The sequence below is a fragment of the Dendrobates tinctorius genome, unplaced genomic scaffold, assembly GCF_039654945.1.
Source record: "Dendrobates tinctorius isolate UK_male_01 unplaced genomic scaffold, ASM3965494v1 ptg000315l, whole genome shotgun sequence".
Lineage (NCBI taxonomy): Eukaryota > Metazoa > Chordata > Amphibia > Anura > Dendrobatidae > Dendrobates > Dendrobates tinctorius.
The window spans coordinates 1,504,616-1,576,704 of NW_027361982.1; the positions used below are offsets into that span (position 1 = coordinate 1,504,616).

Below are 72,089 nucleotides of genomic sequence, written 5' to 3' on the forward strand. Positions count from 1 at the left end.
GAAGAGGAGAGAGGTAGAAGGTCACGCAGAGGAGGAAAGAGGTACGAGAACACACAGAGAATAGAGAGGTACGAGGATACACAGAGGACAAAGGTACGAGGACACACAGAGGATGAAGAAGTACACACAGAATAGGAGAGAGGTACAAGGACACACAAAGGAGGAGAGGAGTACAAGGACACACAGAAGAGGAACAAGGACACACAGAGGATAGAGGTACAAGGACACACTGAGGAGGAGAGTGGTATGAGGACACACAGAGGAGAAAGGTACAAGGACACACAGAGGAGGAGAGAGGTAAGAGGACACACAGAGGATAGAAGAGGACACAGAGAGGAGGAGAGAGGTACATGGACACACAGAGGAGGAGAGAGGTAAGAGGACAAACAGAGGATAGAAGAGGACACACAGAGGAGGAGAGAGGTACAAGTTCATACAGAGGAGGAGAGAGCTACAAGGACACATAGAGGAGAAAGGTATGAGGACACACAGAAGAGTGAAGAGGATACACAGAGGAGGAGAGAGGTACAAGAATACACGGAGGAGGAGTGAGGTAAGAGGACACATAGAGGAGTGAAGAGGATACACAGAAGAGTAGAAAGGTACAAGGACACACAGAGTTGGAAAAAGGTATGAGGACACAGAGGAGGAGAGAGGTACAAGGGTGCATAGAGGAGGAGAGAGGTAAGGACACAAAGGAAGAGAGAGATACAAGGACACAGAGGAGGAGAGGTGCCAGCACACACAGAGAAGGAGAGAGGAACAAGGACATGCAGAGGAGACAGGTAAGGGGACACAGAGAAGGAGAGACATACGAGGACACACAGAGGAGGAGACAGGTAAGGGGACACAGAGAAGGAGAGAGCTATGAGGACACAGAGAGGAGGAGAAAGGTTGTAAAGCGCTGCCGAATATGTTGGCGCTATATTATTATTAAGATTATTATTAAGGGGACACAGAGGAGGAGAGAGCTACGAGAACAAACAGAGGAGGAGAGAGGCACAAGGACACACATAGAAGAGAGGTATAGGGACACAGAGCATTTATGAGGACACATGGAGGAAGCACGAGGTGCAGTGTTAGACAACGCCTCCGTCACAGCCGCCTAGATCAGCTAATGAATAACCCTGTCCCTGTTACATAGAATCCCCTCAGGTCACTGATCTATACTGACTTACTGTGGATTAAAAGATGCAAGAATAAGCTGTGTCACACATTGGCGGGATGACACAATACAGTGAAAATGAAAAAACATACAAGATTGCAAAATCTATCAAAAGATACACACAGGACAAAAAAACATGCATTATATTCAGCCTCCACTATTTCATCTGGGGAAGCCCCTGTATCACAACAACACCCAGAAATACAGATATCCAAATCCCACTACTCTATACAAAGACCCCCATTTCACAGTTCCCTTTAACTGTTCTAAACAGAGACCCCCATCTCACAGTTCAAGAAAGTGAGATTTCCATTTTACTGTTCTCTACAGAGACCCCAAATCTTGAAGTGCTAAACAGAGCCCTCTAGACCTGACTGCTTTGTACAAAGACCCACAGACCTGACTTTTGTACAGAGCTCCCCTCCATCCCATTGCCGTGCCCCCGTATCCTTAGTATCAGACATTATATTTGGGATTGTCCTGTTTGCTGGAATGTTACTTTGTGTCATCTCAGCTCCATCTGTGTCAGCTGCTCCAGAAGGCGGAGCCTGTGTGATGGAACGGCGGGGGGACCACAGGAGAAGATGCTGCAGGAAGCAGTTACCATGGCGACCATAGAGTGAGCGAGAGGGATGTGAGAAAAGGAAGACAGAAAACAGAAGACAACGAAAGCGAGTAGAAAATACAGCGAGACACGAGACAGACGACAACATGTCAGAATCTGGGGCCGGGGGCAGCTCTGTCTACGACACCAGCTCCCTTCTGCAGTACTGTAATGGTGAGTGCCTCAATAGCATCACTCACCCACATCACACCTCAACCACCACTCCAAGACCAAGGGAGGCCCTAAAATCCCATGATCGCCCTGGGATGGCGGAGGACAGAAAATATGTCGACGTCATCAGGAGACGGCGCCTCATGCTGCCACAACAATTCTGGCATCTTACTGACTGTAACGAGGGCAAGGAGGTGGTGGTGAAGATGGCAGCGCCTGGTACCATCAGCGTTGGGGGAGGGGGAAGCCTACAGATGGAGGGTATCAGGGCCCTTCGAGGACGGGTGAGGGGGGAGCAGAGGATGCATGTTTTATTCATTACTGCTAATGAAATACATTGTGTCTGGTGGCAAGATGATCATTAACCCTCTGTGTCAGGAGGGTCTGTAATATGTAATCCCCTCTACAGATGATGGCCTCTCAGGTCCCAGCGCAATGGACACAGATGACCGGATATCGAATCTGGAGCAGAGGCTTCAGCTGCAGGAGGACGAGATGCAGGTGCTGAGAGCGGCCTTGAGTGACGCCTTGAGGAGGCTGCGGGTGTGTGAGGAGCGAGGAGACCCCCTGCGGGGACGACAAGGTAAGGGTATGATCCCCGGCAGCACAATGCCAGCATCCATTGTACTCCGCATAGTGGGGGGTCCACACTCAGTTCCTGCTTTGGGGCTCAGTTACATTTGGCTGCTATAGTTTTCTGCAGTAATAATTTGCTGCACCATCTCCTGCGCCTAATCACAATTCTTTTGACCTTAGCTGGAAAAATGTGGCAAGTAAAGGTCACAAATAAATTCTGAAGCTGTGGTGTTACATGTGCGTGGTGCTGCTTAAAAACGAACCCCAAAATAATGAGGGCATACCAATGAAATAACGCTGTTGCTCCCTGGCAGGAAATAATAGGATTGGTGATGTCATCGTCAGGGGGCAGGGTTGACAACCTCTCAGTGATGTCATCACCAGGGGGTGGAGCTGACAACCTCTCAGTGATGTCATCACCAGGGGGTGGAGCTGACAACCTCTCAGTGATGTCATCACCAGGGGGTGGAGCTGACAACCTCTCACACATGTATACAGGCTGGTTGTCAGCAGTAATAGATGAGGAGCAAGTGCTGTAGTATAAGCGGTGTGGTCTCAGTCATGTCTGATCACAGGTCATTATATCAGTGATATCACCAGGGGGCGGGGCTTACAAGCACTCAGTGATGTCATCACAAGGGGGTGGGGCTGACAACCTCTCAGTGGCGTTATCAGCAGGGGGCAGCGCTGACAACCACTCACTCACACATGATATACAGGCAGGGTATCAGCAGTAATAGATGAGAAGCTGGTGCTGTAGTATAAGCAGTGTGGTCTCATGTCTGATCACAGGTCATTATATCAGTGATATCATCACCAGGGGGCTGGGCTTACAAGCACTCAGTGATGTCATCACAAGGGGGTGGGGCTGACAACCTCTCAGTGGCGTTATCAGCAGGGGGCAGCGCTGACAACCACTCACACACATGATATACAGGCAGGGTATCAGCAGTAATAGATGAGAAGCTGGTGCTGTAGTATAAGCAGTGTGGTCTCATGTCTGATCACAGGTCATTATATCAGTGATATCATCACCAGGGGGCGGGGCTTACAAGCACTCAGTGATGTCATCACAAGGGGGTGGGGCTGACAACCTCTCAGTGGCGTTATCAGCAGGGGGCAGCGCTGAAAACCACTCACTCACACATGATATGCAGGCAGGGTATCAGCAGTAATAGATGAGAAGCTGGTGCTGTAGTATAAAAGGTGTGGTCTCATGTCTGATGCTTTTGTTCCTTGATATATTTGCAGGGCCCCATGTTGTGAAACCTCCACCCCGCTCTTCTCAGAATGGTATGGCCTCACGCAGGAGGAGTGGCATGTCTACCTCTCCTTCATCTCCTAAAAAAGGAGGGACCCCAGTCTTCTCTAAAAGGTACAGCTTCATTTCCTGACTTTGTATTGGTCAGTGAGTGCAGAAACATAACATCAAGGAAATATGTCATCCAGATTTCACCTCAAAACTATTTATATTTACAGTTAGCTCTTTCACAAACAAGTCCAGTAATATCTTTACACAGCTGATCCATTCCTCCATTACTAAGAAATCAGAATTTGAATTAATATGCAAATTGAAGCTGAAGATCTACTGTAGATCTGAAGCCTCTGTCACTATTCCTTCAGCGCTGTCTCCTCCTGCTTGACTGACAGCCTCTATACTGTGTGACTTCAGTCAAAGGAACCACTAGCCAAACAGGAGGAGGCAGCACTAGGCGGGGAATAGAGTTGGATTGTCAGAGCCTTTAGAACTATCAGAGCTCTTTTGCATATCAATTCTTAAACACTGAATTCTCAGTAACAGAGGATCAGACCGGCCATGTAAAGGTATCTCTGGACTTGTCATTGAGGGAGTTACATACATACATATAAAGAGTTTGGGGGTGAAATCCTGATGACAGATAAGATTACCTTTAAACCTTCTAAACCGCAATGTAAAATCTGCACTCTATTGAGTGCTCATTGATTGGCTGCAGTGCTATCGGTGTGTAGTCCGCACTGCAGACAATAAGGGTATGTGCACACTAGGGTGACCGCAAAAAATCGATGTCGGAATTTTGTCCGTCTGGACCCCACAAAACGATTCCCCTTTCTAGATATTGAGATAGCCAAAATTTGAGCTCGATCAAACGACGTTAACCCGTGCCGCTCGTCGCTCAAAGTTTGAAAAAATCCAAATTGAGGTATTTTAAGATTTAGGTATTTTGCATAGTCTGTTAGACTATAAAGAATGTGACAACAACATTGCAGAAATAGCCCTGACCAAATTTTCTAACCATTTGTGGTATATGAATGCAGAGTTGGTGGGATTATCGTTTTTTGATCCCACCATTACAGACAATGAAAAGTTGTTAATGGCTAATAAATTGCTCAGAAGCACAGATGAACCATCAGAGCACGCTAGGGTTGTAAATCCAAAAGTTAGGAAAGAAAAATTAAAAGAGGTAGGAAGTAACCGACTTTAACGACCTTCTGACAAAAGATGAAGAACAAAAGCAATATGTCCTGCAAGTTGTAAGCAAATGGCGAGCATTACATTCTGACGTTTCAAAAACTACTTTAACAAAAGCTCTAGAATAGATTAGATAACTATGTAAAATTATCAACTCATGTAGGTTAGCGTGCTCTGATGGTTCATCTGTGCTACTGAGCAATTTATTAGCCATTAACAACTTTTCATTGTCTGTAATGGTGGGATCAAAAAACGATAATCCCACCAACTCTGCATTCATATACCACAAATGGTTCGAAAATTTGGTCAGGGCTATTTCTGCAATGTTGTTGTCACATTCTTTATAGTCTAACAGACTATGCAAAATACCTAAATCTTAAAATACCTCAATTTGGAATTTTTCAAACTTTGAGCGACAAGCGGCACGGGTTAACGTCGTTTGATCGAGCTCAAATTTTGGCTCTCTCAATATCTGGAAAGGGGAATCGTTTTGTGGGGTCCAGACGAACAAGATTCTGACATTTTTTCCCCCCATATGAGATCCGGTCACCCTAGTGCACACGCTGCGGATTCTGCTACAGATCCGCAGCGGATTTGGCCCTGTTGCGGTGTACAGTACCATTTTAGCCTATGTAAAACCAAAAACGCTGTGCACATGCTGCAGATTTATCTGCCCGGATTTTCTCCGGATTTGAATACGCAGCATGTCAATTCTTTTGTTCGGATCCGCAGTGTTTTTACACCTGCTCCATTATAGAAATTCACAGGCGTAAAAACGCAGGGGAAATCCGAACAAAATCTGCAGAAAATCCGCAGGAAATCTGCACTAAATCCGCAGGTAAAACGCAGGTCATTTTACCTGCGGATTTAGCAAAATCTGAGCAGAAAAATCCGCACTGGAATCCGCAATGTGTGCACATACCCTAACAGACACCGGGAGCAGCGGCAGAGACTCAGCACTGGACCTGGAGAGGGTGAGTAAACTGACTGCGGTATTCTGAATCCAGAAATCCCCAGGTCCTGGCTGTGACGCTATCTCTGCACTCCCTGTAACTACACCTGATTTTGGCCTTGTTCACACAGAACGTACATGCCCTGGCAGTATCACACAGTGACACCTCTTCCCATCATCTCTGGTCGCTTCATTTCTCCAGTCCCGCAGAAGCAGTGCTGGTTTCAGGAGCTGTCCATTTGCCTTTCCTGAATGTCTGTAGTATGATCCATAATAACACATTGCTAGTGCTACCAGCAGAGGGCAGCATTACTATATTGTAGAGTGGGGGCTGGGGGGGCCCCATTACTGCTCTGTTATGGGGGTCACTGAGGACCGTGGTCCCTGGCTATAATGTACTTGCCTGTCAGGGCATATCTGGCCATATGTGCGGACTGTGTGACACTATTGGGGCAGGGTGTTACACACTATACACATCTCATTCTAATTTTGGAGTGATCTTCCAGCAGATTTGGTGTTTCTGTTGGATGTATGGGTTATGTGACGTCATTTATGTTTCTTCCACAGTGTACGTCGCCCTCTCTCCCCGGAACGTCTCTCCTTTATGAAGAGGGATATGTCAGATGCACGGAGCCGGCTGCTGGTGTCCACTGGAGGGAGGAGGGACGGGTGAGCACTGCCTTCAGTATTGGACTGACAGTCATGACCCGCAGCCTCCACTGTGACCTATATCTGTGAGATGGCCACCCCTAACAACCATTACAAATACTGAGGGTGATCAGCGGGGACAGCGACTGACTGCCCCCAGAAAGTGCTGATTCCACTGGTACCATCACATTGCAGTCACACTGCCGCCATTCTACTGCAATCACACTGCCGCCACCCTACTGCAGTCACACCGACGCCATTCTACTGCAATCACACCGCCGCCACCCTACTGCAGTCACACCGACGCCACTCTACTGCAATCTCGCTGCCGCCACCCTACTGCAGTCACACCGACGCCATTCTACTGCAATCACACCGCCGCCACCCTACTGCAGTCACACCGACGCCACTCTACTGCAATCACACCGCCGTCACCCTACTGCAGTCACACCGCCGTCATCCTACTGCAATCACACCGCCGCCACCCTACAGCAGTCACACCGACGCCATTCTAGTGCAATCACACCGCCGCCACCCTACTGCAGTCACACCGACGCCATTCTACTGCAATCACACCGCCGTCAACCTACTGCAATCACACCGCCGCCACCCTACTGCAGTCACACCGACGCCATTCTACTGCAATCACACCTCCGTCAACCTACTGCAGTCACACCGCCGTCATCCTACTGCAGTCACACCGCCGTCATCCTACTGCAATCACACCGCCGCCACCCTACTGCTGTCACACCGACGCCATTCTAGTGCAATCACACCGCCGCCACCCTACTGCAGTCACACCGACGCCATTCTACTGCAATCACACCGCCGTCACCCTACTGCAGTCACACCGCCGTCATCCTACTGCAATCACACCGCAGCCACCCTACTGCAGTCACACCGACGCCATTCTAGTGCAATCACACCGCCGCCACCCTACTGCAGTCACACCGACGCCATTCTACTGCAATCACACCGCCGTCAACCTACTGCAGTCACACCGCCGTCATCCTACTGCAATCACACCGCCGCCACCCTACTGCAGTCACACCGACGCCATTCTACAGCAATCACACCTCCGTCAACCTACTGCAGTCACACCGCCGTCATCCTACTGCAGTCACACCGCCGTCATCCTACTGCAATCACATCGCCGCCACCCTACTGCAGTCACACGGACGCCATTCTAGTGCAATCACACCACCGCCACCCTACTGCAGTCACACCGCCATCATCCTACTGCAATCACACCGACGCCATTCTAGTGCAATCACACCGCCGCCACCCTACTGCAGTCACACCGACGCCATTCTAGTGCAATCACACCGCCGCCACCCTACTGCAGTCACACCGACGCCATTCTACTGCAATCACATCGCCGCCACCCTCCTGCAGTCACACCGACGCCATTCTACTGCAATCACACCGACGCCATTCTACTGCAGTCACACCGCCATCATCCTACTGCAATCACACCGACGCCATTCTACTGCAATCACACCGCCGCCACCCTACTGCAGTCACACCGCCGTCATCCTACTGCAATCACACCGCCGCCACCCTACTGCAGTCACACCGACGCCATTCTAGTGCAATCACACCGCCGCCACCCTACTGCAGTCACACCGACGCCATTCTACTGCAATCACACCGCCGTCAACCTACTGCAGTCACACCGCCGTCATCCTACTGCAGTCACACCGCCGTCATCCTACTGCAATCACACCGCCGCCACCCTACTGCAGTCACACCGACGCCATTCTACTGCAATCACACCTCCGTCAACCTACTGCAGTCACACCGCCGTCATCCTACTGCAGTCACACCGCCGTCATCCTACTGCAATCACACCGCCGCCACCCTACTGCAGTCACACCGACGCCATTCTAGTGCAATCACACCGCCGCCACCTTACTGCAGTCACACCGACGCCATTCTACTGCAATCACACCGTCGCCACCCTACTGCAGTCACACCGCCATCATCCTACTGCAATCACACCGACGCCATTCTAGTGCAATCACACCGCCGCCACCCTACTGCAGTCACACCGACGCCATTCTAGTGCAATCACACCGCCGCCACCCTACTGCAGTCACACCGACGCCATTCTACTGCAATCACATCGCCGCCACCCTCCTGCAGTCACACCGACGCCATTCTACTGCAATCACACCGACGCCATTCTACTGCAGTCACACCGCCATCATCCTACTGCAATCACACCGACGCCATTCTACTGCAATCACACCGCCGCCACCCTACTGCAGTCACACCGCCATCATCCTACTGCAATCACACCACCGCCAACCTACTGCAGTCACACCGACGCCATTCTAGTGCAATCACACCGCCGCCACCCTACTGCAGTCACACTGACACCATTCTACTGCAATCACACCGCCGCCACCCTACTGCAGTCACACCGCCATCATCCTACTGCAATCACACCGACGCCATCCTACTGCAACCACACCGCCGCCATCCTACTGCAATCACACCGCCGCCACCCTACTGCAGTCACACGGCCGTCATCCTACTGCAATCACACCAATTCTACTGCAATCACACCGCCGCCACCCTACTGCAGTCACACCGCCGCCATTCTAGTGCAATCACACCGCCGCCACCCTACTGCAGTCACACCGCCGCCATCCTGCTGCAATCACACCGCCACCACCCTACTGCAGTCACACCGCCGTCATCCTACTGCAGTCACACCGCCGCCACCCTACTGCAGTCACACCGACGCCATTCTAGTGCAATCACACCGCCGCCACCCTACTGCAGTCACACCGACGCCATACTACTGCAATCACACCGCCGTCAACCTACTGCAGTCACACCGCCATCATCCTACTGCAATCACACCGCCGCCACCCTACTGCAGTCACACCGACGCCATTCTAGTGCAATCACACCGCCGCCACCCTACTGCAGTCACACCGACGCCATTCTACTGCAATCACACCGTCGCCACCCTACTGCAGTCACACCGCCATCATCCTACTGCAATCACACCTACGCCATTCTAGTGCAATCACACCGCCGCCACCCTACTGCAGTCACACCAACGCCATTCTACTGCAATCACACCGCCACCACCCTACTGCAGTCACACCGACGCCATTCTACTGCAATCACACCGACGCCATTCTACTGCAATCACACCGCCGCCACCCTACTGCAGTCACACCGCCATCATCCTACTGCAATCACACCGACGCCATTCTACTGCAATCACACCGCCGCCACCCTACTGCAGTCACACCGACGCCGTTCTACTGCAATCACACCGCCGCCACCCTACTGCAGTCACACCGCCATCATCCTACTGCAATCACACCGACGCCATCCTACTGCAATCACACCGCCGCCACCCTACTGCAGTCACACGGCCGTCATCCTACTGCAATCACACCGCCGCCACCCTACTGCAGTCACACCGCCGCCATTCTACTGCAATCACACCGCCGTCAACCTACTGCAGTCACACCGCCATCATCCTACTGCAATCACACCGCCGCCACCCTACTGTAGTCACACCGACGCCATTCTAGTGCAATCACACCGCCGCCACCCTACTGCAGTCACACCGACGCCATTCTACTGCAATCACACCGTCGCCACCCTACTGCAGTCACACCGCCATCATCCTACTGCAATCACACCGACGCCATTCTAGTGCAATCACACTGCCGCCACCCTACTGCAGTCACACCAACGCCATTCTACTGCAATCACACCGCCGCCACCCTACTGCAGTCACACCGACGCCATTCTACTGCAATCACACCGACGCCACCCTACTGCAGTCACACCGCCATCATCCTACTGCAATCACACCGACGCCATCCTACTGCAATCACACCGCCGCCATCCTACTGCAATCACACCGCCGCCACCCTACTGCAGTCACACGGCCGTCATCCTACTGCAATCACACCGCCGCCACCCTACTGCAGTCACACCGACGCCATTCTACTGCAATCACACCGCCGTCAACCTACTGCAGTCACACCGCCATCATCCTACTGCAATCACACCGCCGCCACCCTACTGCAGTCACACCGACGCCATTCTAGTGCAATCACACCGCCGCCACCCTACTGCAGTCACACCGACGCCATTCTACTGCAATCACACCGTCGCCACCCTACTGCAGTCACACCGCCATCATCCTACTGCAATCACACCGACGCCATTCTAGTGCCATCACCTCGCCGCCACCCTACTGCAGTCACACCAACGCCATTCTACTGCAATCACACCGCCGCCACCCTACTGCAGTCACACCGACGCCATTCTACTGCAATCACACCGACGCCATTCTACTGCAATCACACCGCCGCCACCCTACTGCAGTCACACCGCCATCATCCTACTGCAATCACACCGACGCCATTCTACTGCAATCACACCGCCGCCACCCTACTGCAGTCACACTGACGCCGTTCTACTGCAATCACACCGCCGCCACCCTACTGCAGTCACACCGCCATCATCCTACTGCAATCACACCGACGCCATCCTACTGCAATCACACCGCCGCCATCCTACTGCAATCACACCGCCGCCACCCTACTGCAGTCACACGGCCGTCATCCTACTGCAATCACACCGCCGCCACCCTACTGCAGTCACACCGCCATCCTGCTGCAATCACACCGCCACCACCCTACTGCAGTCACACCGCCGTCATCCTACTGCAGTCACACCGCCGCCATCCTACACCTTACTACCTTCATATTGTAGTTCCACCATTGCTACCATCACACTTTAGCCACACCATCATATTGTAGTCACACCACTGCTGCCATCATACTGTAGTCACACCACTACTGCTACAGGATGGTGGGGAAGGAGACAGTAGGTTGGTGGGTTGCAGCAGTTCCGGTGTTGGTTGAGGTGATATCTCCGGTAGTGGTGATAGAGAAGGAGGTAGCGGGTCATTGCAGGCTGTAGGTTTTCTTGAAGAGGTGGGTTTTCAGGTTCCGTATGAAGGATCCAAATGTGGTTGTTAGTCGAACTTGTTGGGGCAATTAGGGAGAAGTCTTGGAGGCGGTTGGGTGAGGAGCGAATAAGTGTGGAGGAAAGAAGTAGGTCTTGGGAGGACCGGAGACTACATGAGGGAAGGTATCGGAAGATTAGTTCAGAGACATATGGGGAGACAGGTTATAGATGGCCTTGTAGGTCAGTATTAGTAATTTGAACTGGATGCGCTGAGGGAACGGGAGCCAGTGAAGAGATTTGCAGAGGGGAGAAGCGGAGGAGTTGCGAGGAGAAAGATGGATTAGTCGGGCAGCAGAGTTAAGGATGGACTGGAGAGGTGCGAGGGTATTAGCAGGGAGACCACAGAAAAGGATGTTGCAGTAGTTGAGGCGGGAGATAATGAGGGCATGCACAAGCATTTTAGTAGATTGAGGGTTGAGGAAAGGACGGATTCTGGAAATATTTTTGAGCTGGAGGCGACAGGAGGTAGAAAGAGCTTGGATGTGCGGTTTGAAGGACAGGGTTGAGTCAAAGGTTACTCCGAGGCAGCGGAGTTGCAGTCACACCACCGCCGTCATCATATTGTAGTCACACCACTGCTGCCATCATACTGTAGTCACACCACTGGTACCATCATACTGTAGTCACACCACTGCCGTCGTCATATTGTAGTCACAGCACTGCTGCTATCATACTGTAGTCAGACCACTGACATCATACTGTAGTCACACCACCACAGTCTTCATTAAACTTGCTAGTGAAAATATTAGGCCATGTGTACACGTTACGAATTCTGCTGCGGATCCGCAGCGTTTCAGGCTCTGCGGGTCCGCAGCAGATTTAGGTACGTTGTACAGTACCATTGTTTTCAATGGTAAACTGAAAAACGCTGTGCACATGCTGCGGATTTGCTGCGAGTTCAAATCCGCAGCATGTCAATTCTTTGTGCGGAATCTGCAGCCGTTTCACACCTTCTCCATTGTAGAGGTGTGAAACCGCAGGTCTTTTGACCTGAGAATTTACCTGCGGATTTTTCCAAATCCGCGCGGAAAAATCCGCAGGACCTCAAACTACGTGTGCACATAGCCTTAGTAGTTTTGGAGTTGTGGTGAGGAATAAGTGTGTAAGCGCAGTGTGTAGGTAAGGAGGGAGGAGCTGTGTACACAGACATGATGTAGCTTGTATATACAGGAGGCAGGAGCTGTGTACACAATGATATTAACAATGTCCTGTTAGTAAACATGTGGTGATCAGTTCCCATGCAGAGAACAGCAGGGCTTCCAATATTAGGCAGCAGCCACAGCAGGGGACGTCACTCCACCTCACCCATGCCCCAATTTACTAATGTGGCTTCCTCAGTTTAAAAGTATCTCTCTTCTTAGAAATATGACGATTTGTTAACAATAATACCATTGTGTCAGTAAAATCTGTGCAGCACCCCAGACGGTGCTTGCAATTTATGTGCACCATGTTGGAGGATAGTGTACTGATCCCTCCAACTGGCTGACCTGTCTTCAGCTATTGTATGTCTGGTCAGAGTGACGCACTGTGAACTACAACTCCCATCATCTGTCCTGCACCTTAGAGCGCACGGGGAAGTATTATGGATTTGAGATACGACATATGAGATAAGACAGGTATGTTGCTATTAGGACACATTCCCACGGACAAAAATGTTTTACAGTAGAAAAGCTTTGTATGAGAGTTTAGGAACACTCATGCACCCGTCATAAAAAATATCTGCAGCGCTGCAATGCAAAGCGTAAAATGTGCAGCTCACTTGCACCGCGTCACAGTATAAATGCATGTCAATATACCCTAAGTGTTCATTGCCATGGTGTGGAAATGCATTGTATATTAGTGCACTAAGAGCAAGATATAATGCAATTTCTTTCCCACAATGTGTCAAAAACACAAATTGCCCTACGATGCGGACTGGAAATCTACCGCGTGTCAGTTTATCCTGCAGATGTCAGCATGTCCCTCACCCTCTGCAATGTGAGGGGTGAAATGTGAGGACAATTCGCATCTGAAACTAAGGCTATGTGCACATGCTGTGGATTCACCTGCGGGTTTTTCTGCGCAGAACCGCAGGTAAAGTGACCTGCGGTGTCACACCTCTACTATGTTAAAGGCGTGAAACCGCAGCGGAATCTGCAGAAACAATTGACATGCTGCGGTTTATAAATCGCAGCAAAACCGCGCGGAAAAACCCGCAGCGTGAGCACAGCGGTTTTTAAAACCCATAGGGTTACATGGTACTGTACCATGTCTGCGGAACTGCTGCGGTTCCACAGGGCCAAAAACGGTGCGGAACCACAGCAGAATCCACAGTGTGTGCACATTAGGGTGACCGCAAAAAATCGATGTCGGAATTTTGTCCGTCTGGACCCCACAAAACGATTCCCCTTTCCAGATATTGAGAGAGCCAAAATTTGAGCTCGATCAAACGACGTTAACCCGTGCCGCTCATCGCTCAAAGTTTGAAAAAATCCAAATTGAGGTATTTTAAGATTTAGGTATTTTGCATAGTCTGTTAGACTATAAAGAATGTGACAACAACATTGCAGAAATAGCCCTGACCAAATTTTCGAACCATTTGTGGTATTTGAATGCAGAGTTGGTGGGATTATCGTTTTTTGATCCCACCATTACAGACAATGATAAGTTGTTAATGGCTAATAAATTGCTCAGTAGCACAGATGAACCATCAGAGCACGCTAGGGTTGTAAATCCAAAAGTTAGGAAAGAAAAATTAAGAGGTAGGAAGTAACCGACTTCAACGACCTTCTGACAAAAGATGAAGAACAAAAGCAATATGTCCTGCAAGTTGTAAGCAAATGCTGAGCATTATATTCTGACGTTTCAAAAACTACTTTAACAAAAGCTCTAGAATAGATTAGATAACTATGTAAAATTATCAACTCATGTAGGTTAGCGTGCTCTTTATAGTCTAACAGACTATGCAAAATACCTAAATCTTAAAATACCTCAATTTGGATTTTTTCAAACTTTGAGCGACGAGCGGCACGGGTTAACGTCGTTTGATCGAGCTCAAATTTTGGCTCTCTCAATATCTGGAAAGGGGAATCGTTTTGTGGGGTCCAGACGGACAAGATTCTGACATTTTTTCCCCCCCATATGAGATCCGGTCACCCTAGTGCACATAGCCTAAATCTGCAGCAAATACGTGGAAACATCCCCTAAGACTTTGTTCATATATTTTTTCTTAGCGTGGATTTGCTCTAAAATCCTTGTCAAAAACATTTGGAACTCTCTTCCTAAGGATGGAGTCACACCAGAGAGGAATACGGGCGAGTGCTATGTGAGAAAACATCGCGAACGACGCGTAGCACTCGGACCAGAGTGAATCTAATGTATGGGGCAGCTCACGTCACCGTTTATTTCTCGGGTGTAGTCTACGTGCATGTAAAATCGCAGCATGCTGTGATTGTACGCGTATATCGTCTGAGACTCCCCAATGCAAGCCTAGAAAAACTCAGACGCCACACGGACCATCCATGTAGCTTGCGACAGATGCGCACACATTTTCCTCATTTCAGGGCATTGAACCATTTACTTCCATGTGGAAAATCAGTGAGAAATGTAAAGCCATACACGTCACACGGATACATGGGTGGGAGAAAATCTCATCATCACACTGCAAACGCATCACACACGGATGACCATACGGAGGAGACTCGTGTGACTCTCAGCAGGGAGACTCGGACCGATTTTTCATTCGTTAAGTTTGACTCCGGCCTTAGGGTATGTGCACACTTTGCGGTTTCTGCTGTGTTTCCGCAGCGTTTTTGGCTCTGCAGAAACGCAGCAGATTCTGCTGCATTGTACAGTGCCTTTATTTCCTATGGAAATAAAAAAAAGCTGTGCACATGCTGCGTTTTTTTCCGTGCGGTTTTCAAAACGCAGCATGTCAATAGTTTGGTGCAGAAACGCTGCAGTTTTACACCTCATCCATTATGAGGTGTAAAACCGCAGATAAACTGCAGCACTTTTTCCTGCGGATTTCCTGCAGTTTTCTCTACAAAATCCGCAGAGACAAAAAACTATGTGTGCACATACCAAGAAATCTGCTTTGCTAAGTGCACACGCTGCGGAATCCGCTGCGGATTAATCCGCACGGATTTTGCAAAAACCTCAGATAATCCGCAGGTCCAAAGACCTGCGGATTATCTGCGGTTTTGTCCTGCGGATTCACTATCTCCACAATGGTGGAGATAGGAACCCGCAGTGGTTTCCGCAGAAAGATTTGACATGCAATTCTTTCTGTGGATTCAAAACCGCAGCAAATCCACGCGGATTTTTCCGCAGCGTCGGCACAGCGTTTTTTTTCCCCCATTCATTTGAATGGTACTGTACACCGCAGCTAAAACTGCTGCGGGTCCGCAGCGGCCAAAACCGGTGCGGAAACGCAGTAGAATCCGCACCATGTGCACACAGCCTCAGGAGTTTTCTCAGCTGTCCTTTCCGGAGGAGGGTTTGAAAACCACCGGCTTCATCAGGCGCTCCCTGTGTGCGCTGCAGTAATATGCCCCAAACTCCTTCTTCGAAATGCCTTGGCGCCAATAGTCCTGTGTGTGTGGGCTGTGCCGGGGCCTCCCTCGGGTGTGTCCGCAGTGGCAGGTGGGTGTAACGCTCTGTGCATCAGGAAGTCTCCTGCCTGACTGGTGGTGGTGACACAGACAAAATGAAGAAGGCATCGAGGTATGGCGTGTGTGAGCGGCTGAGGGGCGCGTATTCTCCTGCCACACGGTAACATGTTACTTTCTGTCTCTACAGCAAAAGCAAACAAGTGGTCTTCTACCCGGGTGAGTGCCGCTGCGTGTCTGTGGCGTCGTCTCCAGCGACACGGTCCGTGCTGTAATGTTTCCCGCAGGTGAATTCGGTGATGATGCCCTCCGCCTTGTCTGGAGATAGTACGCCGATAATCCCCGCCATCTGGGAGGAGGCGGCCTGGGAAGATAACAGATAATATACACACTAACATGAGACGTTTCTGACAGCACAGAAAAAAATTAGGGTTTTTTTGCAGGTGAAATCCATACATTTTATATTCTGACCATCAGGGTGAAATGTGATGGAAATGTAGCCATGCGTAAGCCCCTGTAGTGCCAACTGTGCAGTATGTCCCTCCGGTCACACCGTGGACGCGTCCTGTGTCGCAGTACACCGGCTTTCGCCAAGCTACAATTCCCATCATGCCCTGCTGGCACGTAGTAATATATGCAGGGCCTCGCTGAGAGAGACGCGGGGAATAGTTCAAACTTTGCATTTTGTGCTAAAAAGCAAAATCAACAGAAAGGTGTAAAGATACGTCATCCGCAATAGGTGCTGCACGACGGCTGCAAACCGTAAAATGCAAAAAAGTGACTGCATTCAGATTTTACATCGGTGGGAACAGGGTCTGTAAAGATCTCAAGGTGTGAACAATGGCCAATAATGAAGGCGAGGACCATGCGAGCGGGACAGTTGCTACCCTGGTGATAATAATAATCCTTTTATTTATATAGCGCTAACATATTCCGCAGCGCTTTCCAGTTTGCACACATTATCACATTATGACTGTGCCTTTCAGTGGGGCCCAGCACCTCACGGGGCGACACAGAATAGATTGTCGTCTCTATTGACTGATCCTTATAAGCGTGTTTGTTTTGTGTGCTGTCTTCTCACGAGGTGGAAATAACGAATAGAAGCTGAACTATAACCCTCATCATTATTGTAACAGCCCCAGACCATATTCACTATGTACAGCCAGCTGCTAGTCCACTCAGATGTATCATCTTGTCCGGTCCTCGGGGCTGCTGTGACCTCTGGGACCTCCAATAAACTTCACCTGTTTGTGAAGACTTGTTAAATAAAAAAGTGTCATTATATAGAGAAAAAGGGGCTCAAAAATGCAAACCGGACAATGAACCTCAAGATAATAATGGTCTTATGCTACATCCCAGTCTGCCCAGTGGTCCGTGACCCCCCCCCCCTTGTTATCCCTTCAATCACTCGTGGTCATACGCAGCCTCTTCGTGTTCCCTCTTGCTTTGTCCTTTTTTATTTCTGACCTTATTTCACCTTCTGAAAATAGAAAGTTAGTGGTGTCTCCTGAGCCTCTGCTTACTTGTTGTTTCTGCAGAACACTCACAATTTTCTGAAAAATTTCTCCCCTTACAGAAGAGGGCGTTGTGAAGCTCTACCTGCGGGGGCGCTCTGTTCCACTCTACGTGCCAGATTCGCTGGTTGCGTCTTACAGTCTAGAAGCAAAAGGAGAACTTCCCCCAAAGGAGCTGCAGCTAGAATGGGTGTATCCTGATGTGTAATGTCTGAGTCTCCTCTCACCCCCTCCCCAGAGGTCTAACATCAGACACTGACTATGACTTTCCCAGATTGGGCTGTATGGGTCTATCCCAGCCAATTGAGCTTCCAAAGAGAGTTGCCAGGGTCTCATGGGGTATGGTGGGTGGGGCCCAGGGGGGGTCTCATGTGGCCTGGTGGGTGGAGCCCAGGGGGGTCTGTTGGGTGGAGCCCAGGGGGGGTCTCATGGGGCCTGGCGGGTGGAGCCCAGGGGGGGGGTCTCATGGGGCCTGGCGGGTGGAGCCCAGGGGGGGGGGGGTCTCATGGGGCCTGGCGGGTGGAGCCCAGGGGGGGGGGGTCTCATGGGGCCTGGCGGGTGGAGCCCAGGGGGGGGGGTCTCATGGGGCCTGGCGGGTGGAGCCCAGGGGGGGGGTCTCATGGGGCCTGGCGGGTGGAGCCCAGGGGGGGGGGGGGTCTCATGAGGCCTGGCGGGTGGAGCCCGGGGGGGGATTCTGGCTTGGAGGTTGCTTTTCACTTTATTATTTACAATAATAATCTCTTGTCTGATGTCATTGTCCTTGATCTCAGGGATTGACAGATATGGGTATAGGGGTCGGGATTGTCGCACCAATCTCTATATCCTCCCGTCCGGAGAGTTATTGTATTTTACAGCAGCTGTCTGCGTCCTGTACGACCCTGCAGCCGGCACACAGAGACACTACCGGGGACACACCGACGACATCAAAAGGTCAGTGGAGGCTATCATTATACCAGCTGATTTGTGGGGTGACTACCTTTTTTTTTTTTTTTTGTCTTGCGGGATGTTTTTCACTATGTGATGAGGACTTAAAGCTTTTTCTCCATTTTACAGTATTGCTGTCCATCCAGATTCAGTAACAATTGCAAGTGGGCAAGTGGCTGGTAACTCGCAGGATGGTAAGGTGAGTACGGGATGATTGGCGCTGGGTATTATTCTTTCTGGCTCCAGTGTTTAATGACTGAGGAAACCTCTATTATTGCATGATAATCACTGTAGACACCTCTTTACAGTGCAGTGTATATGATATTCTATATGATATCCCAGAGTCCTGTCTTATTATTCTCCCCATTTTTGTCTCCATATAACCATCTGTTCTTCCCTCCAGTCTTTGCCCCCCCATGTACGCATCTGGCACTCTGTCAGCCTGTGTACTCTTCACGTGATCGGAGTGGGGCATTTTGACAGAGCGGTCACCTGTCTGAGTTTCTCCAAAACCGTGAGTAAAGTTTTGGTGTCTTGAATGGTATACCGCATACACCCGTAATATAACGTGACCTCCGCTCCTTCCTTGTACCACGCAGGATGGCGGGAGTCATCTGTGCGCGTGTGATGAATCTGGAGACCACGTCTTGTCAGTGTGGCAGTGGCAGCGTGAACTGAAGGTGACAGAAGTCAAGGTACGAGATCCTCTTCAGATTGCTGAACGTTATATGTGAAACTTGTAAATACTTGTTAATGAATGCCGTTTATATGTACCCAGTGTTCTACAGAGCCCGTGCTAGCCGCCATTTTTCACCCAACAGAACCCAACCTGATTATAACTTGTGGGAAGTCCCAGCTGTATTACTGGAGCCTGGAGCCGGCCCCCACGGGAGCCGCTGCGGGGACAACAGCCACTTTGAGCAAGAGACAGGGGGTCTTTGAGGTAAGACAGGAAGGAAGAACTGACACCATCTTTGTAAGGTCAACACACACCATAAAAAGGCAGAAATTGGGGGCTCATCCGGGACCCTAGTACTTGTAGAAACAAGACAATGTGAACCAAACTGGTTAATGGAGCATTAGTAATGACTTGGACACATTGGCCTTCTTTCATCATAAATATATATATATATATATATATATATTTTTTTTTTTTTAAAGTAAAAGTTTGGATTTTAAGTCTGTGCATTTTTGTGCCAAACTCTTTGCATTTGGACTTTGTCAGGATTTATGATAAAGACCCGAAACAATCAATGAAATAGAGGCTGCTATGAACTTGTCCATTCACGTCTCTCCTCCACAGAAACACGAGAAGCCGCGCTTTGTTCTGTGTCTGGCATTTGCTGAGAACGGAGATGTCGTCACCGGAGATTCTAACGGCAATTTGTTCATATGGGGTAAAGGTACGAAGAATCGTGAAGCGTTCCCCTGCAGACATCATGGTGATGCAGTGCGATTCATAGGCCTTGGCGTGCTTCCCTTTCAGGCAGTCACAGAATCTCCCAGGCGGTGTGCGGTGCTCACGATGGTGGGGTCTTCGCTTTATGTGTGTGCAGAGATGGAACATTATTATCTGGAGGAGGCAAGGATGGCAGAATCGTACTGTGGGACAGAGAATATAAGAAAGTGCGGGAGACTCGGGTATGCAAGTGCAGCGTCCAGACATATCTTCCCGCGATAAGACTTTGGGGATGAACTTGTACTCGATGTACTTTACATTTTAGATTCCAGAATGTTACGGCCCAGTGCGAACCATCGCCGAGGGGCGAGGAGGTGACGCCCTGTATGTGGGCACCACAAAGAACTGTGTGATGAGCGGCAGCCTGGAGAACGCACTCAGATGCCTAATCCAGGTACAGAATGGGAGAAATATGATGTAGGATGTGCAGTGCTAGATCTTCCATTGTGATGTGGGGTCCGGAGGGGGATTCTCGCTTAGGACAATGTTGTGGCCACCGCTGAGCTGTAGTGACATCACACTGTAACAGCAACAACAGTTTTTCCTTAAAGGACAACTCCATCTCAATCCCTATGTTTCCCTCTTGTAAAATAATAACCCTTATACTCCCGGTTCCTGTACCATTCTGGCGACGTTGGCGCTCGCTATCTCGGGGATCGCGTTACATTATGTCTAGTAGTTGCTGGCTTCACTCTGCCCACCTATAGTTGTATGTCACGTATCGCATACATCTGCAGGAAGGGAGCGAACAGCAGCTGCAGGTTTCCCTAGAATAGTACCTGCGACTGACTGTGCCCTGTATGACACGGTGCTCAGTGCGAATTCACAGGGGAGACGTGCCGAATAACATGATTGGATACCCCCAGGCACTAACGTCACCGTGTCCTGCAAGAAACGTAACACACTGTACAACACTTAGCATGGCAAAATATAAAAAGTGATCCACCCGGGTACATTACACACTGCCATCTGGATGTGCAGACGCAAGCATATATGGACGTGCCTGCTCGCAATGTATTATGCCCCAAAACACACACATAATCTTTGTCCTTTTGGTTCAGGGTCACACAGATGAACTCTGGGGTCTCTCATGTCATCCAACTCTTGAACTGTTTCTGACCTGTGGACACGATAAACTGGTTAATCTCTGGAACAGCAAAGGCCATGAACCTGTGTGGACCACCACCCTGGAGGTGAGCGTGGAGTGGGATAAGATGTTCTGCAGCATCTCCCATTACTGTATGACATCTGATATACAAGGTTTATTTCGAGAGAGCCTGGTGTCCTACCTGCAGGTGATGTGTGGCGGCACAGCATGTTCCTGGTGATATCTGGATTTATATCATGTAGACCGCTGTCACCTCCGTATAACTGTACATCTTGAGGTTTCTTACTTTGTACTGATCCTGGAAGACAATAGATGAATAAACATACGGTAATGAAGGCAACATGGGTCTTATGGTGCTTCCTATATTTGTGATGTCACTCGGTAGTCCTGCCTGTATGTGGCCATCTATAGCAGGCAGCAATAATACAGGCGGTGACCATTGACTATCTTGGGGAAAACTGCACTAATATTACTATTAGGGCTCATACTCACATGCGAGAAACTCGGACAAGTTTCGCACGTCAATACCCCGCACTGCTACCGGCACTCGGGAGCGGAACGTTCAGCTGCATAGAAATACATGCAGATGAATGCTCCGATCCGGGTGCAGTCGGCAGTGCTGGGTATTGACGAGCGAGACTCATCCGAGTATCTCGCATGTGAGTATGAGCCTTTAGCCTGTATTCTGTCATTTACTGGGGCTGAGGGGGGGGGGATTATGTATTTCACTCGGGGTTCTTCACAATGATGTGATAAATGCAGACCTGGGAGTCATTCCTGCACAGCCCGTGTGTGCTGGGATGCCATGAACAGATATGAATGTGTGTGATCAATGTACAATCCTGGATATGTAACCTTCGTCTGTGTATACTGTGGTCTTAAACATATCTGTACATGTGATGAGGTGTCTTCTTTCCTCAGGATCCTGCTCGAGTGGCTGGATTCCATCCATCTGGAAACGTTGTAGCTGTGGGGACCACAACAGGGAGGTGAGTGACTGAATAGACCTATATCTCTATATTTATAAAAATCAGTGTGTGTGCGTGTATCACCAACCAATCACGAAGCATCTTTCATTTCACCAGAGCTGTTCAAAAGAAGCTAAGCTGTGATTGTTGCTATGACCACTAGTTTTCCTTGCAACCAATCACTAAGCATCTCTCATTTCACCAGAGCTGGCTAAAAGTAGCTGAGCTGTGTTTGGTTGCTATGTGCAAGTTTTCCCACTTGACAACACCTCAGCAGACACTGACATGGTGGGAGAAATATAGCATCCCCAGGAACATAAGCTCCAGCCATCGTCTGTCCCCCAGAAAGGAGCAGTGAGTACTGACAGAAATGAATTCCCCCCCCCTCCCGTGTGGTATCATTAAGTGACACATGAATGTAGGAAAGTGCACATATTAAATGTCATATGGATTTAATATTTTCTCAGACACTTTTATGCATTATTGATGTGTTACTGTGCTCTGATACTGTGTTTTTTTTAAAGTGCTACTTTCCCCATAATTTACCTGAATATACCCATATAACACGTAATGCTTTTCCCATAACAACCTATTAAATATGATACTATACTGCATACAGATGCTGTACATCCATGAGCCACTCAGCTGGACAAATTACAAGTTGACGGTGCATGAAAATGTGTGTGAAGGTTTCTCTACTGTACTAATGTATAAGGTTTGTGCCTGTCCATTGCTGAAAAGCATGACTGTGATATTTATGGTGGCAGATAAGTGAGAATATCAGCCTGATCAGTAGAAAACCTGGGATCTTAGTGAACCAGGTTTTTGTGCAACTTCACTATTCTACTTTTATTGGCTTTGACGGGATGATGTGGAATATTAGGGGTAGTAGTCTGGTGGCTCCGGCTGACGGGATGATGTGGGATAATAGTGGTAGTAGTCTGGTGGCTCCGGCTGACGGGATGATGTGGGATACTAGGGGTAGTAGTCCGGTGGCTCTGGCTGACGGGATGATGTGGGATATTAGTGGTAGTAGTCTGGTGGCTCTGGCTGACGGGATGATGTGGGATATTAGGGGTAGTAGTCTGGTGGCTCCGGCTGACGGGATGATGTGGGATATTAGGGGTAGTAGTTCGGTGGCTCTGGCTGACGGGATTATGTGGGATATTATAGTGAATGTGGCTATGCGGAATGGGCGGGGCTCTACACTCAGCTTTATATATAGATATAATCATTATAATTTGTTATAACTAACCGTAGTTAGTTACTATGCCCGGGCAGCGCCGGGCTCTTCAGCTAGTCATATCGTGTTAGCAAGTCCTCCGCTCTGCATATGTGGAGTGGCGCTATTCCGCTCAGGGCTGGTTTTAGATAAATTCTGAATTCACATTATGATTTCACCAGTACATACTTCAGCCAATAGACTGTTACAAGTATCACCAGGTATGTGTGTAGATGTGAGTCCAAAAAATAGAAGCAAGAGCAAGGCCCTAAATACGAATATCATTGGGGAAATAAGATCTCCCAGGGCCAGGAGGGAAAGCAGCAGTGGTACTCGGCACATAGATATACACAAAGTATAATAAGAGAGAAGTTACGGCACTCATCAAGACGCATAAAAGTCTTGTTACTTCCAAAATATAAGTGCTATGACGGGACAGTTACATGGCATGGAACTGGGTATACACTCCTACACCATATAAATCTGTCCCATCATATGCACTTTGGAAATAACAAGATTTTTATGCGGCTTGGTGAGTGCCGTAACTTCTCTCATTATTATGTGTAGATGTGATCTCATTAGCTTGCGTCACCTCCCGATGCAACAATGAGCGGTGCCGGATGGACAAGCACTTTCAATTTAAAGGGGTTATCTGGTAAAGACAAATGGTCATCTATCCACAGGGTGGGTGAAAACGTATTGATCTGCGGGGGGACTGACGGCCGGGCCCTGCAGTTATCGGCAGAACTTTTATCCCCGTTACAATGAAGCAGCCGTGCGTATGGCTGCTGTTGAGGTGCAGTATAAAACTCGACAGTCACCAGTCCTGTGTTGCTGGCTAAATGCAGGCTTCTCCTGAGTGGCAATGCAGTGGATGTGCAGTCTCCTCACTCTCCTGCAGCCACTGCTGTGTAAAGTTCGGTGTGACTATTGGGCTATGTGTCCTGACACTGAACAGCAGCTGTCAGGACACAGCAGGATAAGTATAAGGCTATCAATATGGTCACTGGCTCCCAGACAGTAAAACAGATGGAGGAGAGGGAGGTGGCAGTGCTGCTATTTTGACCTTCCCCAACTGGATGAAGCTACTAATAGCTGGATGTGCTTTGCTGATCTCTCTCTGCCCCTTGTCCTGCTGAGTCCAGTGTCATCTGCCTTTGATGGAGCTACAGAAGTCAGGACAGCACTGCTCATCTCTACAACCTCGGGATCTGCTGAGGTGACCAATGTGCTCCCGACCTCTGCTGCTATGGAGCCACAGATAACGCCACACAGCACAGTAAACAGCAGGACAAGAGGCAGAGAGATCCGCAGTAGTGATGAGCGAACGTGCTCGGACACAGTCTTATCTTGGGCGTGCTCGTATATTATGTTTGAGTCCCTGTGGCTGCATGATTTGCAGCTGTTAGACAGCCTGAACATGTGGATTCCCTAACAAAAAAGGAAATCCCTGCATATGTGGGATTGTCTAACAGCCACAAATAATGCAGCCACAGAGACTCGAACATAATATAAGAGCATGCCCAAGATACTTGGATAAGACTGTGTCCGAGCACGTTCTCTAATCAGCACATCTCTGCCTATTCTCTGTGGCATGCTTTTGCCTGGGTGCCGCGTAGCCCATTGTTTGCAGCTCTATTACAGTGGCAGAATTTGGGAGCTCACTAAGGACGTGTGCTTTACTTCATCTGTGTAGTCGCCCACTTGCCGCAGTGCAAGTGCGTGCAGCACAGTAAAAGTGACGTTTCATCAAGGGGCCCTTCTGTGGATAGGGGGCCTCTGGAAAGTGCCCAATCTTCCTCCCACCCCTAACGTCAGCCCTGCGTCTGCTCTGCGTATGTGGAGCGGTGTTCCTCCTCTCAAAGTACTGGTGCAGATATCGGCCTTCATTAGTCATTCAGCACCACTTAGGGCCCCGTCACACATAGCGACTCACCAGCGATCCCGACAACGATATGATCTTGTCAGGATCGCTGGTGAGCTGCCAAACAGGCAGCTTCACCAGCGATCAGCACCAGCAATGACGAGCGCTCGCGTCGCTGTGTACCTTGTTACCAGCGCGCTGATGCAGGGAGCTGGTAACCAAGGTAAACAGCGGGTTTCTAAGCGCCGCGCGTTTCGTTCTTTTTGCTCTATGATCAAATCGACACGTACTCTGCACAAAATCCCGCTACCTTGGGTTGGTTCCTGACCCGATACAGGCTTTGGTATCAAACGAGGCACTGGTGGCAGCGTAGCGTCCTGGTGTTATTGGGGAACCCTAGCAGTGACGGATCTGAGGTTTATGTGTGAATTCCCGTCTGGGGACTGGTGATACACATATCGCCCTCACTGCAGAGTGCCCAATAGCGACCAGGCAGCCTTTCCGGCAACTACTTATCCTAGGTGCAGTTCCCTGACTGACCTGAGGGTAAGGGGACGCCAGAGAGCTGCAAGTTTTTAACTGGAACTGAGACAAAAGTCGGTTTACCCTAACAAGGAGCCATTTTGTTTTTTCAGAGCCTTTTGTACAACCAGTAACGTGGAAGCCCCCTATATTTCTGTTAACAGATGAAGGACCTGAGTGAGGACTTGTCTTTTTTTGTGGATTAATTTAAAGCTTTTTATTGGGAACATTTACTGTACTTTTATGCAATCCTTAAAAGATGGACCCCACCGGATCACAGGTCACATGGCGTCCAAAGTGCCTCCATCTACCTCATTATAGGGAATCTGCCCCCAGGGCTTACGTCTGAATCACGTATTTCAGAGATTTACATGGAAACCTCTGTTTAAGCGCAGAGCGCGGGATAAATGTGCGCCGAGCCTCACTGTGATCTTTGGGAGGCAGAATGAACAAAACAGGTGAATTGGTTTTGTTTATTTTTTTTACGCCGTTCCTCGTGCGGTATAAGTGATTAGGTGACTTTATTCTTCGGGTCAGTGCGATTGCAGCGCTACCAGATTTATAACAGGTTTTTATGTTTGGCTACTGTCACACACTAAAAGGGTTTTTTTTGGTTATTGCAAAATCTTTTCTTTTTTTTTTTTTTTTTGCATCCCTATATATTGAGGGCTATAATTTTTCCATATTTTGTCTGACAGTCATGTAAGGGCTTTTTTATTTATTTTCTTTTGCGGGAGAAGTTGACATTTTTATTGGTGCCATTTTCAGGCATATGACATCTTTTGATCGCTTTCTATTCCGATATTTGGGAGGCAGAATGAATAAACAGCAATTAAGGATTTTCTTATGATCCGCTTGAGGTAAAATTGATAAGGCAGTTTTATTCTTCGGGTCAGTATGATTTCAGAGATGCCACATTTATATATTGTAGGGATTCGCTCTGGTAGGTAATGGCAGGGCTGCAGTAACGAGGCAACACACAGGCTTAAAGTCCAATTTCAGTGGTTTAATGTCACGTTGCAAACAGCAGATTAACAGAAAGTAAGGAAAAACATAAATATACTCCAACTTGGAGAACCACTGGTCCTAGACTCACCCCTTGCACGGGACGGGCTTAACTAAGCGGCTGCCAGGTCCGCGGCATCCGCCAGGTGCCATTCCCAGGGTTGTTGAGAGTTTTGCTGCTGTAGTCCTGCAGCAAATCCTGTATACAAGTTCAGCCAAGTTCCTGTAACTTCCAGACACACTCACCATGTGCCAAACACCAACCTCCATTACATAGCCCATAACCCCTCCTACAAGTGAGATAAACATCACGGGCTGATCACGTGACCATGACATCATCGCAGGTCCTGTCTTTAGGGAAAAACCCGGCCAAACATTAACCTGCTGGGAGAAATGTATCTCCCCTCCAGTAAAACACCCTTTACTGTACCACATACGTACCTCCCTCCTATGTTCAACCCTAAGGGGGTGGACACGTGACATACAGTGAACTCTGGACAGGGCATCTGCATTCCCCTGTAGTCTGCCAGCCCGATGTTCTACTGAAAATTTAAAATTTTGCAGGGACAGGACCTGGTGACTCGGGCATTCCTCTCCTTAGCTTGACTCATCCACGTAAGAGGGGAATGATCTGTCACCAACCGAAATGTTCTCCCCAGCAAATAGTAGCGCAATGACTCCAGTGCCCACTTGATGGCCAGGCACTCTCTCTCCACAATACTGTACCTGGTTTCAGCTTGGGTAAGCGTCCGGCTTAGGAAACTAACGGGATGCTCTTCCCTGTTAACCTCCTGAGTCAGCACGGCCCCGAGCCCTATCTCTGAGGCATCTGTCTGCACAACGAACTCTTTTTTGAAATTTGGAGTGATCAGGACCGGTGTACCACACAGTACCCTTTTAACTTTGTAAAGGCCTCCTCTAACTGAACATTCCAGTGGACCATCACAGATTTCCTCCCTTTTAAGCAGTCTGTTAAAGGTGCGGACAGGGTTGCAAAGTTGGGAATGAACTGCCTGTAATATCCCACCAAACCTAAAAAGGCTTTTACCTGTTTTGCTGTGAGGGGACGGGGCCAGTTCTGAATTGCCTCCACTTTGTTTACTTGAGGCTTGAGAACTACTCTCCCAATGACGTAACCCAAGTACCGAGCTTCCTCCAACCCTATAGAACACTTCTTTGGGTTGGCAGTTAGCCCATCTTGTCGCAGAGAGTCTATCACTGCCTGTACTTTTGCGAAGTGACTTTCTCAGTCGGTGCTGTACACAATGATATAGTCTAGATAGGCTGAGGCATAGCGGCGATGGGGATGGAGAACAATATCCATTAATCGCTGGAAAGTTCCTGGTGCGCCATGCAACCCAAAGGGTAACACCTTATACTGGAACAGCCCCTCGGGTGTTACAAAAGCCATTTTTCTCTATCGCTTCATTGGGGGACACAGGAACCATGGATGTATGCTGCTGCCACTAGGAGGCTGACACTATGCAAATAAGAAAGTTAGCTCCTCCTCCGCAGTATACACCCCACCGACTGGCGCTCAATTACTCAGTTAGTGAGAAAGCAGTTTAGCTTAGTGTCAGTAGGAGGTGGACACGGGTCTTTCATTAGACCCTTATCTACCTCAGTGTGCGTCGTTTCTTTACAGGTTCCGGAGAGATACAGAGTGAATAGTCACATCTGTACTCCCACAAAGAGACTGAGTACGGCGTGTACTGCCACCCCGTAGCCTCATATGTCTACCGGCCAGGAACACGTATGCGTGTTCGCCTTCTGTCTCTCACCCACTCGCCTATCAGAGCCTGTCGGTGGATGGAGACATGGTCTGCAACTGGAATGGGGTAAGTCAGGACTGCAGGAGGTAAGTATCAGCATGCTGAACCCCTCTCTCCTTCCCATGATAGTAATCCCCCTGGGCGGTGGGGAACGGGCAAGCTTCCTTAAGCGGCATTACCTGTATTTAGCGTTCTCAGCGCCAGCGCCGCGAAACTGCAGTTCTCTTTAGACCTCCACGCTGCCCCACGCTCTCCGGCGGCCGTTATCTCTAATCCAGGCTCCGGCTTCAGTTCGGGCCTAGTTCTGAGGCGAGGCCACGCCCTCATTTTCATGCGGACTTTTTCATCTGAGGAACAGTCCCGCCCGTCTCGTGCCGCCCACCGTTTGAGGGCCAGAGGCGTCGCAGGGGCCCGCCACTCCCAGTATAGGAGGGAGTGGAGTTTTCTTATGCTCCTGACAGCGGTTAGCGCCGTCCCCCCCCCCCCCCCTCTCTGGTGAGCTGATTCCCGCCCACAGCATTCAGGAGCGCGTTTTACCTCACAGTTTTTCCTCAGCCTGTGAGCTGCTCGTCTCCGCTTCAGCTTGCTGTGTACACAGGTTCCGTGAGTAGCTCTGCGCTGCAGACTGACACCCTCCTCAGCTCTCCGTCCCCTAACCGTCTGGCACTGTTAGTGGGTTAGCTCATAATGTCTAATTCTAAACCAATTCGCTCTGCTTCTTCCTCTGTGGTAGTCAGTCATTTTGCATGTTCTTCTTGCAAACGCAAGTTTCCATCTGTCAGGACTGCAGCAAGCCCACTGAACCCACCGCCCAGGAGCCCCCGGTTGTCCCGAGTGAGGTTGAGGCCCCTATCCCAGGGTGGGCTTCCTCTCTGTCTCAATCTGTGGCGGATCTCACCAAGGTGTCCCAGACCTTGGTGTCCGTACTGGATAAGTTGCCACTTCAGACTTCTGCAGGACCCAGCAGGTCACAGGATGCTCCGGTCGAGCCTGTTCATATTAGCCGCAAAAGAGCCAGACCGGAGCACCGGTCCGGTTCCTCTTCCCGTTCCGCATCCCCCCATAGTCCGTCCAAACAGCCTCCCTTATCAAGATCTTCCTCCCCTGAACCAGGCGAGACTTTCCCTCCGAGGATGTTTTGGAGCTGGACTCGGACCAAATTGCTGATATGAGGGATATAGTTCAGAGCCTCATTGCAGCGATTAACCAGTCCTTCAATATCAAAGATTCTCCTGCGGAACCCGCGGACCAGGAGGTTTCTTTCAGACGGTCGAAACCACCTTCCAAGGTCTTCGCTCATCATGCGGAGTTCCAGAAAATTCTTTCCAGAGAGAGCGAAAATCCGATCAAGCGTTTTCAAAGAGGAAAACGCCTTGGGGTGTTATATCCTTTCTCACCGGAACTCATTGCAGACTGGTCAGCTTTACCGACCGTGGACCCTCCGGTTTCAAGACTTTCTAACAGCACAGTCCTTCTGATTTCTGGGGGAGCATTTCTAGCAGACACTAATGACAGTCATAGAATCTTTTGCTAAGTCAGCCTTCGAAGAGGCGTCTTCGGTTCTAAGCCCGGCCTTCGCTTCTACTTGGGCTTCTAAGGCCATAGCGAAATGGGCTAAGGACCTCCGCCAAGGCATTTTGGCTGGAGACCAGCCAGAGCAGCTGGCGGATCTTGCCGACCAAATTTCGCATGCAGGCGAATATTTGGTCTCGGCCTCCCTGGATGCCGCATCCTGCGCAGCTCAGGCATCAAGCAACTTGGTGGCTATTAGGCGCACAGTTTGGCTTAAGGCTTGGCAAGCGGACTTATCGTCAAAAAAGTCCCTCACCAGTTTACCATTTCAGGGATTGCGTCTTTTCGGCGATAGGCTGGACCAGATCATTAAGGATGCCACTGGGGGCACAAGCTCCCTTCTTCCCCAGTCAAAATCTCATCGACCTCCTCCTAAACGTCAGTTTCGACCCTTTCGGCCTTTTTGTCACTTCACGACAGCAGATACGTCTTCCCACCAGCAGAGGCCTCAACCGCACCAAGATAGGAAAAGAATCTCCTTTAGGCCCACTCCTTCCTGGCGATCTCATTCTTCCCAGGGTAGATCTACCAGACCTAGACCTGGAAGATCTTTCTCCGCATGACTGGAATCAGAACACCGGAGCATACTCCCAGGTGGGCGGCCGTCTTCTTGCCTTCAGGGACGTATGGCTTGCCTCGGTGGAAGACGCTTGGGTCAGGGAAGTTGTATCTTCAGGATACAAAATAGAATTTGTTTCTCGTCCTCGGGATCGATTCTTCGAATCCCAACCCCCGAAAGACCCCGCCTTGGTTCCGGGTTTCTTTACAGCCATCGACCCCCCCCTTTTTTTTTTTTTTTTTTTTTTTCATCAAATAGATTTTTATTAATCAGAATTCAAAATACAGAATATACAGTAAATCTTCCACAAACATTAGATTTACAAATTGAACATCCCTGTTCCCCCCCCCCCCCCATGTAGACAGCATATATAACTCTTTTCTCCATAAGATTTCTCTTACACCGTAACTTACCATTAGTCATCCTTTTTACCCATATTGTCAATCAAACCATACAAAACAGAAATGTTCCTATGTCCGGGTATTAATGGTCTATCCACAACACCAGCATTGTAAAATATAGCACATTCCCATCAGTTAACTGTACCGTATTGTAACCAGGGATTCCACAACCTCTCATAGGTTTTAGAATTGCCTCTTTTAGCATATATCCTTTCCTCCAGCTGGATGATACAAGACACCTGTTTCAGAAACTCTCTCCCAGAAGGTGGTTCTTTCCTGATCCAGTTCCTCGCAATCAGCTTCCTTGCTACATATAGTAGTCTGGCTATAGCAAGCTTTGCACTATTAACTATTTCAATTTCCTCCACATATCCCAGTATGCAGACCAGTGGGTTTTTGGGTATAACACTTCTGTAAGCCCCTTCTATTCTGTTAATGACATTAAACCAGAACGCAGATAGCCTGGGTCAAGTCCACATCATATGAAGGATTCCGGCATCAGACCCCCCACATCATGGACAGTCAGAGTTGTCCCCCAGCCCCATTTTAAATATCAGAAGGGGGGTACGGTACACACGATGGATCACATAAAGATGGGACAACCTAGCTGGTTCACTCATAGTGAGTTTGGGGACATATTCTAGGACGCTGTCCCATACCTCGTCAGTCATCACCCCAATCTCTCCCTCCTATTTGGATCTTGCTTTAAGTGGGAACCCCATTAAATGTGTATGCAATATATCTTTGTAGGTGTTAGAAATTACCCCTTTTGTAAATCACCACCACATACACTCACTGGCCACTTTATTAGGTACACCATGCTAGTAAGGGGTTGGACCCCCTTTTGCCTTCAGAACTGCCTCAATTCTTCGTGGCAGAGATTCAACAAGGTGCTGGAAGCATTCCTCAGAGATTTTGGACCATATTGACATGATGGCATCACACAGTTGGCGCAGATTTGTCGGCTGCACATCCCTGATGCGAATCTCCCGTTCCACCACATCCCAAAGATGCTCTATTGGATTGAGATCTGGTGACTGAGGAGGCCATTTGAGTACAGTAAACTCATTGTCATGTTCAAGAAACCAATCTGAGATGATTCGAGCTTTATGACATGGCGCATTATCCTGCTGAAAGTAGCCATCAGATGTTGGGTACATTGTGGTCATAAAGGGATGGACATGGTCAGCAACAATACTCAGGTAGGCTGTGGCGTTGCAACGATGCTCAATTGGTACCAAGGGGCCCAAAGAGTGCCCAGAAAAAATTCCCCACACCATGACACCACCACCACCAGCCTGAACCGTTGATACAAGGCAGGATGGATCCATGCTTTCATGTTGTTTACGCCAAATTCTGACCCTACCATCCGAATGTCGCAGCAGAAATCGAGACTCATCAGACCAGGCAACGTTTTTCCAATCTTCTACTGTCCAATTTCGATGAGCTTGTGCAAATTGTAGCCTCAGTTTCCTGTTCTTAGCTGAGAGGAGTGGTACCCAGTGTGGTCTTCTGCTGCTGTAGCCCATCTGCCTCAAAGTTCGACGCACTGTGCGTTCAGAGATGCTCTTCTGCCTACCTTGGTTGTAACGGGTGGCAATTTGAGTCACTGTTGCCTTTCTATCAGCTCGAACCAGTCTGCCCATTCTCCTCTGACCTCTGGCATCAACATTGCATTTCCGGCCACAGAACTGCCGCTCACTGGATTTTTTTTCTTTTTCGGACCATTCTCTGTAAACCCTAGAGATGGTTGTGCGTGAAAATCCCAGTAGATCAGCAGTTTCTGAAATTCTCAGACCAGCCCTTCTGGCACCAACAATCATGCCACGTTCAAAGGCACTCAAATCACCTTTCTTCCCCATACTGATGCTCGGTTTGAACTGCAGGAGATTGTCTTGACCATGTCTACATGCCTAAATGCACTGAGTTGCCGCCATGTGATTGGCTGATTAGAAATTAAGTCTTAACACACAGTTGGACAGGTGTACCTAATAAAGTGGCCAGTGAGTGTATATAGTCCAACACTATGTCAGATTGTATCTGCAGGTTTCTGGAAAGTTTTTGAGCCGTAATGGCATGCCGTACCTGACAGTAGTGGTACCATTCAGAATCCGGCAACTGAAACTCACTCTGTAATTGCACAAACGGTCTCAGCTCCCCGTTATCCATAATTTGAGACATTAATGTCAGCCCCCTACGTTTCCAGCCTTCCAGTCTCCCAAGTTTCCGAATCTCTGGGAGGTTACTATTATCCCATATAACTGTGAATCTAGTCAACCCGGTCACCCCTCTCACCCTCTTTAGTCTGTTCCACAGGTCTTGTAAGAGTTGCAGAGTGGGACACCCGTCTCCCATTACTCCCATCTTCCCATCCTCTAGGCCAAGTATCAACGGGCTTCTATTTAGTACGTATTCCAGCACTCCTCTGATGACACCTGCCTTCTCTTGATTAGACCACCCTCTGAGATGTTGACTTTGGGCAGCTAAAAAATACAGTTCCGGATTTGGTAGTGCCAGTCCCCCCTCATCCTTTTGGTCTTTGCAAGGTTTCAAGCCTTATTCTAGGTTGTTTCTTACCCCATACCAAGGCCCTAAACAGTGAATTCATCACTCCGAACCTTTTCTGCGGTATCCAGATTGGGGAGTTGTGTAATATATATAAAAGCTTGGGCATTAAAACCGTTTTAAGTAGATTAATCCTTCCCACCACCGACAAGTGTAATTTGTTCCAAGTATTCACCTTAGTTCTTAGAATTGCCATTAGGGATACTAGATTAGTATTAAGGTACTCAGTCACCTGTATCCCCAAATATTTAAACATTTCCACACATTGTAGTTTGTTGGCCCCTATGTCTTCCTGAGTCCATACCACCTCCTTGTCCACTTTAAGTAGGCTTGATTTAGACCAATTTATGGTCAGTCCTGAGATCTCACCGAATCCCTCAATGGTCTGCATAGCATGATCCAATGAAGCCGAGGGGTCCCCTAGGAATAACAAAAGGTCATCCGCATACAGGGCCACCTTTTCCTCCAAATCGCCATATTGAAACCCCTTTATTGCCTTGTTGCTTCTAATAGCAGCCGCCAATGGCTCTATCGTAATAGTGAACAGGAGCGGTGACAGTGGACAGCCTTGCCTCGTTCCTCTATGCAGCTGTATTCCCGCGGACATTACCCCATTAATCTTAACTCTAGCTGTGGGTTGAGTATACAATAGCTGAATCCATGCTGTAAATTGTTGACCAAAGCCCATACTATGCAGCACTCTCCACAGGTATGACCATTCTACAGAGTCAAAGGCTTTATGGGCATCAAGTGAGGCTATCACCCTCCCACCTGGGTTATCAACTGGCAACTGCAGATTAGATATAGTCTCCGTATATTGGCTGCTGTTGATCCGTTGGGCATAAACCCCGATTGATCCATATGGATCAATGTATCAACAACACCAGTTAGTCCGTTCGCCAGCACTTTAGCCAGTATTTTCACATCAGCTGTCAGCAAGGATATTGGCCTGTATCAATCTGGAATTCCTGGATTTTTACCGTCCTTAGGAATCAACACTATCACCGCCTCCTGCATAGACGCAGGCAAAATCCCTTCTTTCATAGCCTCCTCAAACACTATTAATAGCTTGGGTAGCAGAATTTCTTCTAGGTGTTTGTATATTTCCGCAGGAAGACCGTCTGCTCCCGGGGCCCTCTCATTAGTCATGCCATGCAGAGCCATCTCCAACTCCTCTACTGTGATAGGAGACTCCAACTTATCCCTATCTTCCATAGATAGTTTTGGAAGCAGTCCCGCTCCTAGAAATGCCTCTGCCCCCACTTCCCCTCCCATTCTACTCGATGAATAGAGGTTCTGGTAAAAACCTGCGAAGACCTCCAGAATTTCGGGCGTCTCAGTAACCCTTGTCCCCTTTGCAGTATCCATACTATGTATAAATGAGCTGCCTCTCTGGGCTGCAGCTATAATCGACAATAGATGACCAACTTTTTCCCCTTCTTCATAGAATCTAATCTTCTGAAAAGCCTGCTTCTTAGTTGCTTTATCTAGTAGTAACCTATTGACCCTTTCATGTGCCTGCCTAAGTGTCAGTTGAGTGTCGGGTGTAGCGTGCTGTGCCATTTCTATTTCCGCCCTAGTTAGGGATTCCAGACTATCCACCTCATCTCGCTTAGTTTGTGTCTTTCTCCTACATATATCCCTGTATAGATTTCCCCGGAGATGTGACTTCATTGCGTCCTATACCACCAGAGGATGAGCACTATCATCATTATGGACAAAGAATTCCCCAATCTCCCGCATGATGCCCTACATATTTATATGTTGTATCCAGGCCGGATGTAACTTCCACTCTCCCCTTATCCCCCCTCTCAAACGCTCCCGTTTAATGGACACAAGGATGGGACTGTGGTCCGAGATCACTCTCGGTAAGTATTGCACATCCCCCACCACTGCATTCATCAACTCATTAGCTAATGCCATGTCGATGAGAGATAGGGTATTATAAGAAGCTGAATAGCAGGAGAAGCACTGTTTCCCGTCATTTCTTACCCTCCAAATGTCCATCAAACCCATTTCCCGAACTAAATTGCCAAATGGGGTTATTGTGTCACTCAATACTCCCAACGGCCTACTATTCCTGTCCCAATAAGAGTCTATTACATTATTATAGTCACCCACTATCAAAAGAGGCAATACTCCCCCTCTTCCTGAGAATTCCCAAGTCTCCCTCAGCTTAGTGCTCGAGTAGGGGTGTGGAATATAAATAGCGGCAATGCACATAAGGTGGCCAAATAATTTACATTTGATGACTACACACTGCCCATCCGGGTCAATATGCACCTCTATTTCCTCATATTGTATTGAAGTATGAATTAGCACAGATACCCCCCTTGCGTAGCTAGAAAAAGTAGAGTGATAGGTCCTCTGTATCCATCGCCTATTCAAGAGTCTCGTTGTGCCCGGTAAAAGATGAGTCTCCAGGAGGCATACCACCGATGGGCCCTGGTCTTGTATATATTTGAATATAGCTGCCCTCTTAGTTTTGTCAGATAAACCCCTAAAATTCCAACTTAGTACCTTAATTTTCCCCCCCTCCATAGTGTTGATAACTGGAATTATTAATCGGTGTAGTTTTCCCCCTTGCTGTCTGAACCCATTCCTCCTCCCCGATTTACCACCTCCATTCTTGGTCACTCAATTTGACGGCGTGGCCATTGAGACCGCGGTACTGAAAGTCAGGGTTTTCAGATCGGGTAATTCACCAATGATCCGGGCTAGGAAACCTTCGTCTTCCAAAATATACTATAGAACGGGGAAGGCATATTTTCATTGGTGTGAGTCCAATCGCGTTTTGCCAATGTCTTTCTCGCTCCCTTTTATTCTAGCATTCCTCCAGGTAGGCCTGGACGGGGGTCTGGCCCTAGGTTCTCTAAAGGTTTTGGCGCTTTCAATTCTTTTCCAGAAGACGCTATCCTCTCGGCCGCAGGTAAAAACCTTTTTACAAGGGGCGGCCCATGCAGTTCCTCCGTATCGGGCTCCAGTGGATCCCTGGGATCTCAATTTAGTCCTAGAGGCTCAACAAGGTTCCCCCTTTGAGCCTCTCAAGGAGGTTTCTCTATCTCTTCTTTCTTGGAAAGTGGCCTTTCTAGTGGCTTTTACTTCCATCCGACGTGTCTCGGAGTTGGCAGCTCTTTCTTGTCAACCTCCTTTTTTCGTGATTCATCAAGATAAAGTTGTTCTACGGCCTTTGCCGTCCTTTCTTCCCAAGGTGGTATCTGCTTTCCACTTGAATGAAGACATTGTTCTACCTTCTTTCTGCCCGGCTCCAGTACATCCCCGGGAACGCTCCTTGAACAGACTGGACCTGGTCAGGGCGACGAAGGTCTGCTTGGCTAGAACTGATGCGTTCCAGAAGACAGACTCTCTTTTCGTCATCCCAGATGGGGCTCGAAAAGGCTTGTCGGCCTCTAAGGCGACTATTGCGCGCTGGATCAGATCGGCTATCTTAGAGGCTCACCAGATAAAGAACAGAGTGCCCCCTTCTGGGATTAAGGCTCACTCCACTCTGGCAGTGGGCGCATCCTGGGCGGTGCACCACAGGGCTTCTGCGATGCAGCTTTGTAAAGCTGCAACCTGGTCCTCTGTTCACACTTTTGTAAGATTTTACAAGGTCCACACCTACGCTTTGGCGGATGCCAGCCTAGGAAGAAGGATCTTGCAGGCGGCGGTGGTGAGTCCGCTGACCTGATGGAAGTTTGTTTCCCACCCCAGGCACTGCTTTGGGACGTCCCATGGTTCCTGTGTGTCAGTGGAGTTTCAGTCTTCCAATTAGAAATCGTCCAGACCTGATTAAGTAAGATCCTTTTTTACTCTTCGCCACGACAGCACCCACTGGAGGTATCGGATCCGCCCATTTGGAACAGGAAACCCTACAGGAAAGATAAAAGGGGCGGTCTGCCTTTCCTCCTCAGTTTTGGTTTCCTGTTCCAAATGGAGCAGGATCCTGCAGGATCTTACCTGGGCCATGCATCCGCCTGTGCGGTCTCTTCGGGAACGGCAGGGGCTGCGGTCCGGAAGCAGCGTCGGGGGAGACTCCGTTTGACGGCTCCCCCCTCGTCTGGTGGCATAGTGGTAATGGCCGGGTCCGGGGAGGGCCGCCCGGTCTTACCAGGGAGCGGGGCCGGTCTGGCATCCGGGAGATGCCGCGCGTGTCAATAGCGGTGGCGCGGGAGCAGGCCGGCGCCCGACGCTCCTATACCCCGGAAGTAATGGTTGAACTTCTGGGGTAAGATGGCGATGACGCGGCGCATGCGCCCTGTGACAGGGCGACTTCCGGGGGTACGATAAGTGGTACAGATAAAACAGCGCTGCAACGTTGGAACATGTCGTCCCCCGCAGAGTCGCAGACACCAGCAGGGGATTCAGCTGGGGGCAACTCCACCAGGGACCGCAGCGCCAGGAGCGAGGCAGCAGAAACCCGATCCAAACCGTCTCAGCCATCCGAACCGGTATTAAGCTTCACTGGGTGAGTGTGCAAAGCATATGCTCTACCTATTAAGCTAACCTCCTCTCCTCCCCCCCCCCCACCCCCTCTCTTTACCTTTGACCTCCCACGTCAGTCAAAGAAAAAAGGAAAAACAAAACATAAAGAATGCGCATTATGTTCAGAGCCTCTCCCTGACTCCTACCCCAAAAAACTCTGCAAACAATGCATTAAAGAGACCAGGCAGGGGTCGACGATATCTTCTAAGGATATCCGAGCCATAATTGGGGAGGAAATACAAGCCATCAACCGCGCCAGCACTCCCGCAGAGTCCAGTCATAGAAAACAGGTTATTGTTAGTTCAGAGTCAGAGGAAGAACAGGAGTTAATCTCAGGCTCCGCATCCACGTCCTCATCATCATCCTCGGAGGTGGAAGGACGCGCATGTTTTCCACTGGACAGCGTAGATAACCTGGTAAAAGCGGTTAGAAATACTATGGGGTGTGAAGAGGAAAGGGGAGCCCAGACCGCGCAGGACATTATGTTTGCGGGATTGGCAGAGAAAAAGAGGAGATCATTTCCAGTGATACCGGCAATTAAAGATCTCATCAAAAGAGAGTGGGAAAAACACGACCAGAGGGGTTTTCTCCCATCAGCCTCAAAACGGAAGTATCCGTTCACTGATGAAGATCTATTAAAATGGACTAAAATACCAAAGGTGGACGCTGTCATATCCTCCACTTCCAAACAAACCTCGATCCCGGTCGAGGACGCAGGATTGTTAGCAGACCCATTGGACCGAAAGGCTGAATCTTTGCTAAAAAAGGTCCTGGGAATCCACCACCGGGGTATTCAAACCCGCAATAGCCAGCACATGTACTGCTAGGTCAATGCTGGTATGGCTAGATCAATTAGACCAGCAGATTGAGCAAAGAGTGTCAAGGGAGAAACTGCGTGCAGCCATCCCGTTGATAAGAGGGGCAGCTGCCTTTATGGCAGACGCTTCAGCGGACACCCTAAGACTGGCAGCAAGGTCGGCAGCCCTGGTGAATAACGCCAGACGCGCGCTGTGGATAAAGAGCTGGAAAGGGGATGCACAGTCAAAATCTAAAATTAGTGCAACCCCATGCGAGGGTGAGTTCCTCTTCGGAAAAGCCTTAGACGAAATTCTCGCCAAGGCAAAAGAAAGGAAAAAGGCCTTCAGTGATTCTCCCATTCCGTTTTATAGGAAAACCTTTAAAAGACGGCCATTCGGGAGAAGAAGGCAATCGGACAGAACGAACAGACGGGCCACGAAAGACGAAAAGCAGAAGGGTACCATCTTCAGAGGGCCAACATATAGGAGAGAAAAAAATTAAAAGTTTAGACCCACCAGTTGGGGGTAGATTAAAATTTTTTTTTACCAAGTGGGAACAGATTACGTTAAACCCATGGATTTTGAATATAATCAAGGAAGGAATAAAGATTGAATTCCTTCGGATCCCCTATGAGTTCTTTGTTATAACTCGCCTTAATTCCTCACTTCAGCAAAAGGCTCTCGAAGACGAGATTCGAGTCCTGCTAGCTAAAAAAGTTTTAGTTGACGTCCCTGAGGAACAACAAGGTAGAGGCTTTTACTCTCCCCTGTTTTTGGTGTCTAAACCAGACGGTACATTTAGAACCATTATTAATTTAAAGAAGCTAAATTCATTTATAAAAAATTATAAGTTCAAAATGGAATCAATCAGATCCACTATAAAGCTTCTTTTCCCAAATTGCGTAATGGCAGGGATTGATTTAAAAGATGCTTATTATCATCTCCCTATACACAACAGATTCCAGAAATACCTAAGAGTCGCAGTGGAAGTCGAGGGAAGGATTCGTCATTTCCAATACGCGGCCATGCCCTTCGGGCTTTCCACGGCACCGAGAATATTTACCAAGGTGATGGCAGAAGTGATGGCCTACCTTCGCCAAAAGGACACACTAATTGTGCCATATCTAGACGACTTCCTAGTAATTGGGAATTCAGTCAAACAATGTACTGAACGCGTGACTGACGCAATCTCCTCTTTTCAGAGCCTTGGCTGGCTCATCAATATCCAAAAGTCCAGACTCGATCCGCAATCTCTCCAGACATTTCTAGGATTTCATCTAGATTCCTTGACCCAGAGATGTCTACTACCCCAGGTAAAAATCATCCTCACAATCATCCATGAGCCCACATGGAGAATGGGTTTTATCAGGGAAGGTGGAGTAAAGAGGAATGTGATTACTCATCTAATTTAAAAGAACTGACTGCAGTGTTCTATGCTCTATACAACTTCCTTCCGCAGCTCCAACAGAAGCATGTAAGGATCCTGTCGGACAATACCACCACAGTGGCATATATAAACAGACAAGGAGGAACTCGATCAGAGACTCTGATGTCTTCAGCGGCAAGAATTTTAAACTTAGCAGAAAACTATTTTTTGTCCCTCTCGGCCCTTCATATAAGAGGCGAGAGCAATCAAAAGGCAGACTTCCTAAGCCGTCACACTCTACGACAAGGAGAGTGGTGCCTCAATCGGAAGGTCTTCAGGGACATAGTAGCCGCATGGGGACAACCCGAGGTGGATCTTTTCGCCACAAGAGAGAACAGGCAGATAAAAACTTTTGCCTCCCTATCTCCGTCAGATCACCCAAACATACTGGACGCCTTTCTAGTTCCATGGAATTTCAACCTAGCGTATGCGTTCCCTCCATTGATCCTCCTACCTCAAGTAATTCGGAAGATCAGAGACGACAAAGCAAGAATAATCTTAATAGCACCGTTCTGGCCAAAAAGACCGTGGTTTTCGTGGCTGCAGATTATGTCGATAACAGATCCTTGGGTCCTTCCGACTGCCAATCTACTCTCCCAAGGCCCCTTTTTCCACCCTCAAGTGCTCAGCTTGCACTTGACGGCGTGGAATTTGAGAGGCAGTTATTGAGGACAAGAGGATTCTCGGAGTCCTTAATTACTACACTACTACAAAGTAGAAAACAGTCCACAACCCAAATTTACACTAGAATATGGAAAAAATTTCTTCAATTCCATACAGTACCTCATACAACAGAAGTTCCGATAATCCCAATCTTGGAATTTCTGCAGAAGGGGAAAGACTTAGGCTTAGCAGTAAATACACTGAGAGTACAAATATCGGCATTAGGAGCACTATATGGCCATAATATAGCAGGCAACAAGTGGATAACTCGTTTTATTACAGCATGTGAACGAATAACTCCAATCCACATACCCTCCGTCCCTACATGGGATCTAAATCTGGTCTTAGACGCCCTAACGGTAGACCCCTTTGAGCCGATCGACACAATACCCTTCAAATACTTAGCACTTAAAATGGCCCTCTTAGTATCACTGACCTCAGCTAGAAGAGTGGGTGATATTCAGGCCTTGTCAATAGATCCACCTTTTTTCCAAGAATACCAAGACAGATTAGTATTAAAACCAGACCCTGCCTACCTGCCAAAAGTGGCAACAAAATACCATAGATCTCAGGAGATACTCCTCCCAACCTTCTATAAAAATCCCTCTACTCCGGAAGAGCAGAAGTTCCATACTCTGGACGTCAAAAGAACTGTCCTAAAATGTATTGAGAGGTCCAACAGTTGGAGGCAGAGCAGGGCCCTATTTGTTTCATTTCAGGGCTGTAAGAAGGGGTATGGAGTCACGAAGAGCACCATTTCCCGGTGGATCAGAGAGGCCATTCGTTTAGCCTACTCCGCAAAAAACGAAGATCCTCCAGGGAACATCAGGGCGCATTCCACCAGAGCAATGGCAACCTCTTGGGCGGAAAAGGGAGATGTTCCGATTGAAACTATATGTAAGGCGGCAGTTTGGTCATCCCCTTCTACCTTCTATAAGCACTACAGACTTGATCTTTCATCCACCTCTGACTTAAGCTTTGGCAGGACTATCCTTGGCACGGTGGCCCCACCCAGGTGATGGTCTCTGGAATCTCTCCAGTGGGTGCTGTCGTGGCGAAGAGTAAAAAGCCGGATTACTTACCGGTAATGCTCTTTTAATGAGTCCACGACAGCACCCGCTCACTTCCCTCCCTAAAGATATCAATAGTTAAAGTATATTAACCAAATAATGGATAAGAAAGATGTTAAAATAACAGAACATTGCCTAATCCTTGGCGGTCCTTCTGGTACTCTGAAACGTAAAACTGAGGAGGAAAGGCGGACCGCCCCTTTTATCTTTCCTGTAGGGTTTCCTGTTCCAAATGGGCGGATCCGATACCTCCAGCGGGTGCTGTCGTGGACTCATTAAAAGAGCATTACCGGTAAGTAATCCGGCTTATTTGGTCATGCATGCATGGAGAGAGAATGACGGTCACACCAGATGTGAGCAGTCCTCTGTCTGCCTCAATACATATTCTTAGAGTTTAAATAATAAAAGAGGAGGGTGTTGAAACATACTTCGTTTGCAAAAATAGTACATACAATATGCTTAGCTGTTAGCAATCCTTATCTACGTTACCAGAGAAGTAAAGGTATGACTTTTTATTTTTGTACATTAGATAAGGATAGCAACCTAAGCATTACACCCATGTATTACATCAGCTGAAAAGAGTTTGTCTAAGTATAATAATGGCATATATGCAATCATGTGTGTGTATGTATGTGTGTGTGTATATAATATAATATAATATATATATATATATATATATATATATATATATATATATATATATATATAATACAGTGCCTACAAGTAGTATTCAACCCCCTGCAGATTTAGCAGGTTTACACATTCGGAATTAACTTGGCATTGTGACATTTGGACTGTAGATCAGCCTGGAAGTGTGAAATGCACTGCAGCAAAAAAGAATGTTATTTCTTTGTTTAATTTTTTTTTAAATTGTGAAAAGTTTATTCAGAGGGTCATTTATTATTCAACCCCTCAAACCACCAGAATTCTGTTTGGTTCCCCTAAAGTATTAAGAAGTATTTCAGGCACAAAGAACAATGAGCTTCACATGTTTGGATTAATTATCTCTTTTTTCCAGCCTTTTCTGACTATTTAAGACCCTCCCCAAACTTGTGAACAGCACTCATACATGGTCAACATGGGAAAGACAAAGGAGCATTCCAAGGCCATCAGAGACAAGATCGTGGAGGGTCACAAGGCTGGCAAGGGGTACAAAACCCTTTCCAAGGAGTTGAGCCTACCTGTCTCCACTGTTGGGAGCATCATCCGGAAGTGGAAGGCTTATGGAACTACTGTTAGCCTTCCACGGCCTGGACAGCCTTTGAAAGTTTCCTCCCGTGCCGAGGCCAGGCTTGTCCGAAGAGTCAAGGCGAACCCAAGGACAACAAGGAAGGAGCTCCGGGAAGATCTCATGGCAGTGGGGACATTGGTTTCAGTCAATACCATAATTAACGTATTCCACCGCAATGGTCTCCGTTCCAGACGAGCCCGTAGGGTACCTTTACTTTCAAAGCGTCATGTCAAGGCTCGTCTACAGTTTGCTCATGATCACTTGGAGGACTCTGAGACAGACTGGTTCAAGGTTCTCTGGTCTGATGAGACCAAGATCGAGATCTTTGGTGCCAACCACACACGTGACGTTTGGAGACTGGATGGCACTGCATACGACCCCAAGAATACCATCCCTACAGTCAAGCATGGTGGTGGCAGCATCATGCTGTGGGGCTGTTTCTCAGCCAAGGGGCCTGGCCATCTGGTCCGCATCCATGGGAAGATGGATAGCACGGCCTACCTGGAGATTTTGGCCAAGAACCTCCACTCCTCCATCAAGGATCTTAAGATGGGTCGTCATTTCATCTTCCAACAAGACAACGACCCAAAGCACACAGCCAAGAAAACCAAGGCCTGGTTCAAGAGGCAAAAAATCAAGGTGTTGGAGTGGCCTAGTCAGTCTCCTGACCTTAACCCAATTGAAAACTTGTGGAAGGAGCTCAAGATTAAAGTCCACATGAGACACCCAAAGAACCTAGATAACTTGGAGAAGATCTGCATGGAGGAGTGGGCCAAGATAACTCCAGAGACCTGTGCCGGCATGATCAGGTCTTATAAAAGACGATTATTAGCTGTAATTGCAAGCAAGGGTTATTCCACAAAATATTAAACCTAGGGGTTGAATAATAATTGACCCACACTTGTATGTTTTAAAATTTATTAAAATTTAACTGAGCAACATAACTTTTTGGTTTGTAAGATTTATGCATCTGTTAATAAATCCTGCTCTTGTGTGAAGTTTGAAGGCTCTAACTTATTTGCATCTTATCAAACCTGCTAAATCTGCAGGGGGTTGAATACTACTTGTAGGCACTGTGTATATGTGTGTGTGTGTGTGTGTGTGTGTGTATATGTATATATATATATATATATATATATATATATATATATATGTATATATATATACACACACACACACACGAAAGGACTTTATTACAATTATTATAACATTGTGTCCCCCAATGAAGCGATAGAGAAAACAGGATTTTTAGTTGCTTACCGTAAAATCTGTTTCTCGGAGCTTTCATTGGGGGACACAGCACCCTCCCATGTTTTCAACTTCTGTACTTTGTTCTATGTAATATAGTTCTAGTTGAATTGTTGGTTTACTTTATATTCTATTGCTTCTCCTACTGCTTTCTCACTAACTAATTGAGCGCCAGTCGGTGGGGTGTATACTGCGGAGGAGGCGCTAACTTTCTTATTTGCATAGTGTCAGCCTCCTAGTGGCAGCAGCATACACCCATGGTTCCTGTGTCCCCCAATGAAGGCTCCGAGAAACAGATTTTACGGTAAGCAACTAAAAATCCTGTTTTTTCTTCGCCGACTCTGTTAGGGGTACCTACCAATAACCTTTTGTAAGGTCCAGAGTTGTAAAATACCGTGCCTGCCCAAATCACTCTATCAACTCATCAACCCAAGGCATAGGGTAGGCGTCAAACTTTGAAATGTCATTAAGTTTTCTAAAATCATTACAGAATCTTAGAGACCTATCAGGCTTGGGTATTAGGACTATTGGGCTGGCCCACTCACTTTGGGACTCTTCTATGACCCCTAACTGTAGCATAGTTTTGACCTCTTCCGAGATGGCTTGTCGCCGGGCCTCAGGCACCCGATATGGCTTTAGTTGGACTTTGGCCTGTGGCTCCGTGACAATGTCATGTTGGATTAGGGAGGTGCGTCCGGGGAGCTCCGAAAAAACTCCCTATGGGAGTGGAGAGTGTTATGAATGGGTAACCGAGGAGGATGGCAGGACCAGGCTAAGCCACCAGAGAGGTTGGTAACTAAGCGGATTGCAGACCCCTGATCCTATCCACACAACTAGATGTAGCCGTGGAGCGTACCTACGATGCCCTAGACGCCTCGGCACAGCCGGAGAGCTAACTCAGCCTAAAGCAAGAAAGGTGAAATCTAAACTGCCCCGGAGCAGACCCCAAAGGAATAGATAGCCCCCAAACATATATTGTCGGTGAGACAAGATGAAAACACAAACGCAGGCAGAAAAATAGACTCAGCAAATGATGGGGCCCAAACTGACTAGACAGGACAGGAATGGAAAGACACTGTTTGCAATCACGCAAAACACCCTGAAAAATCCAACACGTCTGATGCACAAAAAAACACTGAAGTCACACGACTTCGCCCCCACTATATCAGCACTCTGGTATATACTGAAAGCAAAGCAAAAAGAGACCAATATAACAGGAGACAGAACAAACTGACACAAGCAGTAACTTATGGGTGGTGATCCAGCACAGCCCCAGCAGGAGCAAGCTGACCCGCACAAAGCAGAGATAGACAAAACCAGATCAAATGCAAAAAGATTAGCAAATGAACCACTTAGCTGAACCATGCAGGAACAGAGCAGGAGACCTCAGACCTCAGAAGGCACAGGAAGAAAATCACCAGCAGGGATTGAAGGAAGTCAGCTGTCTTAAATACACCAGTCAGAAACCCCAGATCTCCAATCGTCGTCATCATTATCAGGTGGCAAGCCTCTGTCCATCTGACCAGCTCCACTACCTCCAGTAACCACCAGAGGGAGCCCACAAAGAGAACTCGCAACACCTCTGTCAATATGACCAGCTCCACTACCTTCAGTAACCACCAGAGGGAGCCCAGAAAGAGAATTCACAACAGGAGAGGCGTGAATATTCATTACCTTAATGAACAGGGCCTCGTGATCGCTCGGCCGGAAGAGCTGCTAGTGCCGGAACGAACAAGATGCAGTGAGGGTGCGCAGGGAAGGTAAGTAGGATGTGTGCTGGAAGCTGCGTCTGTCACTGTGCGCTGTTGCTGAGAAATGAATATTCACTGCCAGCACAGTGAATATTCATTTCTCTTTTAACAGCGGACACAGTTACAGCAGCATCCGCCAGCTCCTACCTCTGTGACTCGCTGCTCCCCCTTCCCTCTGCCGGGACAATTGACTAGTGTATAAGCCGAGGAGGGGCGTTTTCAGCACGAAAAAATGTGCTGAAAAACTTGGCTTATACACGAGTATATACGGTAAATGTTCATTTATTATACCATGCTTTTTTATTTGTGCATACATTTGTTTCTTCAGAAACTTTGTTATACCATGCCTGAGGAAGGGACCCAAGAAGTCCCGAAAGTTTGCCTTGTAACATCATGTATTTTATATTAAAAGGTATCATAACTACAAGATTATCTTGTTTTTCCCACTGAAAGCATTCTTTTTTTCAACTGGCAAACACGGTACCAAACTTTTTTTTTTTTTTCTTTTGGGGGACAAAAAGTCAGCAAAAATGCAATGTGTGGAGAGCTGCACTATTCCTTTTTTTGTCTGGTATTCACCTTCTAGCTTGGTCTTTGGAAATTTAGTGTCGGCTCAGACTCTGGACTTGTCTCTTAACGCATTGGATTTGTCAAGTAAACTGCATAACAATATGACTGTTGCCTGGCTTTTATAGCCTCACCCACTGATCTCACTTGAATGATCATTTCTGTCATTGCATTTTTGTACTCCTGCATATCCTTTTCTTTGCAGTCTCATTTTGTACAGTTTTATTAGCAGAAATAACTTGCTGTTTAGACTAAATCTTCCATGCAACTTTTGTAAGTCATCCCACGTGCCTTCAGTAGCGTTTGTGGATCAGTTGCTCATCCTATTCTATTAAGCTTATAATAATTTGTCTGGCTTTCTTCTATTCCTGATTTCTATCTATAGTATCTGTGTAGCAGTCATCTCTGGACACTTCCATAGCTGGTAATTCTCATTACTCAGTTTGGCCACTAAGTTTAAGTTCTGAGCGGCAGTCATTTTTGCTCTCTCCTTTAGATGTAGATACTGAGTTTATTACTAGTATGCATTGAGCTGAAAACTTCTGGTCACCGAGCTGTGCTCTTCTCCAGCATCATCTAGACAGTCCCTCCACAGCATAAGCCTGCAGTTGGTGTATATGTTAAGATACCTTGAGTGGCGGTCCTGCCCTCTGCATATATGGATTGGACTCGGACCGCTCAATCTTGTCTTTTCTTCCTCCCAGGTTCCTGGTATTAGACACTCAATCACACGTCATAGTCACAACTTTTTCAGATGCGGGTGAACAGATCAGTGCCATCAGCTACAGTCCTGGTAAGGTTCCCATCCTGTGTCCTGCACGTCTGCTTCTTTCTGTCTGTATCTCAGTACTTTACCGACTCCATATCCCGCAGACGGACAATATTTGGCAGTTGGATCACATGACAACTTTATCTACCTATATGAAGTGGCTGAAGAGGGACGAGAGTATAGACGGGTGGGAAAGTGTTCGGTGAGTGCACCTGCAGTTGTGTAGACCATGCCCGTACTTGGTTTATAAATGACCGCTACCTTGTTCTTCACCCCCCAGGGTCACTCCAGCTACATCACACACCTGGACTGGGCATCCGATAGTTCCAGCTTCATGACAAACAGTGGTGACTACGAAATCCTCTATTGTGAGTAAAATCTTGTTCAGCTTGTGCATTAAGATCTTGTTTCCCGCAGACGGGTCGTAGTCCGAGTTCTGCAGAATCAATCAGGGATGTATGATTGGATGCGATGTGTAGGATCAGTGACTAATTAATGCTCCTCATCTTCAAAAATCTTACGTCCGATGCAGGGGCGGACACTGACAGCTTGGGGCCCCCTTGGCGACAAAGAGAGATATAGTATAGCCACACACATACATGTATATATTACATAGTCTCCTATATTATATATATTGCTGTCCCTTTTACAGTGCCCTCTCGTCATGTACAGTACTGTCCCTTACATATTGGATTATATAGGGCCCTGTTTATTACATACCATCCTGTCTTGTTATCTGTATAATGCAATGATGGCTGATGGAGCATGGGAAAGCTTCCTTTCTAATAGAGGAGCTTGATGGACTGGTAGTCTGGTCACCGGCTCCTCCATCAGCAGTCATTTTATATCTAAAAAGAGAGGGGACTATGTAATAAAAGATGGCACTGTGAATAACAAAATTAACAAGAATACACTATGTAAGAGACAGTACTGTACATAACAGCAGAGGAAGCTATATAATAAGGGACGGCACCATATATAACTAGAGAGGATGGTATGTAAAAAGAAACAGTGTTATACATGATAAAAGAGGAAACTATGTAACTAAGGATGGTGTTATATAGAATTAGTGGGTACACTATACTAAGGGACTGTGTTAGACATAAGCGATAATAATGTCTTCCCCCACCTTCCTAAATCCATAAGTCCCTCTTCCTCCCATCCCAATCCCCCACACCCATCATTGTCCTCCTTCCCCCACCCCATCATTGTCCTCTTCACCAACTCCATCATTGCCTTGTCCCCAACCACTATCATTGCTTTCTCCCCTGCCACCCCATCATTGCCCATTCCACCACCTCCATCATTTCCTCCTCCCCCACCACCCCCATTATTGCCCTTTCCACCACCACCATCATTGCATTCTCCCCCACCACCACCATCATCATTGCTCTTTCCCCACCACCCCCATCATTGCTTTCTCCTCCACCACCCCATCATTGCCTTCTCCCCATCACCCCCATCATTGTCTTCTCTTCCACCTACACACACAGACACACAACACCATTCACCCCTCTACACATTCCCCCACAGCGCTACGCATGCACGCACACACACACAAACCATCACTCATCTCTATACACACACAACACACACGTACATACAAAACAAAACACACAAACTGCACCTCTCACCTGTCCACAGCTGCAGCATCGCAGTCGATGTATATATTGATACATGACTTCTCCTTCCACCCAGGGGACCCAGAATCTGGGAAGCAAATTGTCAGCGCAGAGAGTGTACGTAACGTGGAGTGGGAGAAAGCATCCTGCACGCTGAGCTTCCATGTGCTGGGTGAGTACCTATAAGTGGTGGTCGTTACATCTGATGCGGCACGCAGCTTCCTACAACATGTGACTAACCTCCAGATTCAGCATATATAAAGCTCATTATATCACATTATTCTTCTCATCCAGTAAGATAATCCTGAAAGGCGCCATGTTATACACAGATGACTGAGAATAATGATTTAAAAAAAAAAAAATCTGTTCATAACAAATCAGAAAAAAGTAATGGATTGTTGGTGTAGACATTGTGCTAGTTATGAAATTTAAGTAAAACAAATGTGTGAACGTGCACTAAAGGGTCGCACTTTTTTTTTTTTCTTCCCCTGCCTATAGAGCATCTTTTTCTCCATTCACAATAATGTAGCCATATTACAATTTTTTTTTTTAACCCCTTTCTGACATCAGACGTACTATCCGGTCCATGGTACCCGGGCCCCTAAGACCGGGGACGGGTTAGTACGTCTCAGCGATCAGCTTTGCTCCCGGCGGGGGGGGCGCCAAACATGATCGCAGTGTACCGGGGGTTTAGGGAAGCATCGGCAGGGAGGGGGCTCCCTCTGTGCTTCCCTGAGACCCCTAGAGCAGCGCAATATGCAGCGCTGCTCTGGGGGCCTCCTTCCCTGCAGGCCCCCGGATCCAATATGGCCACGGGGGCCTGCAGGGAGGCGGCTTCCTCAATACCTGCAGAGAGAGCAGGGCTGAGGAAGCCTGCAGCAGCGCCTGTCAGATCGAGTGCTGTCCAAACTGTCAGACCAGCGATCTGACATATTAGTGATCCCCCCGCGGGACAATATAATTAAGTTAAAAAAAAAAAAAAAAAAAGTGTAAAAATAATTTATAAAAAATCGCTAAATGAATTAAGAAAAAAAAAATATTCCCTAATAAATTCATTTTTTGGAGATTAAAAAAAACAATAAAAGTACACATTTGGTATCGCCGCGTCCGTAACGACCTGCCGTATAAAACTGTCCCACTAGTTAACCCCTTTAGTGAACCCCTTAAAAAATAAAAAAACAAAGCAAAAAACAATCATACCGTCGAACAAAAAGTGCAATAACGCACTATCAAAAAGATATATAAATAACCATGGTACCGCTGAAAACATCATCAGTGAAAAAATAAGTTATAGCTCGCAGAATAAAGCGATGCAAAAATAATTATTTTTTTATATAAAATTGTTTTCATTGCATAAAAGCGCCAAAACATGAAAAAATGACCTAAATGAGGTATCGTTGTAATCGTACTGACCTGAAGAATAAAACGGCTTTATCAATTTTACCGCACGCGGAATGGTGTAAACGCACCCCCCAAAAGAAATTCATGAAATGCTGGTTTTTGTTAATTCTGCGTCCCAAAAATCGGAATAAAAAGCGATTAAAAAAAAAAAAAAAAGTCACGTGCCCGAAAATGGTACCAATAAAAACGTCAACTCGTCCCGCAAAAAATAAGACCTCACATGACTCGGTAGGTCAAAATATGGAAAAATTATAGCTTTCAAAATGTGGTGATGCAAAAACTATTTTTACAATAAAAAGCGTCTTTTAGTGAGCGACAGCTGGCAAACATAAAAACCGCCATAAATAGTAAATCAAACCCCCCGTTATCACCCCCTTAGGTAGGGAAAAATAATAAAATAAATACTTTTTTTTTTATTTCCATTTTTAGAGCTAGAGCTAGCTAGGGGTGTTGGGGTTAGGTTTGGAGTTAGAATTGGGGGGTTTCCACTGTTTAGGCACATCAGGTGCTCTCCAAATGCAACATGGCGTCTGATCTCAATTCCAGCCAATTCTGCCTTGAAAAAGTCAAATGGTGCTCCTTCCTTTCCAAGCTCTGCCATGCGCCCAAACAGTGGTTTACTCCCACATATGGGGTATCAGCCTACTCAGGACAAATTGCACAACAACTTTTGGGGTCCAATTTCTCCTGTTACCCTTGAGAAAATAAAAAATTGGGGGCAAAAATATCATTTTTGTAGAAAAAAAAATATTATTTTATTTTTATGACTCTACGTTATAAACTTCTGTGAAGCCCTTAGGGGTCCAAAGTGCTCACCACACATCTAGATAAGTTCCTTGGGGGGTCTAGTTTCCAAAATGGGGTCACTTGTGGGGTGTTTCAACAGCTTAGGCCACATCAGAGGCTCTCCAAACGCGACATGACACCCGCAGACTATTCCATCAAAGTCTGCATTCCAAAACGTCACTACTTCCCTTCCAAGCCGTGCCCATACAGTAGTTTTTTCCCACATATGGAGTATCTGCGTACTCAGGACAAATTGGACAACAACTTTTGGGGTCCTATTTCTCCAAAAAAATTGGGGACTAAAAGGTCATGTTTGTGGAAAAAATAAGATTTTTTTATTTTCACGCCTGTGAGTTGTAAACTTCTGTGAAGTACTTGGGGGTTCAAAGTTCTCACCATACATCTAGATAAGTTCCTTGGGGGGTCTCGTTTCCAAAATGGTGTGATTTGTGGGGTATTTCCACTGTTTTGGCACATCAGGGGCTTTCCAAATGCGACATGGCGTCCGATCTCAATTACAGCAAAAAAAGTCAAATGGCGCTGCTTCCCTTCCGAGCTCTGCCATGCGCCCAAATAGTCGTTTACCCCCACATATGGGGTATCAGCGTACTCAAGACAAATTGCACAATTACTTTTGGGGTCCCTTGGGAAAATAAAAATTGGGGGTGGAAAGATCATTTTTATTGAATAAATATGATTTTTTAATTGTACGGCTGTACGTTATAAACTTCTGTGAATCCCTTGGGGGTTCAAAGTTCTCACCACATATCTAGATATGTTTCTTTGGGGGTCTAGTTACCAAAATGGGGTCACTTGTGAGGGTTTCCACTGTATAGGCACATCAGGGGCTCTCCAAACGTGACATGGCGTCCGATCTGAATTCCAGCCAATTTTGCATTGAAAAAGTCAAACGGCGCTCCTTCCCTTCTGAGCTCTGCCATGCGCCGAAACAGTGGTTCCCCCCCACATATCAGGTATCAGCGTACTCAGGACAAATTGCAAAATAACTTTTGCAGTCCAATTTCTCCTGCTACCCTTGGTAAAATAAAAAAAATTGGTTCTGAAGTAATTTTTTTGTAAAAAAAAAAAAAAATGAACATTTTAACTTTTTTCAAACATTCAAAAAATTCCTGTGAAGCACCTGAAGGGTTAATAAACTTCTTGAATGTGATTTTTGAGCACCTTGAGGGGTGCAGTTTTTAAAATGGTGTTACTTTTGGGTATTTTCTATCATATAGACCCCTCAAAGTGACTTCAAATGTGATGTGGACCCTAAAAATAAAATGGTGTTGTAAAAATGAGAAATCGCTGGTCAACTTTAACCCTTATAACTTCCTAACAAGAAAAAATATTTTGGTTCCAAAATTGTGCTGATGTAAAATAAACATGTGGGAAATGTTTAAGTTTTTTGTGTGCCATATCTCTGTGATTTAACCCCTTAGTGACGGAGCCAATTTTTAAAATTCTGACCAATATCACTTTATGTGGTATCTCTGGAACGCTTCAACAAATCCCATTGATTTTTAGATTGTTTTTTTACGTGGCACATGATAATTTATGATAATGGTAAATTTAGGTTGATATGTTTTGTGTTTTATTTATAAAAAAATATCAGAAACTTTACAAAAATGTAAAAAAAATTGCAATTTTCAAACTTTGAATGATTATCCGTTTAATCCAGATAGTCATGCCACACAAAAACAATAATAAATAACATTTCCCGCATGTCTGCCTTACATCAGCACCATTTTAAAAATGCTAATTTATTTTGTTAGGCTTTTAGGTGGTTTAAAAATGTAGCAGTAATTTTTCATTTTTTTCAAGGAAAGTTACAGAATTTATTTTTTGAGGGACCTATCCAGGTTTGAAGTGACTTTGGGGGTGCTGTATATTGGAAAACCCCAAAGGTGATACCATTTTAAAAACAGCACCCCTTGACATACTGAAAACTTCTGTCAGGTAGTTTATTAACCCTTCAGGTGATTTTCAGGAATTAATGCAAAGTGGTATAGCCGGAATGAAAAAGTGTTTGTTTACCACCTAAATGTCGCTAACTTCTGAACTGACCGCTGTAGCCGGCAGACTCTAAGGCTATGTGCACACACTGCAGATTCACCTACGGGTTTTTATCTGCAGAACCGCAGGTAAAACCGCAGGTAAAATACCTGCGGTTTTGCCCTGCGGTTTGCCACCTGGACAATGGAATAGGTGGCAAACCGCAGCAGAATCCGCAGAAAGAATTGACATGTCAATTGTTTCTGCGGATTTAAAACCGCAGCTTTTCCGCAGTTAAAAATCCGCAGCATGTGCACAGCAGAATGTAAATCCCATAGGATAACATGTTACTGTACACTGTCTGCAGAACTGCTGCAGCCAAAACCGCAGCAAAAACCGCAGCGTGTGCACATAGCCTAAGGCCGCTATTTGGCCATGAACTGCTATGGTAAACATCAGGACCACACAATCATAATCTCGGTGTGTCAATTAGATTATAGCCCCCACAATCTTTAAACCATTTTTCTGATGTAGTCACTTTTGACAGCAGCAACTAAGGGGTTAATTTCCTTTTTTTTTTTTTTTTTTTTTTTTCCTTCTCCCCCCCCCCCCCCCCCCCCCAAATAAACGCAAGTTATATCAATGAAATTTTACCACTAACATGAGGTACAATATGTCACGAGAAAACAATGTCAGAATCACCGGGATCCATGGAAGCGTTCCAGAGTTATTACCTCATAAAGGGACAGTGGTCAGAAGTGTAAAAATTGGCCCGGTCATGAACGTGCAAACCACCCTTGGGGGTAAAGGGGTTAATTGACACCACATTTGTCTTGAAATCCCGATCCCTCTGGCCGTGTGTTGCACTGACTGACTGATGTAGACTTTTTTTCTCATTTGTATTTTCTAGGCATCTGGCCAGACGGAGCAGATGGAACTGACATTAATGCAGTGATAAAGTCACATGACAGAAAACTGGTGGCCACCGGGGATGATTTCGGAGGGGTTCGTCTGTACAATTATCCCTGCGTGGTGCCCCGGGTAAGACATATGAATGTGATGTGACAGATGTGCCTACATCATATAAGGGGATTCATGGGAGGTGATGTAGGAATGATGCAGCACCTTCACCCCTTCCCTGTTTGGTAATAGTAATATAATGAGAAACCATTTACTAAATTTGTGCCCCCATAAAGGCCTGGTGTCTCAGACCTGGAGATAATCTGTGTAACAGGTGATGTTCTAGGATGAATAAGGGGCTGATCTCGAGGTGGGGCTGCTCACTAATGTCCTGTGCGTCTCTTTTCAGGCCCCGAGTTACAAGTACAGCGGTCACAGCAGCCACGTTACCCGCGTCAGCTTTCTGCACAACGACACTGCTCTGATCTCAGTTGGTGGCAAGGATTGCACAGTGTTGCAGTGGTCGATCCTGTGACCACCCTTTGCCCGAAGTCCACGGTTTTCTTGCACAGCCTCTATGTCGTCTTCCCGTACAGAACCTATAGGTCTTAACAGCAGAGTCTTGTTTTCAGCCCCCAACATCTTTTACCTGCCCTGGTCCCTCCAGCAATGCCCCCCACAGTGCATCACCCAGCTCTGCTCCACACCTGCTTCTGCCACTTCTCGGCATCGGTTCTCCAGTTGTGGTAATAGTCTTGCCATTTTTGTTCGCGAGCTGGACAGCATGCTACTATTGAAATCTCTTTGCACCAGGACTTGCACACTCTTATTTGCACAGCTGCACAGAGCATTTAAGCCCCTGACTGCAGAAGGTCTGGTACTCGCCCCTCATGTAGAGAAGTTTGTTCTCAGTGGCTGGCACTTACAATTCACTGCAATAAATTCTGTAAAACATCTGTCACTTCTCTCTGAATCCTTCCATAACCTGTTGATCCACTGAGGAAGCCACTTGAGCAAAATCTACCGCACTGCTCAGACACATCAGGGTCAGATAAGGCCTGTTTCTTTGGAATCAGTCAAAATCCGTCAAAGTGTTAAAAAACGGATCCTTTGCAGATTGCAAAAAACTGAAGCACCTGATTCGTTTGTTTGACGGATCTGTTGCAGAAGCTACTGTATGAAATTTAAAGGAACAGAACTCTGGAAAGGAGAGAGAGAGAGAATGAGAATATATTTTCTGTGCTAGAACGGGTTTTGGGGTTAAATTTAATGAATGGAAATTCTTCCGGGCATGCTCAGCTTAAAAAAACAGAATTCTTGAACGGATTCCGTCATGTGACGGACGGGGACGGATCCGTTGCCCATAGGCGTCCATTCTACCAGGCGACGGATCTATCACCGTCCGTCTATTCGACGCAGACAAAAAAACGTTCCTATGGACGTTTTTTCCAGCCGACGGACAGCAATTTTATGACTAATCCGTCACACGACGGACGAAACGGAAGGCCATCCGTCACAATCTGTCGCTAATACAAGTCTATGGGAAAAAAAACGGATCCGCCAGGCAAATCCGCCGGATAAGTTTTTTTCTGCGAACGATGGATTTTGACTGACGCCAGAAAACTGAAGTGTGAAACAGGCCTAACTTGTGCCAGCCACATACAAGAACGCAGCACAAATTAGGAAGGAATAGAACAGCGCCCCACAGTGGTCAGAACATGTCTGGCACTGGTCAGTGGGATATAGATGCTTTCAGGCCAGATTGTGTAGATGGGAGACACTAAATACATGAGATAAGCGTGACAGCAGGATAGGATGTGCGAGTGATGCTGGACACTAATGGTAGTCAATGACCTGGCGGCGATGCTGGACTCTCACTGAATGAACAGGACATGATGGATGATCCAATAGTGGCCACTGACCGAAGGGTAATGATGGACACTCCCTGATGGTCACTGACAGGACATGATGTAGACTTCGCTGGTGGTCACTGACCGCAGTCGCCCTCTGGTTTTATACGCAGTCGGCTGATTACATGTAATAAATCAGATAGAGATCAGAGGAGATGAGCTGCCAATTAGAGTAAGGGACAGAAGAGGAGGAAGCACAGAACATGCGCCAGGACAAAGGGAAGAACTGGACTGCAGGCCCGAAATAGAAATGTCACTGGCAAGCTGCCCACGAGATAACTGGTATCGTACAGCAGTCATGTGGCTACAGCCGTTTCATGTTGAATCTACTGACACCTAAAGCTCACATTGAACTCCTAAAATCCGGCCAAACTCGTGCGTATTGTATTATCCAATGATTTTGTAAGAAAAGAGAACCCCCCCACACACTTTAGAAAAACAACAAAATACATTTCCGCTGTCACTTTAGATCCCAGTCTTAGCCTCTCACTTAGCCATATCAGATTTCATATTTTGCACTGACGAGGGGCAATACCCTGAAATACCGTGTCTGCAAATTTAGATTCTGATTCGACTTTTATCCTAAGTCATATTGCAAGGCTTGTTAAAGGGTGACTTGTAAAGGGTGACTTGTAGCATTGCTGCTTCAATAGGTGGCACTAAGCTCAAGTCCTATTTCTCGCTGAAGAGACAATTTGCATATTTAAGGGTCGTTCACACTGAGCAATTTGGACACGTTTGTCTAAGGGTCCCGTTTCACATAGCGATGTACCAGCAATCCCGACAACGATACGACCTGGTAGGGATCGCTGGTGCGTCACTACATGGTCGCTAGGTAAGCTGCCAAACAGGCAGATCTGCTCAACGACGCACCAGCGCTACCGACAATGATGCGACCTGGTAAGGATCGCTGGTGCGTTGTCACACAGCAGCTAAACTGAACAATTAAAGCCTGCATCCCTGAGTTCTGCGTCGCCAACGGTCGGCGGCAAACAGCGATGCATGCTGCCCAGCGGGACGCCGACGATGAAAAAATGGCCCAAGACATTCAAGCACGATCAGCGATATCCAGCAGGGGGGCCGGCCGCTGCTATGTGTCACATGTAGTGAGATCGCTGTTGCGTCACAAAATCTGTGACGCATCAGCAATCTCGCTATGTGAGACGGGGCCTTTAGGCCCCTTTCACACATCAGTCTTTTGCCATCATTCACAATCCGTCGTTTTTTGAAAAAAAAATGATCTGTCAACTGATGCCGCTGGATCCGTTTTTTTCTCAGACTTGTATTAGCGACGGATTGAGATGGATGGCCTCACGTTTCATTCGTTGTTTGCTGGATCCATCAGAAATTTTTTTTTGTCCAGCGGCCAGACACGACGTACAAAGCAACGTTTTTTGTGTCTGTCGAAAAATCGGACAGCGACGGATCCGTCGCTGTCCGTCGTTTGCTAGAATAGAAGTCTGGGCGCAGTATCCGTCGTCATCCATCAAATGATGGATGCTGGCGACGGATCTGTTTTTTTTAACTGAGCATGCTCCTGACAGGTTAAAACACCAAAGAACAAATAAATATACACTACCATTACAAAGTTTAGGGTCACTTAGAAATTTCCTTATTTTTGAAAGAAAAGCAGTTTTTTCCAATGAAGCTAACATTAAATGATTCAGGAGTACACTCTATACATTGATAATGTGGTAAATGACTATTCTAGCTGCAAACGTCTGGTTTGTAATGCAATATCTTCATAGGTGTATAGAGGCCCATTTCCAACAACCATCACTCCAGTGTTCATATGGTACTTTGTGTTTGTTAACTGGGTAAGAAGCCTAATGGATGGTTAGAATACCCCTGAAAACCCTTGTACAAGTATGTTAGCACAGCTGAAAACAGTTTGGCTGATTAGCGAAACTATAAACCCTGACCTTCTTTTGAGCTAGTTGAGAATCTGGAGCATTACATTTGTTGGTTCCATTAAACTCTCAAAATGGCCAGAAAAATAGAACTTTCATGTGAAACTCGACAATCTATTCTTGTTGGCAATTTCTCGCATGGATAGCCTTAATTTCTAAGAAACTGAAGATTTCCTACAACAGTGTGTACTACTCCCTTCAGAGGAGAGCACAAACAGGCTCTAACCAGAGTTGAAAGAGAAGTGGGAGACCCCGCTGCACAACTGAGCAACAAGACAAGTATATTAGAGTCTGTAGTTTGAGAAATCAATGCCTCACAGGTCCTCAACTGGCTGCTTCATTAAATAGTACACTGTTATGAATGAGTCACCGAAGGAGGAAAAAACAAAAATACAAGCTAAGTCCAGAAAACCGGAGAGGTTGGTAGCTATCGGATTGCAGACCCCTGATCCTATCCACAACAACTAACAGTAGCCGTGGGGGGTTCCTACGATGCCCTAGACCCCTCGATCACAGCCGGAGAACTAAATAGGCCTAAAGAAAGAAAGGGGAAATCTAAACTGAAAAGCTGCTGTCTGCAATCCGTAAAAAACCCTACCAAAAAATGTCCCAACCGTCTGATAGGAAAAACAGGCCCGAAGTCGCTAGGACTTCAAAAAGACTATATCAGCACTCAGGTAAATTCTGAAGACAGAGCAGAGACAAACTGATCAGAGACAAAAATGGAACTCAGCACACCCCCAACCGGGGATGGCTGAACTCCAAAAAACAAGGTAAACAAAACTAATAAGTTCACTAGCAGAGCAAAAACTTATCTTTGGGAAGCAGGAATCAGACTGGTCTCCAGGAATCCAGCAGAGAAATCGCCAGCGACTCAGAAGGGCGTCGGCTGCCTTATATCCAGTCAGAATTTCCTGTTACCCAGTCATCATCTACCAGATAAGGTGTTTGGTAATCAGCTTCACTACCTTCCTTCACCAGAAGAGGGAGTTCATCAGACATCGACGGTGAAGGGGAAAATGAACTCACAACAGTACACGCTAAACGCCAGTGTTAATGTCTACAGTGAAGAGGCCACTCCGGGATGCTGGCCTTCAGGGCAGAGTGGCAAAAAAAAAAAAGCCATATCTGAGACTGGCTAATAAAAGGAAAAGATTAATATGGGCAAAAGAACACAGACATTGGACAGAGGAAGATTGGTAAAAAGTGTTATGGACAGACAAATCCAAGTTTGAGGTGTTTGGATCACACAGAAGAACATTTGTGAGACGCAGAACAACTGAAAAGATGCTGGAAGAGTGCCTGATGCCATCTGTCAAGCATGGTGGAGGTAATGTGATGCTCTGGGGTTGCTTTGGTGCTGGTAAAGTGGGAGATTTGTACAAGGTAAAAGGGATTTTGAATAAGGAAGGCTATCACTCCATTTTGCAACACCATTCCATACCCTGTGGACAGCGCTTGATTGGAGCCAATTTCATCTTACAACAGGACAATGAGCCAAAGCACACCTCCAAATTATGCAAGCACTATTTAGGGAAGAAGCAGGCAGCTAGTATTCTGTAATGGAGTGGCCAACGCAGTCACCAGATCTTAACCCCATTGAGCTGTTGTGGGAGCAGCTTGACCATATGGTACGCAAAAAGTGCCCATCAAGCCAAACCAACTTGTGGGAGGGGCTTCTGGAAGCATGGGGTGAAATTTCTCCAGATTACCTCAGCAAATTAACTGCTAGAATGCCAAAGGTCTGCAATGCTGTAATTGCTGCAAAGGGAGCATTCTTCAACGAAAGCAAAGTTTGAAGCAGAAAATTATTATTTCAAATAAAAATCTTTTGTTCGAACCTTGTCAATGTCTGGACTAGATTTTAAATTCATTTGGCAACTCGTTTGATTAATAAAAGTATGAGTTTTCATGGAAAACACAAAATTGTCTGGGTGACCCCAAACTTTGGAACAGTAGTGTATACACATAGAATACATATATATGTATACAGGTCATCGAGACACACATACATATATATTTATAGCTCATAGAGTTCTACATAGCATGATAGCCGCTAAATAAATTGCTGGCTTCGGTAAAATCATTCCCGAACCCGACATATGACACATTGTTTACATATAGTAAACCATGTCATATCAAAATGATTTATATATATACAGTACAGACCAAAAGTTTGGACATGCCTTCTCATTCAAAGAGTTTTCTTTATTTTCATGACTAAGAAAATTGTAGATTCACTCTGAATGCATCAAAACTATGAATTAACACATGTGGAATTATATAATTAACAAAAAAGTGTGAAACAACTGAAAATACTGTATGTCTTATATTCTAGGTTCTTCAAAGTAGCCACCTTTTGCTTTTATTACTTCTTTGCACACTCTTGGCATTCTCTTGATGAGCTTCAAGAGGTAGTCAACGGAAATGGTTTTCACTTCACAGGTGTGCCCTGTCAGGTTAAATAAGTGGGATTTCTTGCCTTATAAATGGGGTTGGGACCATCAGTTGTGTTGTGCAGAAGTCTGGTGGATACACAGCTGATAGTCCTACTGAATAGACTGTTAGCTGCTTTTTTCTTGCCATAGTACAAATTCTAAGTAAAGAAAAATGAGTGGCCATCACTACTTTAAGAAATGAAGGTCAGTCCGAAAAATTGGGAAAACTCTGAAAGTGTCCCCAAGTGCCGTGGCAAAAACCATCATGCGCTACAAAGAAACTGGCTCACATGAGGACCGCCCCAGGAAAGGAAGACCAAGAGTCACCTCTGCTGCGGAGGATAAGGTAATCCGAGTCACCAGCCTCAGAAATCGCAGGTTAACAGCAGCTCAGATTAGAGACCAGGTCAATGCCAGAGTTCTAGCAGCAGACACATCTCTACAACAACTGTTAAGAGGAGACTTTGTGCAGCAGGCCTTCATGGTAAAATAGCTGCTAGAAAACCACTGCTAAGGACAGGCAACAAGCAGAAGAGACTTGTTTGGGCTAAAGAACACAAGGAATGGACATTAGACAAGTGGAAATCTGTGCTTTGGTCTGATGAGTCCAAATTTGAGATCTTTGGTTCCAACCACTGTGTCTTTGTGCGACGCAGAAAAGGTGAACGGATGGACTCTACATGCCTGGTTCCCACCGTGATGCATGGAGGAGGAGGAGGTGTGGGGGTGCTTTGCTGGTGACACTGTTGGGGACTTATTCAAAACTGAAGGCATACTGAACCAGCATGGCTACCACAGCATCTTGCAGCGGCATGCTATTCCATCCGGTTTGCGTTTAGTTGGACCATCATTTATTTTTCAACAGGACAATGACCCCAAACACACCTCCAGGCTGTGTAAGGGCTATTTGACCAAGAATGAGAGTGATGGGGTGCTACGCCAGATGACCTGGCGTCCACAGTCACCAGACCTGAACCCAATCTAGATGGTTTGGGGTGAGCTGGACCGCAGAGTGAAGGCAAAAGGGCAAACAAGTGCTACGCATCTCTGGGAACTCCTTCAAGACTGTTGGAAGACCATTTCCGGTGGCTACCTCTTGAAGCTCATCAAGAGAATGCCAAGAGTGTGCAAAGCAGTAATCAGAGCAAAAGGTGGCTACTTTGAAGAACCTAGAATATAAGACATAGTTTCAGTTGTTTCACACTTTTTTGTTAATCATATAATTCCATATGTGTTAATTCATAGCTTTGATGCCTCCAGAGTGAATAGTCATAGTAGTCATAGTCATGAAAATAAAGAAAACTCTTTGAATAAAAAGGTGTGTCCAAACTTTTGGTCTGTACTGTGTGTGTGTATGTATGTGTGTATATATATATATATATATATATATATATTCTCCACCAGAGAAGGAAAGCCAGTGAGTGAGGGCTAAAAAAAAAATCTGCCCCCAGCCTTTAGCGGTATCTCATGGGTTAATGTCACCTTGCCATCGCTGATGTCACTGAGGCTGACGTCACTCCTGTACACACCTAGTGACGCTAACCTGCGTGTGTTCATTTATTGTTTGCCGTATAGCCTCCGCCATTACTGAGCAGCAGTTTTCCATCTCTTCCTTATATTTTATATTTAGTGCGATCCGCAACCCTAACACATGGTTTACTATATGTAAACCATGTGTCATGTCAGGTTCAGGAATGATTTTACTGGAGCCGGCAATTGATTTAGCAGCTACTATGCTATGTAGAACTATATGAACTATAAATATATATATATATATACTTTCGATTCATGTCAGTGTGATTTTACTGTACAGCGCACTGAATTGCCGGCTTTTGAAAAACAAATGAAAAAACTGATGCGATGGATCAGTTTTTTCGCTGGATCCGGTGAAAAAACTGATCCATTGCATTTGTTTTTTACAATCTGCGACGGATCCGTCAATCCAACGGCTTGTGACTGACGTAAAAAAACTGAAGTGTGAAAGTAGCGTAATCCAAACAAAAGTGCGTATACAGAACAGGAGGTGCAGGTAGTGCAGCTCATCCACGATGGCACATCAATGCGATCTGTGGCAAGGTTTGCTTTGTCTGTCAGCGTAGTGTCCAGAGGCTGGAGGCAGTACCAGGAGACGTGGAGGGGGCCGTAGGAGGGCAACAACCCAGCAGCAGGGCCGCTACCTCCGCCTTTGTGCAAAGAGGAACACTGCAAAATGACCTCCAGCAGGCCACAAATGTGCATGTGTGTGCACAAATGGTTAGAAACTAACTCCATGAGGATGGTCTGAGGGTCTGAGGTCCCGACGTCCACAAATCAGGGTTGTGCTCACAGCCCAACACCATACAGAATGCTTGGTACTTGCCACAGAACACTAGGATTAGCAAATTCACCACTGGCACCCTGTGCTCTTCACAGATGAAAGCAGGTTCACACTGAGCACATGTGACAGAGTCTGGCAATGCCATAGAGAGCGATTTGCCTGCAACATCCTTCAGCATGACCGGTTTGGCAGTGGGTCAGTAATGGTGTGGGGTGGCATTTCTTTGGAAGACCGCACAGCTCTCCAGGTGTTTGCCAGAGGTAGCCTGAGTGCCATTAGGTACCAAGATGAGATCCTCAGAACCCTTGTGAGACCATATGCTGGTGCTGTTAGCCCTGGGTTCCTCCTAATGCAGAACAATGCCAGACCTCATGTGGCTGGAGTGTGTCAGCAGTTCCTGCAAGATGAAGGCATTGAAGCTATGGACTGGCCCACCCGTTCCCCAGACATAAATCCGATTGAGCACATCTGGGACAGCACGTCTCGCTCCATCCAGCAACATCACATTGTGTTAGGCGTCGAGTTTCTCCTACTGCACAGGGGGAGGCTTGAGCCATGTCCTCTGCAGTCTCCCATTCTTCTGCAGCCGCAGAGGTTCCTGCTCAGCAGAGACATCAGTCCCAGCATCTTACCCAGGCTAATGCTAGGCATCTGGTTGCTCCTCCAGGCTCAGCTATTCTACCATGCATGAGTCAGCGGAAAGCAGACGCTCCTGGGACAAAGTCCTGCTTTTCTCCTACTGAGCATGCCTGTGGGACGAGGTTGGAGGTCACATGCTCAGTTCTTATTGCTACTCCAATTGGACCACCAGGAAGGTCCCGGAAGCCTACAAGTATAAAAGCTTAGCATGGCCGCCCGGCTATGCGCTAATATAAAGATATAGACCATGTGGAGTGAGTGTTGTATGCATGTATGGATGTCTCTGGTGAATGACTCATTATGAAACCCCTACACTTGGTACGCATGTGTCGTGAAGCCTAGCCTGCTAGCGCCCAGGCTGAGGTCCAGTCAGAGACTGGCATCAGCATCCACCGGTGGCTTCGTCTGTACGCCATGGTGTACATAATCTGCACTCCTCAGTGGTCAGCGTTCATTAGAGGCCTCCGCAGGTGCGACGCCACATGCTCAGTAGGTCGAGAGGGAATCAGACCTCGTGTCCTTGGGGCTGAGTTCTGTGACCATATACTGAGCGCTCTCTTGCCGAGTGCTGTGAGTTTTAACAGGCTCCGGCATTTAAGTTCCGCAGTACTGCAGCTCTGTGACGTAACAGAGTCCGCTCATGTTCACACCGGGTGACGTTAACCCGCGTGTGACCTTTTGTATACCGCTATATACATCCGCCATTACTAAGCAGCAGTTTACCACCTCTGCACGGTGGACCCCGTGCTGCGAATGCACCTTACTATCATTTTATTATTTGATGCGTTCCGCCAGCCCTAACACATTGCACCACAGACTGTCCAGGAGTTGGCGGATGCTTTAGTCCACATCTGGGAGGAGATCCCTCAGGAGACCATCCGCCGCCTGTGGCACCTAACAGGTGTTGGCAATAACTAAATCACACTTGCAGCCAGTTGACATGGATTAAAGTTGACTCAACCTGTGTCCTTGTGTGTACCACATTGAGCATGGAGAAAAGAAGAAGACCAAAGAACTGTCTGAGGACTTGAGAAACCAAATTGTGAGGAAGCATGAGCAATCTCAAGGCTACAAGTCCATCTCCAAAGACCTGAATGTTCCTGTGTCTACCGTGCGCAGTGTCATCAAGAAGTTTAAAGCCCATGGCACTGTGGCTAACCTCCCTAGATGTGGACGAAAAAGAAAAATTGACAAGAGATTTCAACGCAAGATTGTGCGGATGTTGGATAAAGAACCTCGACTAACATCCAAACAAGTTCATGCTGCCCTGCAGTCCGAGGGTACAACAGTGTCAACCCGTACTATCCGTCGGCGTCTGAATGAAAAGGGACTGTATGGTAGGAGACCCAGGAAGACCCCACTTCTTACCCTGAAGCATAAAAAAGCCAGGCTGGAGTTTGCCAAAACTTACCTGAAAAAGCCTAAACGTTTTGGAAGAATGTTCTCTGGTCAGATGAGACAAAAGTAGAGCTTTTTGGGCAAAGGCATCAACATAGAGTTTACAAGAGAATAAAAGAGGCATTCAAAGAAAAAAAACACGGTCCCTACAGTCAAACATGGTGGAGGTTCCCTGATGTTTTCGGGTTGCTTTGCTGCCTCTGTCACTGGACTGCTTGACCGTGTGCATGGCATTATGAAGTCTGAAGACTACCAACAAATTTTGCAGCATAATGTAGGGCCCAGTGTGAGAAAGCTGGGTCTCCCTCAGAGGTCATGGGTCTTCCAGCAGGACAATGACCCAAAACACACTTCAAAAAGCAATAGAAAATGGTTTGAGAGAAAGCACTGGAGACTTCTAAGGTGGCCAGCAATGAGTCCAGACCTGAATCCCATAGAGCACCTGTGGAGAGATCTAAAAATGGCAGTTTGGAGAAGGCGCCCTTCAAATATCAGGGACCTGGAGCAGTTTGCCAAAGAAGAATGGTCTAAAATACCAGCAGAGCATTATAAGAAACTCATTGATGGTTACCAGAAGCAGTTGGTCGCAGTTATTTTGGCTAAAGGTTGTGCAACCAAGTATTAGGCTGAGGGTGCCAATACTTTTGTCTGGCCCATTTTTGGAGTTTTGTGTGAAATGATCAATGTTTTGCTTTTTGCTTCATTCTCTTTTGTGTTTTTTCATTTAAGACAAATTAAATGAAGATAATAATACCAAAGAATTTGTGATTGCAATCATTTTCAGGAAGAAACTGAGTATTATCTGACAGAATTGCAGGGGTGTCAATACTTTTGGCCACAACTGTACAATACTGAGCATCTTTTCCTTGTCATGAGGCATTTCTCCATTGAAGTTGGATCGGCCTATAATTTGATTTTCCACTTTGATTTTGAGTATCATTCCAAATCCAGACCTCCATGGGATATTCATTTTGATTTACATTGATAATTGTTATGTTTTATTGTTCTGAACACATTCCACTTTGCAATGAATAAAGATTTGCAACTGGAATATTTCATTCAGAGATATCTAGGATGTGGTATTTTAGTGTTCCTTTTACTTTTTTGAGCAGTGTATAATGACCGCAATGGCCTCAACACTCTGTGACACAGCCTGGAAGAGCTTTAGAGGGCCTTTCCTTCATTTGTAGGTGCACACTCCTGCAGTAGCCGACTAATGGTATCGTCTGACCATGGATGAGAGTTAAGGGCCCGTTACACATAGAGATATCGCTAGCAATATCGCTCTAACGTCACTGGTTTTGTGACGCAGCAGCGATATTGCTGGCGATATCGCTATGTGTGATACTTGCCTCCGACCCGCTCCCCCGCTGATTATCGCTGATCAAGCGAGAACGTCCTGGACCATTTCTCGTCGGGCGTTTCCTGCTGGGCTTCCTGTGGCGCCGACGAGCGACGCGTGGACGCGGGCGGGAGGACGTCAGGATCGCCGCGTCTGACAGGTAAGTAGCGACCCCTGACCGCTGCTATGTCGCTGGTGAGATCTGCCTGTGTGGCAGCTCACTAGCGACCACTTAGCGATGCACCAGCGATCCATATCGTTGTCAGGATCGCTGGTGCATCGCTAAGTGTAACGGTACCCTTAGGGGTGGATGTGCCAGTGATCCAGCCCAGCAGTGTATCATTACGTTTGTACATAGAGCATGGAACCCATTACCTGATCTGACATGATAATATCATCAAGGTCACAGCACTAATAAACCTTGATGGCCTTTTCTTACATGTTATTGAGACTGCATTGCGTGTGACTTCTGAAGTTGACTCATTGGTAATCTGAGGGGTGCACACAAGGCACCACCAGTGTGGATGTTTCTACTAAAGACTAAAAAGTTTGTGTACGAGCCTGCCCTCGTGCTGGGGACAGAGGCACTAGACTGCCCTTGGCGTTCACAGTTGGCAGGTTTGGAGGAGGATACGCGCAGGTACAAGCCGTGCTGAACGTAGTGTATCTATAGCTATGGGCCTATCATCTTCTGCCATCTCTCATTGTTTGCCTTTGCTGGGTCTCTTGGCTACGGGTTTTTCTCTCCCTTGTTCTCTAAGCTCCAATTTCCAGTCTGACTCTCCAGGAAAGATAAGATAGATAAGATTCAGCTGAAACCAGATGAGACTATCCCGAGCCAGAGGGAGAGCCAGAGTCAAACGACTGGCCACAGGTGACAAACCCACTCCACAAGTCTATCGATAAATGTGACTCTGGTTATGGTGCTCTCCTCTTACATAATGTGAAATATCCAAAAGACGTTCCATCATATTGAACCAGACTTGTTTTTCTAGATTTTTCTTTGAGCTTTCCTCTTATCAGACAGTCTGATGTTTCTTTTCTACTCCTGTTGTTTCCTATGAGATAAATGGCATCAAAGCTGCTCATTGCACTTCTAATAGAAATATGGCTAATTTCTTCTAGAAACAGCGCTATACCTGTCTCTGATTCTGTCTTGTATTGCCGCTCTAAAGTGAACATAGCGCAGTGGCAGTGCCAGACGCAGCCTGCAGCCAGGTGTGGCGTATGGAAGACAGTGGCCATGTTTTATTGATATGTATAACAATTTCCATTTATAAAGTAACTCCAACCAATGTGCGAAAATGGCGGCTGAAGATTTTCAACACCTCCTGAATGCTCTTTAGTAGAGATGAGCGAATTTGTTCGGATTTTGGCCCCAAATCTGATTTTGACATATTCGGGCCATATTCGAACACTATTCGTGTCAAATATATGGCTTATGATCGGGTCCGAACATATTCGGTAACTTTTACTCCCATTGACTCTAACTTTCAGCTGTGTTCGACAAATATTGCAATAACAATATTCGAGTCCGATTGTATTCGGAACCGAATTCGAACAAATTTGCTTATCTCTACTCTTTAGGTCATTAAGTAATTGAAGAACCTTGAACCGTGCAATCTGTATTTTGGATCAGGACCAGACCAAATAAGTACAACCCGATATCTGCCCGGTATTGTCTCACAGTATAGTACAATCTCCCTAAAAAATTACCTTGAATGAAGAGATCTTAAGCGATTCCCATTGTGACATTAGGATTCCTCGACCTCTTTCCAACTTCCAGGGAATAAAGCCATGAACGCAGTCAAGGACGGAGCACTGTTGCCATCAAGAACTACTGCACATGTATTAAACGTTTCATTTCAATTCCTGCCCCCATTTCTGTTACCGAATGACGATATTAGAAGATTGACGCTCGTTTTACCTGCAGGAATCATTGCATACATGCACTGATCACAGCAGTTTGTATCTGGCGGCAGCACGTCGGTTTACATGAAGGTATTTGCTGCCAACAATCAATTCTTCTTAAAGGGAACTGCTCAGGGCCCCAAAATTATCCCTTAATGATGTACAGCTTAATGATGTAACTCGGCTAAACATTCGTCTCTCTACAATAGTTCTTATGTGCATTAAAAATAACTTTTATTGTCGTCCTTGGCATTTGCAAATCACTCCGAAGTAGTCCCGCCTTGGATACTATAATCCTCCCTGAGCTACGTCAGATCTGCAGCGCCCCACACTGCATGGTGGTCGCTGTCCCTACACCCTTTTAGAGCATAAAATGTAGGATTCTTAAAAAGTTTTCCATGGATCACCAAAGATGAGACATAAAAAAAGACAAGAGAATACCACCACCGTACTGATTATTAATAATAATGACAGTACTGACGCTAACATCACCCCCATACAATGACCGTACACGGGATGGTATCATCAGTATATACAGTACAGGTAACTCCAGATACTCATTTGGGATGTCTCCAATTGAAGCTCTTCATTTTCTCTCCTTCACCCATCGCAGACTGCTGTGACTTCCTGCCAGGACTTGTCTCTGCAAATCATAACATAGACATCTATAGCTGATCACATTTAAAGTGCTCTCCCCGCATCTTCCCCAACTTCTACAGTTACAATACCTTCCTTTTGTCCCACTTTATCCCAAAAATACAATACAATACAGTAGAGATGTTCTATGTGTCCTCTGTACAGTAGTAAAACTTATGTCCCCTTCTTGCCTATATACAGTAGAACTGCTCCTACCACGGCACCCAAATGGTAGCATTGTCCACCTATCATGTCCCCATAGAGGTGTAACATCCCTTTGTGGCTCCATCATACTAGTGATATTCCCCTATGTGGCCCCATACATTATCAATGTCCCCCCATGTGGCCCCCATATAGTGGTAATGTCCTCCTATATGGCCCCCAAATAATAATAGCACACCCCAATCTTTGCCCCATAAATTAATAACCCCCATATGTGACCTCCATATAGTAATAATGTTCCTCTAAAAATATATGGTGTCACCCCACAGGCACAAATATGGGGAAAGAGAATCATAGAACCAAAGCCCCTACTCAGGTATATATGTAAAGTGACAGTGCAACCCCACATTGCTGTACTATTTTTTAAAAAAAGCCACAAAACACTTGTACATGCTCCTACGACAAGAAGCTCTGTCCTCGTCTGTATAGTTCTCTGCGCCACTAATACGCTATATCCACAGTAAAGCATTCTTGCGTTGTGGAAGGTATATTGACGACACTCTGGTGTTACTTCATAGGCACCACCTGACTTCATTACTGAAATACCTGCAGATAAAGAATAATTGTGGAGCAGGGAACCTGTGGTTGTCTGCTCCGAAAATGTGTTCAACTGGAGATGTGTCCAAAAAAAAAGGACCTTTAATAGAGAGTAGCACTGACCCCTACAGAACCAGTTGTGGTCACACATCCCGCAACTGTCATACAATACATACTGGAAAAGTGTCCCTGAATACACATACTGTGTCATGCCATATACTTGGAGTTTCGCATTAGAAATGTAACAATGTGGCCCAGGGTGATAGTCCTAACCGAGTTCACCCAAAAAGCACAGTGCACAGACACCCCGGCTCCTTGTACCTAAAACACAGAGATGGACCCGACGGACACTATCCTCAGGCACAACTTGCAGTCCAACAGGGAACGAACATTAATAACAGAAATAAAGCAAAGCGCAACACTGCAAAGCAGTAGTCCTTACGCCGGGATCTGGACGCTTAAAGTCCCTTTGGCTAGGCCCTCATATAGTCCTGGGGCCCGTGTTGCGATCCTTAAGTCCTAGGCAACAGACTCTATCCCGTCCAGGAGTCTGGCAATGCCTGTGCCACTGTCCTTTAGCCCTGGCAAGCAGATTATATCCCCTCATAGTGTCTGGCAATGCCCTGGTTATTGCTGCACACCTGCTCAGGCCAGACATGCTGGAGCTACTACTGAAGCAGCATTCAGCAGCTTCCTGCCACTTTTTTCTGGCTGCAAGTCCAGCTCACATTTTAACTCAACTGTCCCCTAGACACTTAAAGGGGAACTCCCCACATTCCACAATATAAACACAGTGCCAGGCAATAGTTGGTAGTACATGGTAATTGTAACATATTTACATAAAGTGCAAGGGAGCCACACAGGTAGGAGAGAGGACGCACCGAGGTCCTCCGCTACCTCCTTACAGAAACACAGATATTTATGCCTCTAAGAACAGGACAAAAGAATAGTTTGCCACATCTTTTTCTTTTTTTTTCTAGAAAACATAGAGATTACTCAATCCTTTATCTTTTGAAATTCTGGAAAATAAAAAGCAGTATCTCATATGGAGGTAAACACTAGTGGACCACAAGTGCCACAATTGTTATCATCGAGTTACTCAATGACTGAGACTCTATCTGCAAATTTCAGAGAAAGCCATATTCGGTCAAAGAGGAAACAATGTCTTGCTTCCAAGCCGGAAAGAATCAAATATTTAAAATTCCCTCTGGGACTAATATCTTCTACATGTTAGTTACTTCACAGAATACAAGCCCTATAGTGATGTACCTCCCCCTACTCTGTCACCAACAACCAGATATACCTACCCTAGGGCTATAAAGGACATTAACTAGTCACTATTCAGTGACATCATCCGACCTTCCCAGGTGACACCTACACTGTTACAGTGAAACATGGCGTCTCCTGCGACTGATCATCTCCTCAATGTGTGCACCTGTCACTGCAAACAATACACCACCTCGCTGTGTGCACCTGTCACCATAGACCATACACCTCCTCACTGTCTGTACCTGTCACCACAGATCATACATCTCCTCACACTGTGTACCTGTCGCTACAGACCATACACCTCCTCACTGTGTGCACCTGTCACCACAGACCATACACCTCCTCACTGTCTGTACCTGTCACTACGGACCATACACCTCCTCACTGTGTGCACCTGTCACCATAGATCATACACCTCCTCACTGTCTGTACCTGTCACTACAGATCATACATCTCCTCACACTGTGTACCTGTCACTACGGACCATACACCTCCTCACTGTCTGTACCTGTCACCACAGACCATACACCTCCTCACTGTCTGTACCTGTCACTACAGACCATACATCTCCTCAATATTAGCAGCTGTCACTACAGACCATACACCTCCTCACTGTGTGCACCTGTCACCACAGACCATACACCTCCTCACTGTCTGTACCTGTCACTACGGACCATACACCTCCTCACTGTGTGCACCTGTCACCATAGATCATACACCTCCTCACTGTCTGTACCTGTCACTACAGATCATACATCTCACACTGTGTACCTGTCACTACGGACCATACACCTCACTGTCTGTACCTGTCACCACAGACCATACACCTCCTCACTGTCTGTACCTGTCACTACAGACCATACATCTCCTCAATATTAGCAGCTGTCACTACAGGCCATACATCTCGTCACAGTGTGTACCTGTCACTGCAGACCATACACCTAACTGTGTGCACCCATCACTATAGACCAGACCTGGGCAAAGTGCGGCCCGCAGGCAACATCCGGCCCACTGGCTGTCCTAGTTCGGCCTGCGGACCGAGACAGCCGTGGGTCTGAAAACCTGAGGTCCGCGGGCCGCACCGTGCCCGCCCACTGTCTCCTGCAGTCAGCATTGGTGGAGCAGGGGCCTCCGATCACTTCCTCCATCAATCAGCATGTGAAACCACCGGAGAGTCAGCGCTCCGGAGGCAGAGGCAGAACCAGGGTGCCTGGGAACGGGACCGAG

The 72,089-nt window shown here is 46.9% G+C and overlaps 1 protein-coding gene across 5 annotated transcripts; it reads left to right on the forward strand.

Moving 5' to 3' along the window:
* Positions 1-1,735: 1,735 nt before the first annotated feature.
* Positions 1,736-55,289, forward strand: EML2 (EMAP like 2). Of its 5 annotated transcripts, none has more exons than XM_073561198.1 (22): positions 1,736-1,943; positions 2,350-2,523; positions 3,768-3,891; positions 6,485-6,586; positions 16,358-16,386; positions 17,744-17,873; positions 18,462-18,611; positions 18,735-18,804; positions 19,009-19,119; positions 19,205-19,300; positions 19,384-19,548; positions 19,909-20,008; positions 20,092-20,246; positions 20,330-20,458; positions 21,126-21,257; positions 22,094-22,161; positions 47,565-47,653; positions 47,734-47,831; positions 47,910-47,997; positions 49,328-49,423; positions 54,344-54,474; positions 54,743-55,289. In XM_073561198.1, exons 1-22 carry the CDS (start codon positions 1,877-1,879, stop codon positions 54,866-54,868), a joined length of 2,430 nt encoding a protein of 809 aa, XP_073417299.1. In that variant the 5' UTR covers positions 1,736-1,876; the 3' UTR covers positions 54,869-55,289. The 5 variants fall into 5 exon arrangements, with proteins under 5 accessions (XP_073417299.1, XP_073417300.1, XP_073417301.1 ...); XM_073561199.1 differs by lacking the exon at positions 1,736-1,943 and adding an exon at positions 2,209-2,224; XM_073561200.1 differs by lacking the exons at positions 1,736-1,943; positions 2,350-2,523; positions 3,768-3,891; positions 6,485-6,586 and adding an exon at positions 15,789-16,201.
* The last annotated feature ends 16,800 nt before the right edge of the window (positions 55,290-72,089 follow it).

Excerpts from the sequence above, each read along its gene's own strand:
- EML2 (XM_073561198.1), top strand. The coding sequence starts at position 1,877 with ATGTCAGAATCTGGGGCCGGGGGCAGCTCTGTCTACGACACCAGCTCC. Across the intron at positions 18,805-19,008 it reads GTAACTCGCAGGATGGTAAG|TCTTTGCCCCCCCATGTACG; the intron begins GTGAGTACGGGA and ends TCTTCCCTCCAG. Across the intron at positions 20,459-21,125 it reads CACTCAGATGCCTAATCCAG|GGTCACACAGATGAACTCTG; the intron begins GTACAGAATGGG and ends CTTTTGGTTCAG.